This window comes from Quercus robur, chromosome 5, assembly GCF_932294415.1.
Source record: "Quercus robur chromosome 5, dhQueRobu3.1, whole genome shotgun sequence".
In the NCBI taxonomy this organism is placed as follows: Eukaryota; Viridiplantae; Streptophyta; class Magnoliopsida; order Fagales; family Fagaceae; genus Quercus; species Quercus robur.
The window spans coordinates 73,339,010-73,411,098 of record NC_065538.1 but is presented as its reverse complement, the minus strand read 5'-3'; the positions used below and the strand labels follow the sequence as shown (position 1 = coordinate 73,411,098).

The 72,089-nt window shown below is 34.7% G+C and overlaps 2 protein-coding genes across 4 annotated transcripts; both read right to left on the bottom strand.

The window, feature by feature from the left end:
- Positions 1-31,124: 31,124 nt before the first annotated feature.
- LOC126727015 (uncharacterized) lies at positions 31,125-50,904 on the bottom strand. Of its 3 annotated transcripts, none has more exons than XM_050432464.1 (6): positions 50,227-50,888; positions 49,955-50,113; positions 49,501-49,542; positions 49,348-49,395; positions 32,304-32,872; positions 31,125-31,930 (listed from the first exon to the last, which is right to left on the bottom strand). In XM_050432464.1, exons 1-6 carry the CDS (start codon positions 50,786-50,788, stop codon positions 31,289-31,291), a joined length of 2,022 nt encoding a protein of 673 aa, XP_050288421.1. In that variant the 5' UTR covers positions 50,789-50,888; the 3' UTR covers positions 31,125-31,288. The 3 variants fall into 3 exon arrangements, with proteins under 3 accessions (XP_050288421.1, XP_050288423.1, XP_050288422.1); XM_050432465.1 differs by lacking the exons at positions 31,125-31,930; positions 32,304-32,872 and adding exons at positions 42,265-42,905; positions 44,122-44,711 and having other exon boundaries at positions 50,227-50,904; XM_050432466.1 differs by lacking the exons at positions 49,348-49,395; positions 49,501-49,542; positions 49,955-50,113; positions 50,227-50,888 and adding exons at positions 34,385-34,429; positions 37,504-37,581; positions 37,745-37,849.
- Positions 50,905-63,152: 12,248 nt separating this feature from the next.
- Positions 63,153-64,892, bottom strand: LOC126728686 (uncharacterized). Its single transcript, XM_050434475.1, has one exon. It carries the CDS (start codon positions 64,890-64,892, stop codon positions 63,153-63,155), a length of 1,740 nt encoding a protein of 579 aa, XP_050290432.1.
- Between the last annotated feature and the right edge of the window lie 7,197 nt (positions 64,893-72,089).

The following is a 72,089-nucleotide window of genomic DNA, read 5'->3' as shown; positions in this document are numbered from 1 at the left end:
GGACAAGGCCTCGTGTACCCTATGGGACGGTAGGAGCTCAACCAAATGTTCAAGCACATATTTTTTTCCGCTGTATGCCGCAATATGAAGTGCAGTGTCCGAATCGATAGTCATACTGGCAAACAAGAGCTGGCGAGTTTTTTCGGTGAAGAAATTCTTGAAGTTGTCCCAGTCTCCATTCAAGGCTGCCATATAAGGATCCCTCAACGAAGAAAAGTTGTCCGAATCGAACCCTTCGACTTGCCCCAACTCCAAATCGGTCATCCTGTTTGTATGTGTGAGGAATAATTATGTTTCATACTTTCATACCGCCACTGTGCTTTGTTTTACTGATGGCTACCATATATGCATCTACAAGAGAGTGGATGCCTGAAGGGTATCTACTTTGCTTATTTAAGGGGGTAAAGTTTGCAAATTTTGCCAGCATGTTGCAAAGACTAAATTAGATGCTCTTTTGCATAGAATAAAAATGTAGAATTTAAACCTTTGTGCTAGGATTTTTATAATGGAAGATTGTTAGAATCATTCTTTACGTAAGATTTAAAACTTCTTTTTATTAGTAGAGCTGTGTGGTTGAAGTCATGTCATGTGACTCACGTTTACACGATTTTTTTCAGAGCCGAACTGGACCATACGGTCCAATCCGACTAACCGTTAACTTTTTTATTAATTTGGTTTTTTTAATCTTAAATATTGTTATATAAAAAACAAATATATGTAGATTCTAGTTAACTTATTTGGTAAAGTCTTTGATAGTTATATAAGAAATCTGAAGTTCAATTCTCCCCGACACTAAAAACTGATTGGTATTTTAGTCTGATAAAGTTATAACTAGCCTCATTACATACACTTTGCACATGTGATGAGGTTTTTTTTTTTTTTTTTTTTTTTAGTGTTATAGTTTTTCATTTATTCTAATTTGAGATTTACACATTTTTTCATTAGTATTACGCATTTAGAACTACTAATACAATCAAGAGTGTTATGAGGTTAACTCCAAAAAATAAACACTGAAAAATCATATTTGTTCTTTTTTTAAAGCTAGCCTCATGACACTTCTAGTTGTATTAATAGTTTAAAATGTGTAATATTAATGAAAAAACTTGTAAACCTTAGTATTGGAATGAATGAAAAATTATGATACAAAAAAAAAAAAAAAAATCATCATACATGCAAAGCGCATGTGATGAGGTTAGTTTAAACATAATAACTTAATATTCCAATTACTTAGAATACGTAGAAAAATGTACAAAATAAAATAGAAAACAATTCATCTATATATATATATATATATATTAAATTGTCTTCATATAACACTTTCTCAAGATTATTAATCCAAAAAAGAAACAAAGTGACACTAAAATTAAAGCTCTTAATGTAATGGATTTATTCACTTTTTTTTTTAGGAATAAAAAAAAAAAAATCTAACATTTCAAATTCCAATAAGGAAGTCATGAGAACAGAATCGCAAAACGATCATCATCACTGCCCAAAACAATGGCATTCTCATTTTCTTGAGCACTCAAATGATCTATAATGACGTTTTTGAAGCAGCAGTAAAAACTGATTTTTTTTTTTTTGGTAGTGTGAATATGAGTACGAAGAAATAAAAAACTATTGGGTGTTATGTGTATGCCCAACAAAAACTCATGTATTAAACTATAAAATTAATATTTGAAACAAAAATAAGATGACTTGTAGTGGCCATTGAACGAGGTAAAGAGGCATTTTTCAACCAAGAAAATGAGGATCCCAAATAAAAGAAATCCCTTAAATAGTAGTATAAATATTAAAAATTAGCCTTATCATATGCGCATTGCATGTGCGACGAGGCTCTTGGCTCTTTTTTTATTTTTTAGTTTAATATAATTTTACATAGGAAGAAAGTTTTAAGAAACTAAAATTTAGGATTTAAAATTAAGTAAACTGCTGAGTTTAGTGTATGCTAGATTTTAGGAAAAAAATGTATCAAACGTATGTGAAATATATTAAAATAAAGAATATGCTAATTTTTAAGGAAAAAAAATTCTCTCATAGTATTTTTTGTTTTTAAATTTTGTTAAATTACAATTTTAACCAAATTTTTTTATTTCTTAAAAATAAAAATTATTTAATTATATTTAAGATATTTTTTATATTTCCTAAGGTCATAATATAATAAAAAAGCTATTTTCTCAATACCTTATTGTTCAGAAAGCATATTTTCTTCTCAATCTTCCCTCTCTCTCTCTCTCTCTCTCGTTCTTTTTCTGTGTTTCTTCTTAGTGACTTCTTGATCTTCTTATCTTTCTCTCTCCTGTTCTTTGACTGCTTTATGCGTTTCTACCCTTTGATTTGCCCTATGAATTACTGTCAAGCACATCATAAGTGTAACATCCCTGTCAACCATTCTCAATTTCTAGGCGCTTCTTGCTTTTTGTTTTGCCTTTGTTTAATTTTTTTTAAAGTTCATCGCGAATGGCCGACCGGGTATGAGCCTTTAATAAACTTTTCGTTGGGTTTCAGAACAAACATTTAATGGCGGACAAACAAATGTCGGCCTCTGTACAAGCTTTTTTTTTTTTTTTTTTTTTTTTCATGATAAATATGTCTACAAACTTTTTTTTTTTTTTTTGGGTTTCATAAAAATAAAGTGTATTGAACAGTCAAATGGGCTTGTAAGAGCATCAGAATTAACTGTAGCAAAAATATACTATTTTAATATATTAAAAGACCTATTTTATTATTTTTAGTATATTCTTTTACAATATAGGAATACCATATATTATATATTCTATTTTTTTCATTCAATACATTCAGATAATATATTCAATACACTAAAATAACATTTAAGAATTTAGCAAAAAAAAAAAAAAAAACATTTAAGAAACCTTCTCCAATTTATTAAAAATAAACAAAACAAGACATACCCATTCAGTACTACCACCCCACAAACCACCACCACCCACACCTCACCACACCAGATTAGAACCCACCGCCACCACTACCACAACCACTTGCCAAAATCAACCAATCACCACTACCACATTTTGTGCTAGAGATTTGATTGTAAAGTGCAAATTGTGATTTTTGTTTGTGGATGGGCTATAATGGGTTTCAAGGAATCTTGGTTTTGATGGAGATAAGAGCATTTCCAACAGTTTCAGCAAATTTTTGTACTGTTTGGAGAATGAACAGTGACATTTAGCTTTTACCTGCCCACTTTTTCAAATACACTTTCAACAGATTCTCTATTCCATTCTTTATCTCATTTAAATATTATTTCTTCATTCATTGTTTATTCTTTTTTTAATCATCATTTATTCTTTTTTTAACAACTATATTTTTCAATGAGAAGTGTTATGTTCACAACATTTTATGTAATACTTGCACAACAAAATTTATTTGGAAAGTTGTTACTAGTTCTAATTTGAACCCACCACTGAAATTATTTTTTTACTCGCCAATATTAATTAATAACAATCTGTTACTTAAAATTTATTGTGAAAATATTGTGGTAATATTTTTCAATTAGGATTTTTTTTTATATTATTTTTCTTCCAATCATTTCATTTTCATCCACGTTTCCTTTCATTTTTTTTTCTTTTTCCTGTTTTTCTCCTCCACACAGGTCTCCAGCCCCCTTCTTTTTATTTTCTTTTTCACCTCATCAAGAACATTCCAGCATCTCTTTGCTTCACATTAGAGAGAGAGAGAGAGAGAGAGAGATTGGCTTGTCGTCCAGTTGCCGCTCCAGCATCTCCAGCCCCGCTGCTCCAGCGTCGCTCCAGCATCTCCGCCGCTGGGTCAGATCGGCTTGTTCTTTCTTTTCTTTTTTTCTTTTTTCTTTTTTTCTTTTTTCATATTTGCTTGTTCTGATTCAACTTTATTTTAAGAATTGGATTTTGTTTTGTGTTTGGATTAATTCTTTTACTCATGAACAGGTCTCTCTCTTTTCTCTTTTTTTTTCTTTTTTTTTTTCCTTTAATTTTTCTGATTTCATTTGGTTTATGAAAAAAAAAAAACAACAGAGAGAATGAAAGAGAAAGAAATCTGGAGGAGAGAGAAAGAATTAATATAATAAGTAGTTGTTCTAATATTTTATTCAAGAAATTCAATAGCTAATAAACAGTAGCCCATCAGGTCATTAGCAAAAAAAAAATTTGACGAATAGAGAAGTTGTTGGAGTGTGAACATTAGAGATTTGGAGCAAATATTTGCTATATTTTGGCTATGCATGGACTGTTGGAAATGCTCTAAGGGCGTGATCTGGGAAAGTCTCATTTGTGATGGATCTTCAAAATTTTCAATGTTGCTTTCATTCGCATGGAGGAAAAGATTTGATTTTTGGTGGTCATTCTGTCAATGGTAGTTCATGGTTTTTAGGAAGTTTGGTTTTTAGAGAGGCAATCAAGGACATGAGAGTATTCATGTTGGTGAAGCCATATTTTTTATCTTTTAACTTCTCAAAAAGCTATTTTATCTATTTTAACATCTTATTTTATAAGACTTAACAATGTAAACATCAATGGTTCTATATTTTTTAGCATTTTATTTAAATATTCATTTTTTGTTTTTTTTTTTTAATTTATTCTTCATCTCTTTCTCTCTCAACGATCACAGGCCACACAAATTGGTAAAACCCACAAACACATCAACGATCATAGGCCACACAAGCCACACAAACCACAGGCTGATCAACGATCACAACCCACCACGACCACCAACCCCACAACCCTAAAAGTCTATCACTAGGCTGGTAGAACCTGCAAAGCTAGAGCTAACATCTAAACTAATCAACTTAAAACAACAAAAATTTTAAAAATCAAAAGAAATCATTTGTAATTTAGTTTCATTTATGAATATCTCCAATATCCAGCAAACCACATGGCGACCTGCACCGACCCATAATTCCAGCAAACCGATTTTAGCAACCCATAATCTAGCAAACCGATTTCAGCAATTCCAATAACCCACAACCACCATTCCAGCAAACCACAACCACCAAACCGATTTCAACAACCCACAGCGACCCACACCATGAACCCAGCAACCCACAGTGACCCACACCATGAACCCAGCAACCCACACCATGAACCCAGCAACCCACATAGCAACCTACACGATGAATCCAACAACCCACCCAAGAACCCAGCGAATCTAACAACCCACTCATGAACTCAACGACCCACCCATGAAGCCACACTGACCCAGCACCGTGAACCCACCTACGAAAGGGAGATGAGGGAGGCACCAGAGAGAGAGAGAGAGAAAAAAAAAATAAAAAAATAAAATGAGAGAATGAAGATAGATTTAAAGAAGTGCCTAATGGCTTGTGTTTCAAATATAATATCATTTCTCATTAAAGAAATGGTGTCGGTTTGATCAGGTCAAGTAGCTGTGTTATTGGTTAAAGATGATGTGTTTCAACACCGTCTAACCTTATCTTTGACTTGTAAAATATCAGAGTTCAGTTGCAAAAAAGTCCCGTTGTTGGTGATGTTAATTAAGGTCGGTCTGGAGGTTAGAGTTTGTAGCTGATGACGTGTCACTCACTTGTGTAACCGTCCCAATTTTTACGGATCTACGGTTAGGCAGTTAGAGTAATCTATCTTTGAGGTTGTGTATATATATTCACGTAAAGATGTATCAATATGAAAATAGTTGCTATTCATTTCATTCATTCTTTCACAGCTCTCTCCACTTTCTCTCTCTCTCTCTCAATCTTTTTTTTTGGTTCTTCCGCCATTATTGGAAAAACTCTATTTTCTCAAGTAAACTTTCATGGTATCAGAGCCAAATACCATGGCTTCCACAACTGCCTCTGCAACTACTTCTTCTTCGACTAGCAACACCATCACTCCCACTCAATCGCCATTACTTCTTCTATCTAACATGTCCAACCTGATGTCCATTAAACTTGACTACAACAACTATATTCCATGGAAGCACCAATTGGTGACTATCCTTGAAGCCTACTCTTTGATTGAGCACATTGATGGCTCAATTTCACCACCATGTCCTTTTCTGCGTGATGCACAGGGCAATCCAACAACTACAGTGAATCCAGACTATCAATCATGGAGGATAAGAGACAAAGCTCTTCTTTCTTTGATTAACTCAACACTGACACCTCAGGAGTTCTCTCTGGTTGTTGGGATCACAAATGCTCAGGAGGTGTGGAACACTTTGGATCGAAGGTTCACATCAACATCTAGAGCCAATATACTAAATCTTAAGCTTGAATTGCAAAGCCTAAAGAAAGGTAATGAATCTGTTAATGGATTCCTGCAAAAGATCAAGATAGCTAGAGATAAGCTTCTTGTAGTTGGAGTTGTCGTTGATAATGAGGAGCTGATTTGTATAGTTCTTAGAGATTTACCTAAGGAGTTTGCACACTTTTGTTTTGCTATTCGCACCAGAAGTGATCCTATCTCCTATGAACAACTCTCCATCATGCTTTAGAGTGAGGAACAAGCTATGATGGAAGTTTCAGAATTTGTTCCGCATTCCCTTGCCATGTATGCTTCTAACTTTAAGCCAAATTGCAATGGAGGAAATTCACAGGAAACAATTTTAACAGAGGTAGAGGTGGTGGTAGATCAAACAATTACACACCTCATTCTCAAGGCAGCACCAATGGTAATTCAAGTTTCTACAACACTGGTAGTAACTCTGGTGGTAACTCAGGCTTCTATAATCCCAATTTCTCATCACAACATCATTCACAAAATCAATCTAGTAAGCCTGATCATCCACAATGCCAAATTTGTTGTAAGATGGGTCATACAAGCCTAGATTGTTACCACAGAATGGATTTTGCCTATCAAGGCAAGAATTCACCAACCAAGTTGGCTGCCATGGCAACAGCATCAAACACTGCAATTCTTGGCAACTCAGATACATGGCTTATTGATTTAGGGGCTTCAGACCATATCACTGCAAATCTCAACAATCTAACAAGTCAATCTCAGTATAAAGGGCCTGATCAGATAGCAGTTGGTAATGGTCAATCTCTTCCTATTAACCATATAGGTAATTCTTCTCTTCACACCAAATTTCATCAATTTCAACTAAGAAATGTCCTACATGTGCCTAGAATTGCATCTAATCTTTTGTCTGTACACAAACTTTGTCTTCATAATAATTGCTCATGTTATTTTGATGCACTCAAATTCCTTATCCAGGATATTCCTACGGGGAGAATCCTTTACTAGGGCTTGAGTAAGAATGGCCTCTACCCAATCTACTCAAAATCAAAATCTGTCCAAGCTCCATCATAGTCTCACTCCAATCATGTTTTCCATGCTTAAAAATCAACCAATAGCTTGTTGTGGCATAATAGGCTAGGCCATCCCAGTGATAGTGTTCTAAATTCCACTTTTTGTCCTCTTGTTTTCAATAAATCTGCTAGTCCAAATATTGTATTCAATAAAGATTCTATTGTTCCACACTATAAACATTGTCTCAATGGCAAAATGTGTCAATTACCTTTCAAAGAGTCTGTCTTTAAGTCATCTAGACCTCTTGAACTTGTTCACAGTGATGTATGGGGTTCTGCTCTAGTTGTTTCAATCAATGATTACAAATACTATTTGGTGTTTGTTGATGATTTTATTAAATTCACTTGGCTTTACCTGCTCAAATTTAAATCTGATGTCTTTACTATTTTCAAGTATTTCAAAGCCACAGTAGAAAATTTGCTTGACCATAAAATCAAGATTTTAAGGACAGATTGTGGTGGAGAGTTTACCTCTAATGCCTTTAAAGAATTCTGCTCAACCTAAGGTATCACTCACCAACTTTCTTGTCCACACACACCACAACAGAATGGTGTGGCAGAAAGGAAACACAGACACCTTGTGGAGTGTTCACTTACTCTACTTTCCCATTCCCATCTTCCTATTTCCTATTGGTCCTATGCTGTTTCTACAGCTACACACATTATAAATAGTTTCTACTCCTATCCTAAACAATCTGTCACCTTGGGAAAAGCTATACAACTCTAAACCTGATATTAGTCACCTTAGGGTCTTTGGCTACACATGTTTTCCCTTGCTTCGCCCTTACAACTCTCACAAACTTCAACCACATACTAAACCATGTCTATTTCTTGGCTATCCCACACACTCCAAGGGCTATATTTGCCTTGACCTTACAACTCACAGAATATAAATCACTAGACATGTTCTATTCAATGAGTCTGAGTTTTTATATCTTGAGACTTCTCCTTTATCTTCTGGTTCTTGGCATTCTTCTCATATATGTCAGTCTACACCTACATTTTCTAATACTTCTACTCAGCCTCCTCAAGTCCCATCTACTCAGCCTACTCCAGATGCCACATTACTTCATTCTCACATTATTTAGTCTCAGCCCACCTCTACATCCACTTCTATATCTTCTAGTGATCCTCCATCTCCACATCCCACATCTGAGCCTGTCCCTACCCCTACATCTGACCCCACACCTGCTTCCTTACCTTTAATTCCTTCCAACACTCATCCAATGGTCACTAGGTCTAAAAATGGTATTTCCAAACCCAAAGCCTTCACTGCTATTCAGGCTCTCACTGCTAAGATTGATTACTCAGAATTGGAGCCACCAAGCTTCAAAATTACAGTCCAATATCCTCAGTGGTGTAAAGCCATGGATGAAGAGTTTGAGGCTCTTCAAAGACAGGATACTTGGATCCTTGTTCCTTCGCAACAGTGATGGCTCCATCAGTCGTTACAAAGCAAGACTTATGGCAAAGGGCTTTCATCAACAATTTGGTGTGGATTTTGATGAGACGTTTAGCCCTGTCATTAAGCCTCCTACTGTGAGGATCATTTTATCCCTTACTGTTTAGTTTAATTGGCCCTTAAAGCAGCTTGATGTGCGAAATGCTTTCCTCCATGGTCATCTCAAAGAGACTATTCACATGGTCCAGCCCTCTGGTTATGTTGATCACAAGTTTCCCAACTATGTCTGTAAGCTTCAAAAATCTCTCTATGGGCTGAAACAGGCTCCCCGTGTCTGGTTTGAGAGGTTTTCTACTCACCTCCTTCACATGGGATTTGCATCTTCTCAGGCAAATTCATCTTTGTTTATTCTTCGTTATAATGGCGTTCTTGTGTATCTCCTGGTTTACGTTGATGACATCATTCTCACTGGTAACTCTCCAGTGTTCATTCAATCTCTTATTGCCCAGTTGAGCCAAACTTTTGAGTTGAAGGATTTGGGGGATTTACACTACTTTCTAGGACTTCACATTCATCGCTCCCCACAAGGGCTTTTTATCAATCAAGCTAAATACATCACTGACCTTCTCACTAAGCATAATATCCTTCATTCTAAGCCTGCCAAAATGCCTTGTGTTCCCAATGTTCGTCTTGTTCCAGATGATGGCTCAGCTCTTCCTGATCCTTATGTTTATCGCAGTCTTGTTAGCTCTCTGCACTATCTCACCTTCACCAGGCCAGATTTAAGCTTTGCTATGCATCAAGTCTGTCAATTCATGTCCTTCCCCACAAATGTTCATCTTGTTGCTGCTAAATGCATCCTCCATTATTTAGTTGGCACACAACATTTTGGTGTTCTTCTTAAGCCTGGTCCTTTGTCACTATCTGCCTTCTCCAATTCAGACTGGGCTGGTGACCCATATGATCGAAGATCTACTACTAGCTTTATTGTGTATCTGGGGTCAAACCCCATCACTTGGAGTGCTAAGAAACAACTAATAGTTTCTAGATCCTCCACTGAATCTGAGTACCGTGCTTTAGCTTCCACTGCTGCTGAACTTTGTTGGATTCGTCAAGTTCTTCGTGATTTGGGCATTTTTCTTGCTCTTCCTCCCAAGATCTGGTGCGATAACGTCTCTGCCTTAGCTATTGCTTCCAATCCTGTTTTTCACGCTCGCACGAAGCACATCGAGGTTGACTACCATTTCGTTCGTGAACGAGTTCTTTACAAGGATCTTCAGATTAAATACATCTCTACATATGATCAGCTTGCAGACATTTTTACAAAGAGTCTGCCAACGCACCGTTTCCAGATTCTCTATTCCAAAATCTTGTTCACTGTGGTGCCCAAGCTTTTGAGGGGGGATGAAGATAGATTTAAAGAAGTTCCTAACGGCTAGTGTTTCAAATATAATATCATTTCTCATTAAAGAAATGGTGTCGGTTTGATCAGGTCAAGTAGCTGTGTTATTGGTCAAAGATGGTGTGTTTCAACACTGTCTAACCTTATCTTTGACTTGTAAAATATCAGAGTTCAGTTGCAGAAAAGTCCAACTGTTGGTGATGTTAATTAAGGTCGGTCTGGAGGTTAGAGTTTGTAGCTGATGACGTGTCACTCACTTGTGAAATCATCCCAATTTTTACGGATCTACGGTTAGGCAGTTAGAGTAATCTATCTTTGAGATTGTGTATATATATTCACGTAAAGTTGTATCAGTATGAAAATAGTTGCTATTCATTTCATTCATTCTCTCACAGCTCTCTCCACTTTCTCTCTCTCTCTCTCTCTCTCTCTCAATCTTTTTTTTGGTTCTTCCGCCATTGTTGGAAAAACTCTGTTTTCTCAAGTAAACTTTCAGAGAAGACTGGAGAGAGAGAGAGAGAGAGAGAAGAGATAAAACCTTTTTTTATTGAGAGAAGAGAATAAAAATTAATTTTTTTTATGCCTTCTTGCTACAATAAACTGCTATTCTTCGTAGTTTACTACAGCTAGAAGGAAAGAAGAAAAAAAAAATTGCATTTGGCTCCACTAAAGTTGGGTACTAATTGGAGTTTGTGGTGTTAAAAATATCAATTTAATTTTTTTGCACCACTAATACTAATGTTCTAAGGAAAGAGGAAAAAGAAGAAAGAAAAGTGAAGAAAAGAAAGTGGGCCCACTAATGAATAAAAAAATAATAAAACTTTTACAATGGTGTACAGTGCGCTCTCAGATTTGAGATTGCACTGTTCATCCATACCAAATATTTTAGCATTTAGAATCTCTCATGTGAGATTTTTTTTGGTATTTGGTGTGCTAAATGCCAAATATTTGACATTTGACACACTTGATACTAGTACTTTAAGAGCACTTGTATCCGTCCTTCTATAATAGAAAAAGTACATTATTTTACACATTTTTTTCAAAATCTACCCACATTAGTCCCTTTATAACGTTGTGCATTTCCAAAATTGCTACAGGAACCGTGCATATTTATATAGTTATCGTAGCTTTCTATTTGATTTTTAAAATTTTTTTCTCTCTCATCTAATTCTCTCTCTCCCCCTTTACTCTCTTTCTCCTCTATCTTCTTGAATCCAACAAAAACTTATACAAATAATCAAATTCTCCAAATTTATTTTAAATACAGACCCCAAATTCATCAAACCCTCTCCTAAAATAAAATCATCAAACCCATATAACTAATCAAACCCAAAATGTAGAAGTAGTAGAAGAAGACGAAAATGCCAAAGAGGAAGAAGAAGTAGCAGCGGAGAAATCCTCCTGAAATTCGCCCAAAATGACTGCTCATACTAGTGGATAAATTTGCCCAAAACCATCACCCAAAATCAAACCCAACCCAAATTGCAAACCCAAAATCACCGCCCATAGTCAAACCAAAATTGAAAAAAAAGAAGAAGAAGAAGGAGAAGAAGAAAAAGACGAAATAAGAAAGAAAAGAAAGGAGAATGAGAAAAAGAACAGGAGAGTGTTAAGAGAAAAAGAAAGAGAGAGTGGTGTGCGTTAAAGGTTGGTGGGGTTGTCAATAGGTGTGAAATAATAAAAAATTTGAGCAAAATATTATTGAAATAAAAGAGAGTGTAGAATAGATAAACTAATTTGAGTGTTTTGTAAAAGTGATGATGTAAAATAGAAAAAAGTAGGTTCTTTTTGTAAAACAGATAAGTTTTTAGAATTATTGATGCAATTGCTCTAAGTAGATCATTTAGATAGGCTTGCATAAAAATAAATAGAATATTGAGATCGAATAAAAATGTTAAGTATTCTTGTCAATATATATAAAAAATGGATGAGAGATAAGTTTAAGTTACACCTAATATAACTTTATAAGAATTACATTTTTTTTGGACAATTGATATATATTACATCAGGTGAAAGAACACTCAAGAGAATGTCATAATATTTCCCTAAAATTTAGTAATTAAGTCATTAACTCTTTTTATTAAAAAAATTAATAATAAATAATAGCATTAACTCTCTACTCTTTTTCTTTTTTTGATAAATAATTAATTTTCTACTCTCCATCATCATCTTCATCCTCTCTCACATGGTCTTGTGTTCTATGTACTTTCACGCTCAACAATGGAAATTATGGGTGAGTTTAGGAAACAAGTGAAAGTTTTTATTATTATTTTAAGTCTGGGTGTGTTTAATTGCTTCGCTCATTTGTTGCCACGAGTGAAGCTGTCACGCCTCAAACTCAAAAAGGTCCAAAGTATGAGAAAAAGAACCATAAAAAATTGTAGGGGATTTATTTTTCCTCGTGATAAATATAGATAAACATACCAATTTCTCCACAATATAAGTCAGTCTATAACATATTTACAATGATACAAATACAAATCATGTGCCTCCAAAATACATGAATTTATTTCAAAACTCCAAATAAATCAACGCAAGATCTATCGTTTTGAAGAGAATTTCATGATAATATTAAGTTATATTAAAACCAAAATTTTATTTAAAAATATAATAATATTTATTAAAATAGTAATGGAACTCTTTTTAAAAGTTTTGAAAAGTTTTGTTTTTAGTTTTAATCAAAGTAATATTCTAAAATTCTTGAAATTTTCCAATTGAGTTTTCCTAGAGCAAATTATGTTTCTAATTTTATGCATTTATTTGTAAAGAGTTATTTGGTGCAAGACGAGTGTAGATTTTTGCTATAGAAATAAGCAATTGATACAAGTTACAACTACACCAGTGTTACCCTAATTGAGTTACTTGTGTGATTAGTGAATATTAGGAACAAGATGTCCTTTAGTACATACTTCACGTTTGTTTGGGATCCGCTTATTTTGCTGAAACTGAAAACTTTTTGTTGAAAGTACTATGGATAAAGATAAAAGTTAGTTGAAATAGTACAGTGAGACCTATAAATAGAACCAAAAAGTGCAGTGGGACCCATAAATAATAGCAAAAATAAGTTGAATAGGAATATAAGCTGAAAAAAAAAATATCCAAACGGACACTTCGTGAAAATTTGTTATGATCATGACCATTATCCCTATCATCATCGTCATCGTTATCCTCTATCTGACATGGAAGACCTGCATTAATAACGTGCTTAAATTAATTAAGAATGCTTTCGTAAATGAATTCACACATGAAGATATTTCTGCAGTCAAAGAATATGTACATGACACCGATTGTTGAGTAGGGAGTAGTGATGATGATGACATACAATAACAGAGGATTTCTTCAGAATGCCAATGTGGGATGAACTCCCTTATTAAAGCAAATGGCATTTTCACTAGCAGGTGAAGACACGTCAGACCATTTGTTTCCAATCTTGCAAGTTCCTTGTCTTTTCCTAGTAACCATATAACGGTATTTGCATATTGGAAGATGAACAAAATTTAGCTACAAAATTGGTTGTAGTATAAGGCTACAACCTTATTTAATATCTTTTTATTGGATATGAATTTTGACAAATTCATCGTTGAATTACTTTTTCTTTTTATATCCTCTATGTTTGCAAAATTTCTAGAAAATTAAAGATTAATAGTTATGTCATCAATAAATTATTTAAATTACAAGTTTTAGTAGTTTAAAGTTGTGCATAAAATATAGGGTTATAGATCATATAGTACATAATATCTGATTGGCACAAAATTTTACATGTGTATTAAGAGTGTAAAAAATATGCAACTCAATGGTTAGATTTTCAAAATATGCAGTAATGTTGTTGAGGTTCAAAATCGCAATAAGGAACCAGACCCTTAATAATGGGAGAGGCCTAACCCATGAAGAAGAAAGGCTTGGCCCTTAGAAAAAATAAAGAAGGGAGGAGCTCGGCCCATGGAGAGAAAAGAACAAAGTGTTAGGCCTTAGGAAGAAAAAAGAGGTACAAAGGGAAGCATGGGTCATGGACTTAAGCAAGAGGTGGCATCCAAGGAAGCCCAAAAGAGTGGCAAGTAGGAGATGATGGGCCAGGTTGTATAGGATCCACCAGAGTTAGGGGGGGTCCTCTAGAAATGCTGGGGAAAACCAACTGGGACATGGATAGCTCAGGGTGGCATACCCATAGGCACAAGAAACGAAAGAGGTTATGTCCCATCAACCGCCTACAATTCAGGAGAAAACTTTGGGAATAGATGGTGGCTTAGAAGTCAGCACTTGATGAAGGAGCCTAGTACCTCGGGTAAAGCAAGAAAGGGGAACCAAGAAGGAAGGTGGTTAGGAGCCTTTCTACCTTTCATCATCAGCAATGACGAATTTTGCCTATTTAAAGGAAATGGACAAAGTGTGAAGTAGCTAGAGCTCTAAGATGTCTCTTTTAAAGGCCTTGGAAAAAGGATAAGAAGCCTTGACTTAGGAAGAGTATTTGGGATTACTTAAACAGGATCTCCCATAATAGGAAGGTTAGTTGGGGACTTTTGGGCAGCCAAACCTCAAAATGGGAAATAATGAGAGAAAGAGGAAAGGATTAGTCACCAATATTACAGACATAACATTGGTTTTGGTACCCAAAACACCAAAAGAATGGATCAATGGCATGGAAAAACCCTAGAAGTGGCACTATAAAAGGGGGCTAAAGCTTTAGCCAAAAGGGGCATTCAGCAAGAAGCAATTAATGTACTAGAAAAGGCACTAGAAAGAGAGCTATGAGCTTGAAATAGAGTGAGGAGTGAGGTACTGTGAAGGATCCTACAGAAAAATACTTTAGGATACACTTGGATTCAAACTTCACAAGTCTTGGAAGCCCAAAGAGAGCTATCTAAACCTATGATTTTTGAACTTTATTGAACCTTATGATATATTCCAAAAAAGTAGGACTCAATATATTCAAATTATTGATATAATGAAAAATATAATCTCACTCTATTTTGAGGATCCCTTCTTTATTTTATTTACATTCTTTGAGTACTTTTGCTTTTCCTTAGTTATTCAATTAACCAATATATATATATATATATATATATATATGTCCATGTATATTTGTGTTGTGGAGCTCATGTCTTGTGCACAGATTGGCTCGTAAATAGTCCAACAAAGCTGCGGTGAGTCAAGCTCAGTCCACCAATTATCTATACCATCCTTTGGAGGCCTAAGTACCCCTTAGACCACTGGGCTTGGGCTCTGTCTAAAGAAAGAACCCACAAATATTTATTTTATTGAGTAAAGTTGTAGTCTTATACTACAACAAATTTTGTAGCTAAACTTTGTCCATGAAAGATAGAGCATATTTATTAAATTTTTGTTTTTCCTTGAGAAAAAAAACATGTTAAGCATGGTATTAGCAAAACGTATTAAAATTTATACATTTTGAAAATAGAAAGTAATTGAAAACACTACTAATTATAATATGTATATATGTATATGAGAGAGTGAGAAAGATAGACCACAGTGTTGGCCTATGATAGCAGTATGGAGAATAGACATTTGGTCATTTCTGTGAAAGTGATAACTTAAATCTAAATCCACAATATTTTTAGCCAAAAATTCGGCCATTTTTTTTTTCTGACCAAGGGTAGCAACCCTATGTTTGTTTTGTTTAGACCCCTGTAAATCAGATTTGTTTAATCTAATTAATTAGCCAAGTAGTAATTCTGATTAATTATTCAGATCTAGGTTTAACACATGCAAACATATTACTTTAGTACGGAAATATAAAGAAGACAGTAATATGATGACCTAGGAAAACCAATGAAACCAATTGTAGACATCGTATTTTGTACCCCTTACGACTTGAGCCCCCGTTCCTCAATGATACTGAAATCTAAGACCCAAGGTTGGTTTAGGGCTCAATCAGATGTTAAATTGACTTGAGAAATGTTAAAATAAAAAATATAACTTTTAATGAGCAAATAAATCTATTTTGAAAAAGTAAAGTTAAGGACGCTTTTGGCATGCGCACGCAGGAATCAGCCTGCATGCGTAGCCATAACATATTCGCATGCAGGCCTGATCTTACGCGCGCATGTGGGGTTCTAGAAACATAAAAAAATGCAAGTTTTCGATATTAAAGATTGAGATTTGAAACGAATCCTAGATAGTATGGGAGCTTCCAAGCCTTATCTACCCAGTGTACCTAGGCCTTCTAAGCTCCTACTCCAATAAGGTTACGTCGAACCTATTTCTTTTTTAGCTTACTGGATTCCGCTACTGACCATAGCATCAACCAATATGAAATTGGTCCCTTCTTAATTGCTTCCCAAAGCACTAAACAGGCTTCTCACAGATATGAGTATGGTGAGAAAAGGTTTTGGTAATATACCTCTCAAGGATGTAACAATGGAGAGGAAGAGAGTGGAGGAATTTGAAGAGTCTCTATGTGAAGATTGGGGATGAGTCAATCTTGTTTTTCTCTAGGGTTTCTCTCTCAAAATTCTCTCTGGAAGCTCTCTACATTTCTTGGGTATAAGGGGTATATATACTAAGGTGAGAAAGGAATGTGAAGAGTTAGGTCTTTCAAAACAGAGCTGACTGGCAACTTGGCCTCGTGACATGACTGAGCCGCGAGTTCCAGCCGCAAGGTAACTGAATGGCCAGTCTGTCCTTTTTATCCTATAGTGCTCCAACTTCTTCACACTCTCTCACACACTACCCTTACATGATTTCCACATAAATACAAGGTTACTAATTGCTAAAATATAAGAAAATTTGACACAAAATAAAGCCAATAAGATGGTTAATAAAATTCAACCTTATATTTCTGTTTAGCATAGTATATATATAGTAGAAACTTGTTAAAGTATCTCGATAAAATGTTTACATTTAATTGGTGTCTTTTATCTATCTCTCTCTCTCTCTCACTCTCAAAAAAAAAAAAAAAAAAATTGAGAGAGGAGGAAGAAGTGAAATCTTACATTAGAGTTGGAAGGTGGATATCTTACCAAAAATCAAATGCTTTCTATGGATGTCTCTACATAGTATTATTCCTATGAAAGCCATTTTTAAAATGAGGGGTATGGGTTGTAACGCCATGTGCAGCATTCACTCGAGCCATGATCTGGAATCAATTATCCATTGTTCCTCACCTGAATGCTTGTATTAAGCTGGCCTTTAAGTCCTTCCTTATTCCTTGGTGTTTACTGCAAGTGTTACAGCTAAGCCTTGGGCTGTTAGAGATGGTTTAAACTTATGCATCCAAAATTGACTAACTCTAATCTGTCTTCTTTGGTCAATATTTGCGGAGAGCTTTTAAGTAGGATCCCCAACCTGAGGTTAAACATCTCTTAACATAAGCTAACATGTAGGCTAGTGCACCACTAGCTTGAAGAAGGATTGACTTGTGACAGAGTTTTGTTATCTTTGATTCTCCTCCTTCTAACGTTTTATTGCTTTTGAATTTGATATTATGGGCATGTACCACGATAAAAACTCATGGAGTAATTCTAGTTAATTAAAGTTCCTCTTATTACCCAAAAATTGAAAAACAAAGGCCCACATAAGATAATAACGGTAAAAGTGGGTATTTAAATAACTAAATATAACATGTATGACACTAAACCCAATGACCTAAGCTTTTGAGTTAAATGGTATCTGTAGAGAGGGAAAATTCTCGACCTATCACAAGCTGACACGTCACATTACCAAGTCCACAAAATACAGCCAATTACAAAGCAACACGTATTGCTACTAGGTTTTGCTATCACTATTCAGAAGCCAACAGAAATTTGCCAAGTGTCATGCAAAAACCAACATGCATCAGCGCACGTGTAAGCAATGACACAAACAGTCTCACACATGTAAGCGATGACACAAGCAGACCAATCAGGCTGTGACATGTGTCATCAATTAGACTCCGCCACGTGTTGCTCACCCACCTCCAAACCCCTATAAATAGAAGCTTTCCTAAGACATTTAGGAGGACGAAGATTCAAAAGTGAAAAAGCTCTGCGAAGATCAAGCCTCAAAGCCTTCAAGAACTTCAAGAACTTCAACCCCAAAATCGGAGAACATTCGAAGCAGAATCATCCAGATCATCTGCCTAGATCCTAAAGTTTGCAGGAATCAAGCCAAAAGTGTCTGAAAACATCAACAAATCATAAATCAGTGAAGCTCTACGGATCCAAACCTCTAAAGCCCCAAAGAACTTCCACCACAAACCTTCGAAGACGAAGAACACATAAAGAACACGAAGAACGCGAAGAACAAAGGATTTCTAACAAGCTCATAGCCAAAGATTCATTGTAATTCCGTTTCAGCAATCTTTGATCCATCCCTCAACCAAATTGAAGGATATTTTGTGTTCAACTTAAAACCACATTACCACAAATCCAATCAATAATTCTTGCAAGGAGATCGAATCAGAGGATAATTCTTTTGTAATTTCAAAGAATTGTACTACACAATCATAAATACAAATTCGCATTTGTGAAACTATTTTACTCATTTGATTTATTTCAAACTAGAAATTTAGTCGCTTACAAATTCTGGCACGCCCAGTGGGACATCTCTGCCTTTCATCTCATTCTCCTTCAAAGAAAGAAATCAACATCACCTTGCTACCAACTTCAATGGCCTCTAGCAAGAACATTCAAGCTTTAACAATAACTACTTCAATTAGACTCGGTACGGCTACTACCAACAACTGCATTGGTGCAATCAATTGTAGCCAACCTAAAGCAAACAATCAACTTCAATCTCAATCAACCAAGGAAGCCAAGGTCCAGACAATCATCTCCTTAGATCCTCTTACAAGAAACAAGGTCATCAACAAGGACATCTCCACCTTGGAACACCTCAAGTATGGGGGCAAATCTTCTTCTTCCTACACAAGAAGTTGGTCGCACGATTTCTCTCACATCAAAGGGAACCCAAAAGATGAGATTCCACGTGCTCACATCAAATCACTTTCTTCTCCATCATCTTGGGAAGTTGTGTCAGTCATGATGACTAACACCTCTACCATGGAAGAAAAGATGGCCAAAATGGAACAAAGGGTTGTCCTTCTCACAAAAGCACTTGAAGATAAGGACCTTTAAATTGCAACTTTGATGAACAAACTCGAAGTACAAGATCTTGGTGAATCAAGCAATGGTCATAAATTCACATCTACGAAGGATGACGAAGGGAGAGAAATTGAAAACACTCCTCGACGAGAACAATCTACTTCGGTTGCTTCGTTGTCAGTCCAACAATTACAAGACATGATAACAAATACCATCCGAGCACAATATGGAGGTTCTTCTACAAGTTCTCTCACATATTCAAAACCTTACACAAAGCGCATTGACAACATGAGAATGACAAATAGGTATCAACCCCCCAAGTTCTTGCAGTTTGATGGCAAAGGAAATTCTAAGCAATACATTGCTCACTTTGTAGAAACTTGTGAGAACGCAGGGACTCAAGGAAGCCTCCTTGTAAAGCAATTTGTCCGTTCACTCAAAGGAAATGCCTTCGATTGGTATACAGACTTAGAACCTAAGTCAATTGATAGTTGGGAGCAACTCGAAAAAGAGTTTCTTGACCGATTCTATAGCACACGTCGAATAGTGAGCATGATGGAGCTTACTAATACCAAGCAATGGGAAAATGAGCCAGTGGTCGATTATATCAATCGATGGTGTTCTTTGAGTTTAGATTGCAAGGATAGACTTTCTGAAATATCTGCTGTAGAGATGTGCATCCAAAGCATGCATTGTGGACTTCTTTACATCCTTCAAGGGATAAAGCCTCGAACATTTGAAGAGTTAGCAACTCGTGCGCATGACATGGAATTGGGTATCTCTAGCCATGGATGTACAAACCCTCCCATACTTGAGGAAAGCAAAAAGGAAGTAAGGAAGAATGACAGGAATGCAAAAGCCAACCTCAAAGACCCAATGGTTGTTAACACTGCCATAGTTAAGGTTCCAAGAAGAGGAGCAAAGGCAAATGAAGAACAACTTGAAGGGTGGCAAAAGAATGAAGTGCATCGCCTGACCTTTAAGGAACGTGAGCAAAAAGTATATCCGTTCCCCGATGAAGATGTGCCAAACATCTTAGAACAACTATTGCAATTGAAGCTGATTGAATTGCCAGAATGCAAGCGGCTAGAAGACATGGGGAAAGTTGATGACCCTAACTACTGCAAATATCATCGCATCATTGGCCACCCAATCCAAAAATGCTTCGTCTTCAAAGAACAAATCATGAAGCTTGCCAAAGAAAACAAGATTGATCTAAACTTTGATGAAATTGTTGGGTCAAACCACATGACTGTTGCTTGTGATGTACTTCCAACTCTCAAGCAGGGGGCAAACACCAACCAAGCTCACAAGTTGATCAACAATGATGATGGCATAAGGATCGGCCCCATCAATGGGAAGTTCCTTAAACACTTCTACACTTGAAAATCAAGGATTGCTCCTTGGTAAGAGTTTAAACTGCCCACTGTAGCGCTGCAAGAGTACATGATGTCTTCCCATTACCCTTCAAAGCGTACCAATAAGGAGAAATTAATCCTACTCCATGTCACCAATTGTGAGTGTGGCGTAGCGGTTGGACGCCCGTGTCTCCCTTGAGGCCAAGGTCTCGGGTTCGATTAGTGGTGATACCCACTATTACACACTGCGCCCCCCTTTTTGCAAAAAACACATAAGAAAAAAAAATTATAATAAAAAAAAATTTGTTGAACTACGTGATGACTTGATCCCCCTTCAGGGTACGTAGGCAGCTTAGTACTTGTCACTAAGCTCAGTCACATGAAAAGAAGAAGGATAGCCAATCTAACTTGAGGAGTTTTCCAACAGTCATCAATGTGCTTTTAAGGTCCTTTTGGTTGGCAAGTCATTGCTTAAAAAGACAGACGACTGTTCAATAGGATGATCAAAGATCGATGTAGTAGAAAATGAAGACTCTAAGAAGTTAACGTTGCTTAACTTTCTTTGAAATGATGATGAACATAAGTTGATGCTTGGTTGTGGAGTAAAACAAAATATCCAACTTCTTTTGCAACAAATGAAGTCTTCATGGCATTGCCCATCTTCAATGGATATTCTCCCACATTTCTGCAGTATGCTTTGCATCACTTATCTCCTGGGGGCATCTTCTTGTACCTTGCAAATTTAAGCTACACCATTTCTCTTCTAGGTTGTGCCACTTCATAACTCTGAAATTAGAACTACATCATTTCCCTTCTGAGTGGTGTTGTTTCACATCATGTCTCTGAAATCTGGATGACGTCAACTTCCTCCGGAATGATGATAGATTATATATCTGAAGTCGGTGTGGCATCATCTCTCCTTTATGGGCATGTTCGTGCAATGTCAAAATTCTTGGTAGCATGTTTCAAGATCTTCAACGTCTTGGTAGCATGCTCTAGCGTCTTCAAATGAGCTATGTTGCCTCTAAAAATTTGGTGCGACTTCAATGCGAGTGCAAATGCTAATGTGGAGTGTTGTCGTGGATTTATGGCAAAGATGAATGTTGGCACAGCTTCGGCGAATGAAGTGTTGACGTGGTTGCTTCGATGCTAATGAAGTGTTGAATGTTGGCATGGCTTTGACACAGATGAAGTGTTGACATTGCTCCACGGCTTCAATGTAAATGATGGTGCAACTTCAATGCGAGTGCAAGTGCTGATGTGGAGTGTTGTTGTGGCTTCATGACAAAGATGAACGTTGGCATGGCTTCGATGCAAATATTGCTTCATGGTAAAGATGAACGTTGGCATGGCTTTGGTGCAAATATTGCTTCATGGCAAAGATGAATGTTGGCATGGTTTCAGTACAAGGACAAATGCTGGCACGACTTCGTTGCAAAAAAACTCTTGATGCGGCTTTGTTGCAAAGACTCTTGACGTAGCATGTTTCAACATCTTCAAAGTCTTGGTAGCATGCTCTGGCGTCTTCAAATGAGCTATGTTGCCTCTAAAAATTTGGTGCGACTTCAATGCGAGTGCAAATGCTAATGTGAAGTGTTGTCGTGGCTTTATGGCAAAGATGAACGTTGGCACAGCTTCAGCGAATGAAGTGTTGACGTGGTTGTTTCGATGCGAATGAAGTGTTGAATGTTGGCATGGCTTCGACACAGATGAAGTGTTGACATTGCTCCACGGCTTCAATGTAAATGATGGTGCAACTTCAATGTGAGTGCAAGTGTTGATGTGGAGTGTTGTTGTGGCTTCATGACAAAGATGAACGTTGGCATGGCTTCGGTGCAAATATTGCTTCATAGCAAAGATGAACGTTGGCATGGCTTTGGTGCAAATATTGCTTCATGGCAAAGATGAATGTTGTCATGGTTTCAGTACAAGGACAAATGCTGGCACGACTTCGTTGCAAAAAAACTCTTGATACGGCTTTGTTGCAAAGACTCTTGACGTGGCTGCGTTGCAAAGATTCTTGAGATGGCTGTGTTGAAAAGACAAGTGTTGGTGCAGCTTAAGTGCCAAGGGAAGGATACTGCATAACAAAAACGAGCAACAACAAATTGTCAGAGGAAAATATCATGGCATTCAAAAAAAAAAAAAAAAAAAAAAAAAATTCTCTGCATAATTTCTCTACACTTAAACTATCATACTACCTACTGAAGGCTGTTTGTACAACTCAATGCATGCCCCAGATGGCCTTATATAGAGATTTGTGGAGCTCAAAGTCAAATTTTGCAAACACTCAAGGTCAAGGAAGTCTGCACCAAACCTTGAAAAGAAAAGGGCGCTCATAAATATATCATACTATCAGAAAGAAAATATTACATTAGATCTCAGAAAAAAGTACTTATAGGCCTGCAAAAGTACACATGTCATCTAAAAAACTACTGCACTAGACCTGGGATGAAAATCTTGCCCACCTATTTTTCAAAGCTGCCGACCTTGAAAGCAAAAACACTTGCTGGTTTACTAATGTCAAACACTGTCAGAGCTGCCAAAGACATTAATCCACTGTCAGAGCCGCCGAAGACTAGATCCAAGAAACTGACATCACAGAAGTCTTCTACAGCTTTCGATCCACCAAACCTGAAAATTCCAGGCCCAGATGCGCCGCCACAAGCAGCCACAAACTCCTAAACGTCCCACGGGTTTCTCATTCAAATCTGCACAAGTTTGAGAAAATTTTCACAAAACAGGTGCCACCACTAGATCTATTGGCCCATGATCTACAAAACCTTAAAACTTCAAGCCCAAAAACGGCTGCATGTGCCTCCACGCGCTGCCATAGACTTGCGACGACCCGCGGCCTAGTCATTCAAATCTGTGCAAATCTGCCCATGATTTTAGAAAATTGACTATACCATGGTCTTCTACGGCCTTAGATCGACAAAACCCAAAATTTCAGGCCCAAAAACACAAGCATGCACCGCCACGCACTGCCAAAAGATTCGATGGTGGCCGCCTTCAGCAACAAGCGCTGCCCCATATTCTCACGTGCTCACACGCGCCGGCCTTCTCTAGCATGCGTGCACGCGCCACACGCGCCCTCAGAGCATGACGTCATCAATGACGTCATCCTCCACTAACCGATTTGACCCTCCTGTCCAGATCCGACCCGCAAATCTGACCCGGTCCGAATCGCCTGCAAAAAAAAAAAAAAAAAAAGAAAAGAGAGAGAGAAAATGCTTTGACCAAGTGGACTTTTGACCTTGACCAAAAAGTCAAAATTTTCAAAACGGACCTGTCCCACTCAATTTTTTGAGTACATTATGATTTTGGGACCCGTTTCTTCATTCGAAGCTCAGAAATTGCGCAAATGTCCAATTTCCAAAAAGTTGACTTTTGTGCAAATGTTGACCAAATTTCAAAATTTTTAAGATGGATCTATCTTGCCTAATTTTTCACGTAGATTCCAATTTTGGGGTCTATTTCTTCATTTGAGAATCCAAAATTGCTCAAATAGTGTGATTCTACAACTGTTGGCTTTAAAGTGAACTTTGACCAAGAATCAAGATGTTCGAGCAAAGCTTGTCCTATTCAGACTTTCACATAGATTGTGATTTTGAAATCCACTTATTTGTTTTGGACTTGGAAATCACCAATCAAACCCACATCTTTGAAGTACTGACGGTGTCCAAAACTTAAGCTCCTGAGATCAAAATTTGAGATTCATCCATTTAATTGGGATCCCCTCAGGGTTATTCTCCAGACTTCATCAAGACTTCCCTTTCAAAGTAAAAATGAACTCTCACAAGTGTGTTGGAACTTGAAAATACACTGGGTCATTAGTTCAATCTGCTATTCCCGTTCGGTGCCTACCAGTCTCCAACTTACCATTTCCGTTCGGTGCCTACCATTCCCATCTACTGTTCCCATCTACTGTTCTCACCAAAAATTCTCAACTACCTATCTACCATTCTTTGTCTCTCTACTATAAATAGAAGGGACGGGTTCATCAAAAACTCATCCAAAAAAAAAAAAAAAAAAACACTAAATCATGAAATGAAGATTTGCTTCTTTTAGATTTTCAAGTCCTCCTTTTAACAGCCATGGCCTCATCATTCTCAACATCTAGCAACCGATATTGCTTCATAATCGGTTTAAGATCAACCCTCTTATGGTTCGGTCGAAACCCTTTTTACAACATCATTGTAGTTTCGAGATCCAAACAAACTTTGTTTCTCCACTTAATGACTACATTTGTCCATAAAATTTCTCATAACATAGCCTATATAATTGTTCCTTGTAGTCTCAGATCTACCTAATCAGGAGATCTAAGGCCAACTGAATCTCTTGTACCCTAGCTCAAGGAGCTTCCTAACTGCTTTGGGAACTCCATAGTCCTTCTCAAGTTGTTTGGTCTTACAGTAAAGGTAGAGGTTTGGAACAAACAACAACTGGTCTGGTTTCCAAACCAGGTTCACAAGTTAGCTCCATCTTTCATTTTTCTGTGCTTTCCAACAAGTGGCAGTAGGTGAAGATGGTAAAAAGTGTTGGGGTATCTTACAAATTGTCTTTCATCCAACACTTGAAACAACCTCCAAGGCACCAGCTCATCAGAATTCAACCTTTGGTGCCGGTAAATGGTCATCAAAGCCTTATTCCATGTCCCCACCACTGTGGGACCCAAAGGTCATCGTTGCTGGTACCTCAAAACTCACTTTCTGGAATTACTCCAACTTAAAATTAGCTTGAAGAATTTCAGAAGGTACTCTTCTGAAATTACTTCAACTTAACGTCTGTCAGCATGGTCCCATCACACAGGCACATTCAATAACTTGCCGTCGGACCTCATTTAGCATGCAGTCAGTCCCATATCCAATGGTATACTTCCCATAAACATCTACACCAGAAGGTCCCCAACATACAGGGCCAGCACCATGGTGGCGTATGTTTCACCCATTCGCTTTGCTTCATCCCCGTCTTCTTCACCACTAACATTAGCATCCCCAGAATCCATAAGCTTCTGAAATTACCTCAACTTAGCCTGAGTGAAACAATGACACATGCACATTCAACCACTTTCCCACATGTCCTCGTTGAATTCCAAAGTATGTTCTTCAGAAATTACTTCGCCTAGACTTCTTAAAAACACGAGGTTAACCCCATGACTCTGCATGTTGTACCCAGCCACCATTCTCTCATCTTCCCTATCTTCAACATGTTGTGATCGCCGCCAACGATCCAAAATACTCTTTTGAAATTACTTCAACTTAACCTCTGCTGAGAAGGCTCCATCACGCAAGTACGTTCAAATACTTGCAGACCCCTTTTCAGTCTCATCAAAGCCTTTCATATGGGTGGGTCTACTCTTCGGAAATTATCTCATCCTTCTGAAAGCTCCACCACCTTCAACTACTTCACTTAAAGAGTTAAGTACCAAAAATCCATTTTTCGAAACATAATCCCACACCCACACTTCGAGATTGTGTGCGTGAACGACTCTCGAGGGGGCATTTGTAGAGAGGAAAAATTCCCGATCTATCACAAGCTGACACGTCACATTACCAAGTCCACAAAATACAGCCAATTACAAAGCACCACGTACTGCTACTATGTTTTGCTATCACTATTTAGAAGCCAACAGAAATTTGCCAAGTGTCATGCAAAAACCAATCATGCATCAGCGCATGTGTAAGCAATGACACAAACAGCCTCGCACGTGTAAACGATGACACAAGTAGCCTCGCACGTGTAAGCAATGACACAAGCAGTCCAGCACGTGTAAGCGATGACATAAGCAGACCAATCAGGCTGTGACATGTGTCACCAATCAGACTCCGCCACGTGTTACTCACCCACCTCCAAACTCCTATAAATAGAAACCTTCCTAAGATATTTAGGAAGACGGAGATTTAGAAGTGAAAAAGCTCTGCGAAGATCAAGCCTCAAAGCCTTCAAGAACTTCAAGAACTTCAACCCCAAAATCGGAGAACATTCGAAGTAGAATCATCCAGATCATCTACCTAGATCCTAAAGTTTGCGGGAATCAAGCCAAAAGTGTCCGAAAACATCAACAAATCACAAATTAGTGAAGCTCTTTAGATCCAAGCCTCTAAAGCCCCGAAGAACTTCCACCACAAACCTTCGAAGACGAAGAACACACAAAGAACACGAAGAACGCGAAGAACAAAGGATTTCTAACAAGCTCATAGACAAAGATTCATTGTAATTCTGTTTCAGCAATCTTCGATCCATCCCTCAACGAAATTGAAGGATATTTTGTGTTCAAGTCAAAACCACATTACCACAAATCCAATCAATAAGTCTTGCAAGGAGATCGAATTAGAGGATCACTCTTTTGTAATTTCAAAGAATTGTACTACACAATCATAAATACAAATTCGCATTTGTGAAACTATTTTACTCGTCTGATTTATTTCAAACTAGAAATTTAGTTGCTTACAGTATCTTTATATGTTATATTAACTCATCATCTAATCTTGTGGTAAGTGTTGACCCTCCAATTTCAAACTATTTTTAGCTCATCTAAATCTACTTCAAGTCTTTAAAAAAAAAACATTATAAAAAAAGTATTTAAAACTTCTTCTAATCACCTATTTCAAATTAACCCAAAATTGTATGATGATTTTTTTAAAATTATTGTTTTCTTTTTGATATATTTTTGTAAAAACTTCATTTTTTTAAACTTATTTGATAAATTTAAAAATACAAAATAAGTTATATTAGAATGAATATTTTGCATGTTTATCAAATAGTATTATATTAGATTGTGTTGAAGCACCTAGTTAGTGTTAAAGATTAATTAAATTATTAATTTATTTCTTTGGAGAAACGGCATCATTTTTGGAAATATTTATCCACTGATATGGGCTGTGTGTGTTGTAGGACTAGCTAGAAAAACCTAGGAACATAATCACGCAATATCTAATCAGCGATTCTGTCACCTCTCACATCGGCTGCCAACGGGCCTTGTATTAGGCTTCCTTTCTTTAAACCCAAAGATAGAAAAACAAAACAACAACAAAGAAAAAAAAAAGCCCTTCTAACTTCTAGCTTTTATGCTTCATGTTGCCTTGGCAGATGGAGTAAATTAAAAAAAAAAAAAAAAATTACAAATTGATGTAATAAAAATATGATTGATATTAATTAAATAATAAATGAAAATTGAAAAAAGTTTGGCAACAAACTTGGTTATCGCTTAAAACTATAACTTTAATTAATATTATTTTATTGAATGTGAATTTTGATAAATTCATCGTTAGATCTCATTTTCTTCTTATATCATTTATATTTGCAAAATTTCTAGAAGATCAAAAATAAAAAGTTATATCATCAATCAAAATTTTAAATTTCAATTAATTACAATTTTTTTTAATTTTTTAATTTTAGGGTGGGCAGGAGGAAAAGAAGGAAATACTATAGAAATGAAGAGGATAAAACCTCTTTACTATCACGGTCAACTATACTTGATTCTTTATCCTATTAAAAGCATGAACCCACATGTGTGCAAAAAGTTGTAAGACCATGTATAGGGTTGATGCCTGTCTAGTGCGTTAATGCTTGCCTAGTGTTGGAAGGTTAAGGTAGTTGGTGACTTGATAATAGGGGAGACGATGTTTGAAGCCTTGATGAACAGTGGCCTTAACTATTCAGGTCCTTTTCCTTTTCAAATTTTTCAATCTACCCAACCATTGAAAGTTCAAATATACCCTTATGTTTAATTAACTATTGGAAGGGTCATCAAAATATTTGAAGTGACTTAAGGATATAAAACTTTAGGAAACCATTAATCTTAAAATAGAGGAGGCCATCTTCAAAAAATATATAAGTCTTAAATCCCCATTGTTTTCTTCAAATTTCTATCTTAACCCAACCAAGAAATTACACACATATATATTCCAAAAGCCCTCATAAATTATTTAAAGAACCCTATCAAAATAAAATGTCATATAACTTTCATTTAATAATAGATTATAGATTAAAAAATAATGGTTTAGCAAATAATCCCTGTAAATTAATCAAGTAATTAGGGTTGGGATATTATACTATAAGCGTGAGTGAAAGTCTTATATTAAATAATAACGATAGGAGTAAGTGTAGGGGCGTAGCCAGGAATGAATACTTGGGGGGGCCGGGTTGTAACATAAATATATTAAATATAATTCTTAAGTCTATTGGATACAAAATTATCAACTTTCATATATCATCATATACTTGAACATGTTGGGAATTCAACCAAAATTCCAAACCTGTGAGAAACAAAAAAATAGAGAAAAGAAAACGCCAAAAGAAAAACAATCACACGCACAAGACAGTATTTACGTGGTTCGGCAATTTGCCTACGTCCACAGAGTTGTAGGGGTTTCACTATTATAAAAGAAAATTACAATGTGCGGTTACAGTGTTTTTCTTTCTCAAAAACAACAAGAAGACAAAACTCTAATCACAAAAAAAAAAAAAAAAAAAACGGCTTTTATATTCAAGAAAAAAACAAAATTTCCACTATAATTTAAACAGTCAACCCATTTTTAATACAACTTTAATTAATAATAACCCCTCAAACAAAAAAAAAAATAATTTAATTAATTTGTCTTTTATAATGTATTGGTTAATTTAATTATATAGCTTTAATTATTGTTGTTTAGCGTAACAATAAACTATATTGCTTTAATTTATTTGTCATTAATTATACAATTAACTAATTATAGTATAGTAGTGATACTGTAACTAATTAACTATCTATTGTATCCATTAGCTAATGGACCGCAACTAAAATAATATTAATCAATAAAAGTTGGATGGTGAAGTCCTTAAAAAAAAAAAAAAAAAACCGATATTATTTATATTATATGATTTTCAAAATTTTTTTAACTTGTTTTTTTCCAAGTTTCAATTCCAAAATTGAAACTTGGGTAATATGTGAAGCTCAAGCCCAAGTATTGCAGTGAATAACTTCAAAATCCATTCAAAGTTTCTGAGCCTTAAAGAAGTCCAAACCAAATAGGATACAACAAGCCCAACCCAACACACAAACACACCAACCAAAAACAAAAAAACTTATAACACACAAACACACAACACACAACACACAACCCACAAACACACAACACACAAACATTGTTGTGGTTGTACGACAGGACCCAAAAAAAAGAAAAATGTTATGAGTGCAGGCGTGTAAGACGCAAGGGAGCACAGTGTGTGGACAGCCAAATTTAAAAAGACAAAAACAAGAAAAAAAAAAAAAAAAAAAAAAAGAAGGTGAAAGTCAGCCAAATTGGCTAATCAGATTCTCACAGTTCCACATCAAAAAAAAAAAAAAAAAAAAGATGCTGAGTTTCATTTATAAGTTTCATTTCATTCTTTATTCATTCATTCAGTGTGATAAAGAGAGAGAGACTGAGAGTCAGAGAGAGAGTCAGAGAGAAAAACCTTGAGGGAGGGCCGGACTGCCGGAGGAAGCAACAAGCACCGCTCACCGGAGCAGAGGCAGAGGCGCAGAGCGATGAGCCGATGACCGATCTACCATCTACGATGTCGATCTGCGATTCATTTCCTTTTTAATTTCAGTGAGATAAAGAGCGAGAGACTGAGAGAGAGTCAGAGAGAAAAAGAGCGAAATACCTTGAGGGAGGGCCGGAGGGAGCACCGAGCGGCAAGCACCGAGCACCGGAGCAAAGACAGAGCGATCTGTGATGAAGGGCGATCGGGCGAGCGACGACGACGACGACGAGCTCGCTGCGGCGACGTGACCGTCCGTGGGTTACTGGGTTTGGTTTTGGTTTGTGTATTGGGGATTTTTTTTTGATAAACACCTCTATGTTCTGTGTTTGGTTTGCTGAGTTCTGCATTTGGTTTGCTTTTGTATTGGGGTTTGATCTCTCTGCCAGCGATGACGCGACATGATGGGATTCTGCCAGGCACCAGCGACGTGATGGGTTCAATTTCTGATTCTCTGTATTTTATTTTATTTTATTTATTTATTTATTTTGGTTGAGAATCCGTGGGCTTGCCGTGAGCGAGCTACCTGTAATGGGCTCGCCGTGGGCTTGGTTTTGTTATATATATATATATTTATTTATTTATTTTATTTTTTTTTTCAGATTTTAGTTCAAATTTTTTTTGGTTTTTTTTTTTTTTTTTTTTTTTTGCTTGAAAGTAGAACAGATAATTTTTTTTTTTTAATTTGATGGTGTTCCTAATTTTTGATTGAGGGCTGGGAGAATGGGTGAGAAATGGGTGGGGGGGCCGGCTGTGTAATGTTGGGGGGGCCTATTTATTTTTTCTTCATAGACTAATGGGAAAAAAAAAAAAAAATTGCAAGGGCCACGGCCCCCCCAAGCCACTATGTGGCTCCGCCCCTGAGTAAGTGATTAATACAAAATAGTTGGAGCTAAACTTATAAACTCATACCTTTTGGATTAAATGTTGTTCATATATGTTGTTTTAATTTCTCAATTCGAGTCTCTTCCAATGCATTATTTTCCTCTCAGTGAGGACCTCAATAATGCATGAAACAAAAACATAACATGCAGCACAAAATGGTTTTGACAAAATTCAAAAACAAAACAAAATGAAGTTATGAGGAAGTTTCATTATCATTAATGAAGCTCACACAATGACGAGAAATATCTAATTTCTCGTTGTTTTATTATATATATATTGATCAAGCTAATACAATGATATGGAAATAATGGAATATGATAATAGACCATCTTTGACATTTTTAGTTCATGATGGGAACTAAATAAACCCCATTACATAATGAAAATCCAAAAGTAAAAACGTTTATTCTCAAGAGACCTCTCACATTAAATCTCAATAAGTCTTGCTTTTAGAGGTCCTCAAGTAACGAGGAATGAGTTTCCGGGGATTCACCACCTTCACTATTATCTTGAATAGAGTTTTCAAGGTTTTGGTGAATGCAGAATACAACGGGAATTGTGTAAGCGCAAACACAGACACAGGAAAGAATGCAGCGGTATAAATCAGGGTATTAGTCCAAGCTTTCTTTTCAAAATGAAGGATGAGAAAAATAGTTGCTCCGAAAGAAATCATGGTCGTTATCACGGATATGAAGAGCAACGAGAAATCTACTAACAGCTTCCGCGGGAGAGCTGTGCCGAAATCTTCAAACTCAAAAGGAGATGAGAGGATCGAGAGGAACGTGGCAACAGATGTCAAGGAGCACGCAAGGGCGGTAACATCCATGACTGTGAAGAGCTTGAAGGCCACAGTGTTACGTTCACTTTCAAGATCTCCTGGGGGTTGGTAGGCAGCTGCATAAACGAGAGAGGCGACAAGTACAGAGACGGCAGAGCACGATTGAGCAGTCTCCTTAATCCACTTTTGCGCCCTCTTGAGAAGTTCAGCATGTTGATCATTGAAAATCTCTTTTGCAGTATTACCAGCATTGTCACGGTGCAGGACATAATGAGTGGGAATTCTCTTCTTCACCCGCTGTGTGGAGAAGATGTATAAGAATAGACATTATTAGTACTAAACATAGGAAAAAGCTATAAGAATAGCAAACCTCACGTGAAGATTTTAATTATTAAGTGTTGGTTAAACTTGTTATACAGTCTATTTTACACAGTTTTACATACATTCCAAAAATAAATTAAATTGTAATTTCAAGTCAAGATTTTATTTAGATTTTGAGATGTCTGTAAAACTATGCAAAAGTTTTTATGTATGATAAACATGATTCGTGTTGATTGTATGTACAGATAGCCATAAATCGGAAAGTATTTACTAACCAATTTGGGTGTACGAAAACCGATAAAGCTAAATACGAGGGGTGTCAATAGAGTTAGCAAGGTTGCTAGCTTACCTCGAGCCATTCCAACTCCTCTTGCAATTGGAAACAAGGACCAGCTTTGTCTCCTTGATAATACTTCATGTCTGCAACTTGATGCAATAAGGTGTAGCCATTTATGTTAATCCTTGAAACTAATCTACATTTCCTTATCACCATCATCTGCTCTAAGCGGTCAAAGATTTCTTTCTGTCGGTGAGCAACGGCCACATGCAGTATGTTTTCCTCATCTTTATCGAGGTGCTCAATTGCCTGAGGGTGCGCTTCAATTTTCTTGTCAAATATTTCTACTATGCCTTCGCTAGCTGCAGTAAGTAATGGGGTACGTATCTCATTTGGAGTGCAACGATATTTTCTCTCATTGGGTTTTGTCTGGATTTTGCCTTCTCCTGCTACTTCAATTGTGAGTGTTACTTCTTCTATCCCTTTCTTATCAATGTCACCTAAGGAAATTGTCTTGTCTTCTACTTTGCCTTTATGGGTTTCGGCCCACGTAGAATCCGCCTCTACCAGCAACTCGGTGAGTCTTGAAGCTAATGCATGCGTTATCTTCATTGTCCAAAGTCCCTTGATTACCTTCGATACTATATAAGATATATATTGTTCATGAGAGAGAGAAAGAGTAAGAGCTGCGTAACTAGACTAAAACAATGGAATAGGACCCTAGTTTCTAGGAAAAGCACGTTATGGAGTTCAAGTTTTGTATATTTATGTATTAATTTAAATAGATATGAAAATATGATAATAATTTTATTTAAATAAATGGTGTTTACAATTAATCTATTCCACTAATTTAAAATGAATGAATAAGATTTTAGGAATTCTAACTTTATTGTTTCATTTTTATCTTCTACAAATAGAGTCATGACAACCGAAAATTGTGTGTAAAGTAGAGTCATATATATATATATATATATATATATACACACACACACATATTTGTGTGTGAGAAAGCCTTTATTGATTTCTTCTAAAATTATCATATAAGTTTTTGAAAGCTCACAATTTTCTATAGAGTAAAAAATTGTAACTATATTTTTTGAAATGGATTAGGATCCAAGTCCTTTTGAAAATCACATTATGGACTTCAAGTTTTGTATATTCATTTTTGGAATAAGTGGCCGCAATTTTGCCATGTATTAATTTAAAAAGATATTAAAATATGTTAATAAAAAAATTCAAAATTTTTTTTGGTGTTTAAAATCTAATCCATCCATTTAAAATAAATGAAAAAGATATTAGGAATTCTCCATAAAAAAGAAAAAAAAAAGATTTTAGGAATTTTATAATGGAGTTATCTTAAAAATTCTAAAAAATGCAAATTGTACTGTAAAATGTTTATAAATGATGTGGCAATTAATGCAATTGGTGAAATTAAAAAAAAAGAAAGAATGTTTTAATTACTTTTTTTAAAAAAGATAGGGAACAAATTAATTTGAAAATTTTATATTGTAAAATTTTTCATATTCTTAGTATCACCCATAAATCTAAAGAATCTTAATCCAAAAAAAAAAAAAATTCAACTTCATTGCTTCATTTTATCTTCTACAAACAGAGTCATGATACAAGTGAAAATTTCATGTAAAACATGTGTCCCATTTTTCTATATTATAATTATTTTTACTTTAAAAAAAATGATTATTCAAGTTACAAATTTTGCAGAAACCAAGTTAGTTTAAACAAATTAGAACTCACCCTTTTTGTTGATAATTAAAACAACCTAACATTAAATATTTTTTTATCAAATTAGGTTTGATATTTTCTAAAGACAATAAATTAATTAGACAAGTTCTTTTCTATTCTTTAACTTGATGCTATTTATTTATTAATACTTACTGATTAAACATGTATCATATATAAATATTTCTATCAAAACTTTCTATGCATTGCATATATATATGGAAAAACTTAGATACAATTACCTAGGAGCTATATATTAACTTCCCCAATTGAATTCAAAGACATAATTACATTGACCAATAAAAGAACAATATTATCTTCTCCAAAATTCAATGTGCACAGTTTATTGAGGAATATAATATACTGTACCTGAAGAATTGTACCTAATTATTTATATAAGTAAAATAAGGTCGCACCTTTAGCTATGTCCCTCCACAAGGCACGATATGTGTTGGATGTCTCTGCAATTTTACATAAAATATTTAGTCAAAAGCATATTTCAAATGAATAATGTTAGGGAAATTTTTTTTTTTATATGGTATTTTTCAAAACTTGTTAAAATGGAAACTCAAGTAACTTTACATTCAAGTGACTCCATGATTAACATAATTTTTATTATGCAATATTTCCAATCATGTCAATAATTATTTAAAAAATGGTGAATATTTTGTTTCACTAGATATTGATTTTTTTTTTCTTATTCATATTTTGATAGTTATAATGGAGAGGATGGATTTGAATCTTAATTTTCTTTTTCATTGAAAATAATAAGAGTTGTTGATTAAGCAGCAAGATCTGGGCATTAACATTGATTTTTAAAAGTATACAAATCAGGAATATGAGCAAGTTTTTGAAGGAAAACTATAACTAGGAAATCACTATATACTAAGAAAGGATAAAGCCTAGAGAATGGAAACCCATCTTTTAAGGCATTCTAGTTGTGAATCGATCTAGCTACATTGCACCCGTTAATGTTTCCGTTTTTTTTTTTTTTAATAGAAACATGACAAAACTTTCATTGATGTTGCACCCGTGGCTGTGATATAGAGAATATTTTGGAATTCAACAAGTGATAATGTTTCTTTTTTGAATGTTTTAGACAATGTTTCGTTACTTTAAAAATAGGGTGTATTCTATTTTCATTTTTTTATTTTCTGTGAGACTCATCAGTGAAAAAATTGGTTTGGCTTTGTTTTTGTTTTGATTTTCAATTTCAATACCCAAAAAATGTGAGAATAAAAAAATAATATGAAAAAAATCTTTTTGAATTGGTGGAGTATGGAGTAAGACAGAGGATTTGTATTATATATATATACTAGTCGTTAACCCGTGCGATGTACGGAATAGTTATATAAAATATGCAGTATCAATAACTGTTCTAAATTCATAAAAATGAAAATTAAACTAAAATGTAAGTTAAGATATATACTTCCCCATATATATTTAACTATTAATAAGACCACATATTACAGATGCAAACTTATCATTATTAGAAATTATGCTGCAAAGAAAGCATGCAAGATAGGAATAACAATTAGATCAATATAAATTCAAAATATGAAGATGCACCAACAGGGGGTGGTTGAATGAAAATTTTAAAAAATGTCTTTCTTCACTTGAGACAATCATAAACCTAGTGCATTTGGAATTCAAGAAAGTATTCAACATTGACGAAAATAACTACAAGTAAAAAAAATCAAATCAAATGCAAACCTATTTCAGCTATATAGTAAAATTAAATTTAACGCGATTACCTATGTTGGGTAACTTTTTCTTTCCTTTCTCAACTAAGAATAATATCAACACAAATTATAAATAAGAAGACCATTAAGTGAGGCGGCTATGATCACATGTGTGGGTTTTGAAGGTGTTGAAAGCTTCTGCCAATCGATGTAATCCACAAATCCATCGAAGTACTTGTAAATTCCAATTGCAAAAACAAAAACAGTTTTATAAATAAGCAAGAGAGCCATAGTTACTCCATTAAAGTAGAATTCCAATTAACAATTATTAACAGAAATTAAAAATTATTAAGAAAGTTGCTATGGAGGCGTAGTTGTACCAAAATTCATACAGTATGTTATAATTGTTGACATCACCTCATATGATTAATTCCCTCCCCCACGCTACCAATAACTAAGCCTTCACTCAGCAAACGAAAATCCATAGTAAAAAAGTCATCGGTGAAATCCATAGAGATTTGCAAAATTGAATCTATAACAAAGGGCACAAATCAATGATTAAAAAAAAAGAATTATTGATTTATAATCACAAAAATTTTCATCATGTAACGATATTAATACAATCAGGTCATGGTAAATAAATATCTAAATTTGATTGCAAGATTTAGAACTGTACGCTATCATTGAAGGTTGAAAAATCAGAAATCAAGTATTATTCAACACTTGCACCATTCATAAACATGTATTGTCAGTTGCACAGATTTGTAAAAATCAACAATCAAGTATTATTCAACACTTGCACGACTTATAAATATGTATTTTCGATTGCATAGATTTGTAAATTGCTAATGTTTATTGAACTAAACCCTAGAAATCAATATAAAAAATTTAGCAAATAGAAAAAGCCTAACCTTGATTTGATTTTCCAGATGTGGCAACTGGAGAGGGAGTGCTAAAGAAGGAGAAAAGTATGAATTGCTAAAACCCTAGCTCAAGAAGAAGAAGCGTGGCTAGTCAAGTTTTTGTTTTGAAAAAGGAATGTGTGTTATTTATTTTTAAAAAGTCAAATAATTTTATTTAAATTTTTATTTAAATATTGTACTGACGTGGAAAATTGTGAGAGTTTCAGAGGCTTCGGTTTTATATATATATATATAGATTAGTATGTACTATACATATGCTCATACTATGATTATAAAAAATTATATGTAAATTAAAAAAATACTATAATATAGGAGTAATTAAAATTGAATAATAAAATAAAATAAAAAACAAAAAACAAAAAATACTTAAAGTTATATTAAAACCAAGATTTTTATTTAAAAATATTATAATATTGATTAAAATAATAATGAAACTCTTTTTTTTTTTTTGTGTGTGGAAATTTTTGTATTTAGTTGTAGTTAAAGTACTATTCTAAATTTCTTGAAATTTTTTAATTGAGTTTTCCTAGAGAAAATTATGTTTGTAATTTTATGCATTTCTTTATAAAGACTTATTTGGAGCAAGACGAGTATAGATTTGTGTTAAAGAAATTACAAGTAGTTGGTACAAGTTACAACTATGACTTAACTTTTATTACATAATACATTATGAGTATGACTCATGGTTTTGAAAACCGAACCGAACTAGCCGTTTCATCTAGGAACCGGATACCAATTCGGTCCAATAAAACCAGTAAAAATCGGTAAAAACCGGGAACTAGAGGTAAATCTGATTTTGCCTCCTATCTGGTTTTTAAAACCATGGTATGACTATACTAACATGACATGTATGGCTACACTAGTGATACCCTAATTGAGTTACGCCTGTGATTAGTGAATATTTGGAGCGAAAATTCTTTCTGTACATACTTCGTGAAATTTTTTTATGATCACAACCATTATCTGCATCATCATCGCTGTCTTTATCCTCTGTCTGGTTCGGAAGCCCTGCAATAATAACATGCTTACATTAATTATTATTATTTTATTATGTTTGTTCTAATGTTCTAAAGCATACCAAGAATATATGCTTAAATAATGGAGTCGCACATAAAAATATTTCTGCAGTACATCAAAGAACAAGTAATGAAAATATTGGACGACGACATACAATAACAGAGGATTTTCTTCAGAATGCCAATGTGGGATGAACTCCCGAAAGCAGATGGCATTTTTGCTAGCAGGTGAAGACACGTCAGGTTATTTGTTCCCAAACGTTTTGGTCATTTCTTCCAAAGTGATAACTTAAATCCCCAACTTTAGTAGCCAAATATTTGGCCATTTCTGTCTGACCGAGGGCAACGGCCCTATATATCGGGGTTTCACCCAGATTGTTTTTGTCCTTGAGAAGCTCTTCTAGTTTACCATCGTCTAGTCTAAACACCCGCTGGAGTTTCTTAACCAAGAATTCTGCTGTTTCAACTCTTTCAGTTACTGCCACCTCGTGAAATGTATTATTACCGTGTATGTTCTTAATCTGTAATGCCTCGAATAAACTAGAGGGTGGTTCTACGAGATCAACCAAACAATGAAGCAGTTCCTTTCCTTCGCTGTATGCTGCAATATGAAACGCAGTGTCGTTGTCGATTGACAAACGAGAAAAGAGGTCCTTGGGATTATTTTTGAAGTAGTCTTTCATTGAGTCCCAATCTCCCTGCAAGACTGCCAGATAGGGCTTCCTTAGCCTTTGGAAAGGGTCGCTCTCTCTCTCTTCCTCTAATTTTCCACTCTCCAAATCTCTCGCCATCTCTCTTAATTTAGAGCGTGGATTAGTTGTGTCACATATCATCTTTATGACTGCGCTTTGGTTTTATAGATGGCTATCATATCATCACGTGCTTCTAAGAGAGTGGAAGGGTATCTACTTTTTCGTTATTATTGTTCGGTTAAACAGTAAAGTTCGCAAACATATGGTATAAATACTAAATTTGATGCTCTTTTGCACTTGCGTTTCTTTTACGATTTTTGTAATAGAAGACTGTTATGAATCTTTGTACGAAAGGTACATAACTTTTCTTCAGTTACAGCACTAGTGTGGATGAAGTCATGTCTCATTGTTTTGTATTAAGTATTAATTAATAATTATGTACTCTTCCGCTTGAAGGCTAATTGCATAATGAAGAATGGAGCCTATTTTGCTTAACTAATCCAGAAAAATAAATTTCTTGGATTGGAGCACCGTGAGGAAGGCCCTTCATGGGGATCAGTCATCTTTGCCGTTTCAAAAATCTGTAAATAAGGCAAAACAGCACAACAAGTCTGTTAGGGTTTTAAGACCCCCTTGGTTGATTTTATAGTGGAAATAATCAATTTCAAATAAATTAACCAATTATGAATTCAGATTGATTTCCAGGTTAATTGTCATTGATTTAATATATCACCAGTAAAACAATAATGTAGTAAATTGAGCAAAAATAATAGAAGAAAACAATATGGCGACCTAGGAAAACTTGTGAAACTTTGGTTTCATAGTAAAAAAAACCTGAAGATGATTTAATATAAACAATCTTCGAGGAAACATATTCATTAATAGAATCAAAGTTTATAGAATAGATTTAACCTCATATAGTACTTACTGCGTGATCACACGTAATTTCGAATCCACAGACTCTTCTATATTGGATTATTAAATATCAGCTCCTCTATTTGTGACTCTAAGATCTCCACTCAAAAGTTTGATTAGCAACTATGGTTAACTGGCTACACACAAACTTCCCTGTTTATGACATTGGCTATACGTGTTTTAGAACTCTCATAGGTTAAATAGGTGGAGACTCAAATCTATTCTCCAAAAGGTTTAGGGTTTCCACCTGTCTAACCTCTTAATAAGTTGTGCTTAATAAGCCTTTATATAGACTCTTTATTAGGGTTACAAAACCCACGTATACAGCTAACTTAATAAATCATGTTAGATCTGAAGAAGAAAAAAAAAACTATGATTCTCGATTAGTCTAACTAGGAATTGAACAGTAATTGAACTTTTATCGATTGGTCGAGGAAGGTGTTGAGCTAGTAGTCAAATTGACAGATTCTTGGTTTTCATCAAATAATCTTGAGCTTTCGTCTTGGACTTATTAATTTACATTAAAACTTCAACAAGACTCAATCTTTTTGTCATCGGTTGCCAACACCTAGTTTGTTGAGCCTAACAAAGTTAAATACTTTCAAATGACACAAATTAGAATGAATAGGATCCATATAGCTCAACATAAAATAAATATATTTTTATTATTATTATAATTATGATAGTGTAAATTTTTAAACGAAATATATATTGTGGCTAATTAACGCAAATTCTAATCTTGAGTCTAACCAACGAGGGACGGGATCTACATGAAAGAAAAAAAAAATTAATAAAAAAAAAAAATCTTAAATGATAAAAACTTTAAAATGTTAATTATAATATTTTATGTTATAAGTACTATTTAATAATGACTCCTTTTTTTCCCCTCATTTCTATCACTGAAAAAAATAAGCCATACCCTATAAATTAGGGCAAAGAATATGCTTTTATAAACTAAAAAGCAACTCGATTCTTAGCTAACTGTTGTCAAGTGAATTATAGCTAAATTGGCATCGATGGGGAATCGGGGATGTCTAAGGTTCATCTCTCCACCCTCAACTTTCAGTTATCAAAAAAACTAATAATAAATAAATCTTAGCTAGGCTATTTGTATTAGACTATTCCACTCTTTGCATTTCAATCTATTTTGCTGAGTTAAACAGTAAAGTTTCTAAACAGTATTAGGGAATAGTATAAAGACTAAAATTCGATGCTCTTTTCCATCTAAATTCAATTCAAACTTTTATTCTACAGTTTGCAATTAATGGAATACTTGTTAAATCTTATTGTGGGGATGGATTGGTGAATTTGAGAACCGCACGAGAGATGAGGTGATTGATGTTATGGTGATGCTTGTAGGAGGAGAGAGAGAATTTTTCGAAGGTGTACAAGTTAAACCTAACAAAATTCTTAAGTAAAAGAATTCATGACCCAAATCAAATATTAAGCTTGGGTTGGATCATGTCGGTTTTGGTGGGTTGGTGGATTGGCTGCACACCCTTAATCTCATTCTTCTTCTTCTTCTCCTTCTCTTTTTTTTTTCTTCAAATTGTTAGAGGCAGATTTGGTGCAGTGTTTCGGAATTGCCTTTTTGGCGTGCTACTACGTTTCGGTCTTTGAAATTTCACTATATCTGCCTCTACTTATTCGCTGGCCATAGGGAAATCACAATGTCTTTTACTTTAAGACTGGATGCCCACGTAGAATCTGCCTTTACTAGCAACTTAGTGGGTTCTAAAGCAGATATTTGATTTGTCTTCATCTTCCAGAGTTCATCGATTGTCGGACATTCTATACAATGTACATGATATACATGCATGAGTTAGGGGTATAGGAATGAATTGATTTTTTTCGAACCTAAAAAATAAAGAAAGAAAAAAAAAAAAAAAAAAAAAAAGGAAATAACTAGTGCACACTCACTATTATATACAAAGTACAAATTTAAATCTTCTATACCACTTTTTGTATACAATTCTATGTTCTACCAATTACTACTTACTATATGTATGATTGCTTTTTATTTTAAATTTTAGTTATTTTATAAGAAAAGTAAAAACAAAATATAGCAAGTATTGATTGGTGGAATATAAAGTGATATACAAAAAGTAGTATAGATGACATGTATTCACAGAGCATACACATTCACTTTTTTTTTTTAAATCACAATTTTCACTTAAAAGTCATGATTTTAAGTTCATCAAGTCACCACTTTAATACAAAAAAAGTGAATGTATATACTTTGTGTGCAAACATGTGTGTGAAATACACACCACTCAAAAGAAAAGATACTAGCATTTTTATGGTTAAAAGTTTTGAATACATTCTACTTTGTTATCCATAAACAAAACAAGTTAACAGTAGGAACAAAATTGACTATAAATTAAAAATAATAAGGACCAAATTGATCACTACCAAAATATGGAAACCAAAATGATAATTTGGGTTTCTTTTTTTCTTGGTTTCGCTACCATAAATGAAGTTTCTTTATCACTAATCAAAGCACACACTGTGAAGAGAAATATCTAACTTCTCGTTTTCTTATTACATATAGATTAATGTCAATACAGTGGTAAATTAAGAATTATGATAACAGGTCTTTGACATTTGGTGCATGATGGGAACAAAATGAACACCGCCATATGGTCAAAATCCAAAAGCCTATTCTCATGAGAGTTTCTTGAGCTTATTGGTCCTCAAGTAAGGAGGAAGGAATTTTTGGGGAGGATGTACCTTCTTCTCTATTTTCTTGATAAGGGTGTGCAATAATTTGTTGAATGCAGCATACAACGGGAACTGCATAAGCGCAAACATAGAGACAGGAAGGAATGCAGCAGTATAAATCAGAGTTTTAGTCCAAGCTTTCTTTTGAAAATGAAGGAGGAGAAAAATAGTTGCTGCAAAAGAAAGCATGGTCGTTGTCACGGAGAAGAAGAGCAATGTGAAGCCTATTATTAGCTTCCGAGGGAGAGATGTATAAGAAAGTACAGAAACTTTGAAGGAGAAATGGAGAAACAATATGCGAGAGAGAGAATGAAAAATTCTGATTTCAATTCAATAATGAATCTATACAAGCTCTGCGTCTAAATACCAAAAACAGAGACCTGGAAAAATCCCAAAACAGTTACATCCCAAATCAGTTACAGCACGTGTGTCATTCTGTTATTCCACCTGTGAGACTCTTCCAACTTAAATACATGGAAAGCTACAAGTAGTTTTACATACAGAAAATACAAAACTACAACAACTAAACTACACTAATGTCGTTTAGACAGAAATATTATTTCTTCGCTGCTTTCTTCTTTTGCTTCATTTCTTTTCTATCTTTCTGATGTGAGCTGCAATCTTGATAAGATGTGCGGAAATTTTCATACTCAAATGGAGATGAGAGGATGGAGAGGAATATGACAACCGAAGTCAAGGAGCACGCAAGGGAAACAACATCCATGATGGTGAAGAGGACGAAGAATGGAGAGTCGATGAAATTAGGACGGCCTGAAGCATCGTTACCTCCAGGGACGGTGTAGGCAGCAGCGAAAACTACAGTGGCAACAAGGACAGAAACTGCAGAGCACGATTGAGAGGTCTCCTTTATCCACTTTTGCGCCAGCTCGAGAAGGCCAGCATGTGTATCTTGAAATAACTCGTCAGCAGTCTTACCTTTATTGTTGCAGTGCATGATATAATGGGAGGGAATTATATTCCGCACATGCTGCGTGGAGACAATTAGTCAACAAAAATGAGCTTCATTCTACACTACCAAACTAGCATCATATATATACAACTCTAATAAAATTTTAATAATGAAAATCAAAACGACTAGAATTTATTTGGTACTAAGACAATATCAACAAAAAACAAAATAATTGTATCCAAATTATTCACTTTTCTCTTTTTGAAAAAAAATCAAGTTACTGACATTTCCATTATTTACAAGCCAAATAAAAGTTATGTTTACTGTCAAATTTCATATTCCATAATTTTCAAATAGTTATCTAAGTAAAAAAATAAATTAAAAAAAATACACAAACAAGTCATTTTTGTCTAACCAAAGAGCATCATGGCACCCAAATCTCAAGTTTAACATGTCTGATGTTCACAAAAAGTCAAAATTCATAATTAAGACAAATGCACACAAGGTTTCACTGTATAATCAGTAATCACATGAATAGATTAAGTTACCAATTTGTTTCTATAGTTTTCCTTGGACCAATTTTTTTTATTTTTGATACCAATTTTTCATATATATAAAATTTGGAGACTCTTTTTAATTGTTAGCCCCACCATCACCCGAAAATTTCAAATTACTAGTAGTTTGTCCACAAGTTGACATCATTTTTTGAAGTGGTTATTTAACATCTTAAAAATGGATGAACCACTTGAGTTTAGCCTATTTAGATATTTTTTTACTTAAAAAAAAAAAAAAAATTATAGAAAGGTGCCATAAGTATGGGCTAACAACTCATTTTCACTTTTTAGATGTATTTGGGTCAATTTAATTTTTCTGGGGAAATTAGGTGATACTTTTGAAAATCTTAACCCTAAAATTGTAAATATATTTAATAAAAGAAAAGGTAATTAGGTAGGCCCCGAGTCATTGAATTAAGAGTTAAATCTGTAGGAACTCAATGCTAAAGATGTGTTCCTCGACTTAACATTGAGAGTGTGTCTATATATATATTTGGCTTAAAAAGATAATATGATTTTATATTTTAGGACATGTTCTATGAAGAAAAGAAAAAATTTTGATTTAGCATTGTGATTATTACATTTCTATTATTTTATATTTTATATAATAAAACATATATTACTAACAGCCTCGTAGAAAAATTGATTTTCACCTCTTGGTGTTTTCAAACAATTCATCAAAGGTTCAAATCATGTCTTTTCCAATTATCAAAAATTAATACTAGATAGAGCTAACTTACCTTAAGCCAACTCAATTCCTCTTGCAATTGGAAAGCAGGACCTGCAGCTTTATTTTTTGACTCTCTTCCATAATATGTCTTCCCTTCTGCAACATGATGCAATAGGGTGTTGCCATTCTTATCAATCCGTGATGCCAATCTACATTTCATTATCATTTCCATCTTCTTTACCCGACGAAATATATCCCTCTGACGGTGGCCAATGGCCACATGCAATATGTTTTTCTCATCCTTACAGATGTACTCAATTACCTGTGGATACTTTTCAATCATCGTGTCAAATATTTCTACTATGCCATTGCTGGCTGCTTCAAGCAATGGGTGGTAAGATTTTTGATGATTTCTTTCACTGGGTTGTCCCTTGGATTTGCCTTCTTCTCCCACTTCCTTTGTGCCAGATGTTTGACCTTGTTCGCTTCTATCTTTGTAAACAGAGGTGTCTGCTTTCACTAAGGAAATCGTCTTGTCATCATTTACTTCACAAGGAATATCCTTCCACGTATAATCTGCCTCTACTAGCGACTCGGTGAGTTCTGAAGCTGATGAATGCATTCTCTTCATCTTCCAGAGTTTATCGATAGCCGGCCATCCTATACAATATACATGATGTTTCATATATGCGTGAGAGAGAGGCCACTATGTATCTTGACTAAAATAACATCAACTTAATTTTTTTAAATTTTTAGATAGTATCTCTTGTAGACCAAATTATCCATATAATAATTCAACATGTAGATATCACCACGTGAAAGATTGATGACATTAATTTTGTTTTGATGTAGGAGTATAAAATTGAATTATATACCATAAACTTGTTGAGTTGTTACGTGATTGATTTGATATGCTTTCATACATATTTTCTTTTTCTTTTCCTTCAGAAAAGAGTGATGACTATTCTCGACCAAAACAAAAAAAAACGTGATGACAAACAATAATGAAATTTTGATAACTATTCATTTTCCTTCAATCTCCTCAGCTTTTTCTAAATAGATGCTACTGTACCCATGGAAACGTTCAATGGCAGGAGCTACGACCCTCATTTGAGAGTAGAGATTAACAGCACTAACAATGGGAATGTAAAAAAGTACTTATTTTACATTCTCAAATACTACTTTATCTATTTTACTAAATCATTTAACAATACACTCAATATCATAGCTTTTATTTTTAAATATAACCCAATAAAATAATATAAACTACCCTATCAACTAAATCTATCTCTTTCTGCTTTTTTGTACTTTCTTGTACTTTTATATTTATTTTTATGTTTAGCAACTATGAATAGTAGGTTGTATACTTGAATATATACAACCTTAGTATTTATAGTTGCTAAAAATTTTTAGCAACCCACCCCCCGATGAAGCCTAATTTGAGCGAGTGGGTTACTAAAATAGCAACTTGGGGTTTTACACCCCCAATTAATGCTAATGCTCACGAAGAGTACCAATCAGCACTATGGTTCCCTAGAACTGCAAGGGAATGAGCATATCGAAGGGATTGAATTGCAGAGGAGAAACTGAGAGATTAATTGGTAATTGATAAAGGAGCAGCAGCGATTATCTTGGAAACGGAGGGATAAGAAGCTTTGAGAAATGAGCAGGTCTTGGCCGGGGTGGCTAATTGGCATTACTGGGTAGGAGAGGCAAAGGGATAAAAAATTGGGGTGGGGGGGGGGGGGGGGGGTGAATACATATAATTAAATGTTTCAAAAAATTAAAAACTAATAACTAAAGCAGAAAATATGATTTCTCAAAAAAGAAAAAGCAGAAAATATTAACCTTATGAACCGTGATTTAGTCAAAGAACACAAAACCAGATGTAAATGAATTCATTAGTGCATTAGATAAATTAAACCAACTAAGCAATAAATGGACAAAAAAATAGGTGGAAGAACTAAATCAGCAAAAAAAAAAAAACTAAATTCTTTCTTTTCTTAAATTATAAGGTCTGAATTAACACAGGAAAAAAAAATTTGAGGACAAAAATGAAACTGATTATATTTAAGAAACGAATAATATATGGTTTATCCCAAATTAAAATTTAATTGTCAACAATTATCTCAATTTATATCTATTCACATCAACTGATATAATATTAACTCCGATAACTTGTAAATTTTAATCCTCTTTCTCTCTTTATAGTTTTAAATTGAAAATCACATAAATGACTACAGAATATCAAAACTTTGTATAATGAACACCCCATCCATATTTAGAATTTAGTACATTCCTTCAATAAATGATCGGGAGTCATGTAATACTGGGCCCATTATTTTATAGAAAGAATAATTTTATTTTCTCCTACATAATTAAAGGATAACTCCTAATCAATACTCTAAAGGAGGGAAGACAATTCGTGTTGGCCAATTGTGTTCATATCGTATCGGAATGTTGTGTCAAAGTAGGGATATTTTACTACATGAATCTACCTAATTCGACTCATTTAATAATTGTATCAAAACTCTTCACTACTCACATGACCCTTTTATAGTATGTGTGTTGACACGACATGACCTCCGTGTTTAATAAACACTATATGTTGGAAACTGATACGACGTCCCAACCTATTTAACAAATATATTATATTAGTGAATGACTCGTTTCAACCCATTTAAAGAATATGGGGCTAATCACGCTTTGTCACTCTAAACTATACCCCAAATTACACTTTGCACCATAAACTTCCGAAAAGCACGATTAGCACTCTAAACTCTAAATCATGTTACACTTTACACCCCGCCGTTAATTCTACCATTACCTTGAATGTAAAACCAAAGTTAGGGTGCAAACTGAGTATAGTTTAGGGTAATAAAATGTAATTTTGTATTTGTTTTTAAGGGATTAAGAACCGGAGCAATTTGATATTTTTACATGATGCCATCCAAGATAACAGCATAATTGATGGCGGGATGCAAAGTATAATATGTTATAATTTAGGGTATAAAATGTGCATTTTGAAAGTTTATAATACTAAGTGTAATTTAGGGTACAATTTTGTGTGATAAAGTGTAATTTACCCAAGAATATGACACAAAACAGTTAATATGTTTTAATATTTTGTAAGCATATAAATTATAATAATTATAAATAAATATATTTTACACAAATTCTTTTTCATAATAACATCAAGTACTTGTATAATATGACCTAAAATTTTTTATTTCAACTCAATGAAATTCCACTCAAAATTAGTTATAAAGAATTTAAGAAAGATAAAATTTAATAGGAGATTTCTTTGTTTTGAGTAAAAACATTAGAGACTTTAGAGTTTTAACAAATTATTCATTAATATTCTTAACCATTTGCTTCAATATTTACAATTCAAATTTATGTTGGATAAAAATAATATTTGTTGGGTTAAATGACTTCGTGTCAAAACGGTTTAACCCATATTGACATGAATAATGAATTAGATCATTTTGTGTTTATTGCTAATAAAGTTGATTTTTAGATTTAGACCCCTAAATAAACAGTGTTTAACCAGTTTTAAGGTCAAGTTTTAATTAGATCAATTATGAAGCCTTAGGTTAAACAAACAAATATACATATCATGCAATTGTTGAAAATTAAATAAGCCACAATACAATGACCTAGGAAACCTTACGAATCAACTTATTTCAAAGGAAAAAACCTAGGGAGACTTGGACTAATCAATCCCAAGGTAACAGTTTCACTATAAGCTAGAGATTTACAATCAAGAATAACAATTTATAGTAAATCTAACTTTAATTACCGAATTGTGCTCTATATCCCACAAACTTCCTTTATAGTGAATTGCTTCAACGTGAACCCCCAATTGGCGCACTTCAAAATCCTATTGAAGCTTTAGATCTCTAGTACACTTGATAGCTAAAAGTTAACAACTTGATTCCACCGGTTCAATAAGTGTGTGTGTGATCTTTTGTAATGGCTTGAAAGAGCGGAAGGTACAAAACCTCCTAGTTCTCAAAAGAGTGGCTCCCAAGTCTTAGAAAATGTACATTAGGCTTTCACTTAAATACTATGTATAGTTGGACTGAAACCCAAATCACTAAATGGGCTTAATGAGCTGAAATATAAATTCTAGAAATTGATTTTCAATAGATCGAAACTATTAAATTCTGATTCCTTGAATCTGTAGCTTCATGTTCTTGTACACTGTCTTGGCAGTATCTTGAGTATTGTATAATCATTCCTATAGACACTATGATCTATATTTAGACAGGTTTATGTTCACGTGTTTGCTGGTAAATCTATACACATATATAGTACCTAACATAGATCAACAAAAAATTGACTTATATATTAATGGTGTTAAAGTGGTTTGCTTGCTCTCTGCCCCAAACCCAATTCTACAAAATATTAACCCACAAAAAATACGAATTGTATTTGTGGATTGTGTTAAATATTATTATTCCTCTCAAGTTCTACTTTTATACTTAAAAAAAAAAAAGTTTTATCCCGTTGTAGCGAAAATTTTCCAAATAGAGGAAGGGGCCTAAATCCAATCAGTGGACTTCATAGCAAAATACTAGGGGTCCGTTTGGATACAGCTAAAAACTGAAAACTGAAAATATTGTAGCAAAATAATTTTTAAATGTGTGAATAGTACCATAAGACCCATTTTTAATGAAAAAGTTACTGAAAAAAGTGAGGTTTGTGGGTCCCGTGAATAGTGCATGGGACCCACGGGTGTGCACTGTTCACACAGAAAAGTCAACAATCATATCTCCAAAAAAAAATGCAAACGCGGGATGTGGGAAGCGCAAAACGCGTTTCCCAAACGCACACTAGATTTCTCTTCCTTTCATGTTTTAATGAGAATAGTCTCTATTAGTAATAGGTATAGCCGTGTAAGTACGGAATACAAATCATCTGTACCATTTTTTGTAAACCACTCTATATTTCATTAATCACACTTTGCTATATGTATAATTTTTTTTTTTTTCATTTTCAACTCCAATTATTATATAAGGAAAGTAAAATCAATACATAACAAATACGTTATTGGTAGAATATAGAGTGGTACACAAAAAATGGTATAGAGAATTTGTATTTGTAAGTATGTGTGAATAAATATTTTCTATCTTATTTTTTGTATTTCATTCGATGCAGGATTGACACAAAAGATTTTTATTCTAAAGCTTAAAAAATTAAAAAGGACTTATGAAGTAAATTAAAGTGTATGCAGAACATGTGCCCGGTGAACTGTATATATACCCACAAAGTAAAATAATTAAGGTCGCACCTTTAGCTATGGCCCTCCACGTAGCTCTGTCTCTTTTAATTAAAATTGCTGCACTTTGAATAAAGTACTTGGTTAGAAGCATAATAGCATACAAATGAAGGAATACAAAGAAAGTGTTTATTTGATCACTTGACGGTATTTGAGCTTCATTACCATCATCAGAAACGTCATCATCCTCGAACTGACTAGGAAGGCCTGTATTAAGAACATATATATGATTAAATTAATTATGTTATTATGTTAGTTCTAAACCATAATATTAAGAGTGCGTTTGGGAAGCGCGTTTTGCTTCCCAGACGCACGTTTACGTTTCAGAAATTTTTTTTTTTTTTTTTTTTATTTTTGGTCAAGCCGTAACTTTTTGACTTTTTTGTTGTGAACAGTGCTTTTATGCACTGTTCATGGGTCTTACAAAATACATTTTTCAGCAACTTTTTCATTAAAAGTGGGTTCCACGATACTATTTATATATTTAAAAATTATTTTACTACAGTGTTTTTCAGTTTTCAGTTTCAGTTTTCAGTTTTCAGCTGTATCCAAACGGACCCTAAGAATGCTTCGGGCGCTCAAAGTAAATGGAACAACACATAGAACCATAGAGACATACAATTATAGAGGAATTTCTTCAGTTTGCCCATGTGGGAAAATTCCGAATAACTTCTGAAAACATGTGGCATTTTCGCTAGCAGGTGAAGACATGTCAGGCCATTTTGTTCCTCCCTTTTTGCAAGTTCCTTGTCCTTTCTCAGTAGCCATATAGCGGTGTCTGCATTTGAAAGATAGAGCATGTTAAAGCATGCTATTTATATATGTAGAAAAATTATGTTATTTAAACGTTCAATAATTTGAAAGTAAGACAGTAAGAGAGATCAGAGAGACCAAAGTGTTGGCCTATGACAGCAATATGGAGAATGGACATTTTGTCTTTTCTTCTTCGAAAGTGAGAACTTAAATCCCCAACTTTAGTAGCCAAATATTTGGCCATTTTTGTCTGACCGTGGGCAACGGCCCTATATATTGGGGTTTCACCCAGATTGTTTTCAGCCTTGAGAAGATCTTCTAGTGTGCCTTCGTCTGGTCCACAAACCTCTTGGAGTCTCGTAACCAAGAAATCTGCTGTTTCAACTCCGTCAGTCGCGGCCACCTCGTGAAAAGTATTATAACCATGTTGGTTCTTCTTGTTTAAGGCTTCGAACAAACTAGAGGAGGCTGGTAGTAACTTAACCAAATGTTGAAGCAGTTCCTTTCCTTCACTGTATGCTGCAATATGAAACGGAGTGTCCTCTTCTACTGTCATATGAGAACAGAGTTGCGCGCGATTTTTTTCGAAGAAGCTTTTCATGACGTCCCACTGTCCGCCCAAGGCTGCCAGATAAGGCTTCCTTAGCATTGAAATGGTTTCCCAATTTATCTCTTTTCCTTCCTCCAAATCTCTCTCCATTTCTCGTGGATTAGTTGTGTCTCATACTATCATTGTGACTGCCCTTTTGTTTTATAGATCATGGCTATCATATCATGTGCTTCTAAGAAAGTGGAAGGGGAATCTACTTTTTGGCTATTATTGCTCGGTTTGACGGTAAAGTTCGTAAACACTATTAGTATGGTATAAATACTAAATTCCATGCCCTTTTATATATGCATTTCTTTTCCGATTTTTGTAACAGAAGACTGTTATGAAGGGGGAGGCACATTATCCTTTGGGGGGACCATCCCCCACCCCCCAATTTTTTTTAAAACCTCTATATATTAGTAGGAAGAAATAGGTCTCACACCTTCTCATTTAAGAGCTGGTCCCCCTATGGGAAAAGCTTGGCCACTCCTCCAATACGTTAGCCATAAAAATTCCCCATCACAAATTCTTACTTTTCATCTTTTGACTTTTCCTTGCCTCCTCTAAAACATGTCAGCCATATCCCACTTTTTTTTTTTCACCTTGAGTGAGACCATATCCTGTAACTATTCGTCCCCCTATGAGAAAAGCTTGGCCACTCCTCCAATACTCCTATGCATAGTATTCGATCTTTAGTACAATAGATTATAGTAATTTTTAGCAAAGGAAAAAAAAGAAAAAAAGAAAAAAAGAAAGGTGTCGTATAAAAATTAATTTGATTATAAACCTTTATCTTTCTTTTCTTTTTTCTTCAATAGGAGCCTCCTTGGTATATAAGCTTAGTACTAATTTCTTTCCTCTCATACCTTAGTAAAAAGAACTAAGGGTCTGTTTGGATATTACTTATTTTGCTAAAAACTAAAAACTGAAAACTGAAAACACTGTAATAAAATAATTTTTAAATGCGTAAATAGTTCCGTGAGACCCATTTTTAATGTTATTTTTTTTTTAATAAAATACTTGTGAGTCCCATAAACAATGTATGAGACCCTCTAAACAGTACATATTGTCTCCTGAAAGCTAAAACGCGTGCATTAAAAAAAAAGAAAAATGCAAACGTAGCCGGTGAATTACTAATCCAAACGCATATTTTTTCTAATTTCAGTCAAAATGTTCCTAGGTGCTAGGGGTGAATGTTTCGTGTTTGGCTATTTGAAAATGGCATGAATTTTAGAAAAACCAACTGATCAGGTTGAAAATTGAAATTCAAAACAACTTTGATTCAGAAAACTACACATGCGGGGGCCATTCACGAGAAAGGAACACCATTCAAAGATTCCCAAGTGTGGGGCAAATGCGAAAATTGTTTTATCACAAGGCAACATTTGCCTAGCTAGCTTGTACCATTAATTATAGATTGAGAAAAGCCAAACTGGGTCGAATACAAAATCACTAAAGCAACAAAATATTAAAAAAAAAAAAAAAATCTCTCTAACAAATGATGAACGGTTTTCGAAGGGGAAAAGGTTAAGCATAACAAAATTCTTAAGTAAAAGAATACATGATCCAAAACAAATATGTATTATTATTACTTTTTGTTTTTTAAGCTTCTTTGTATTAAAAGCATTGCACTGGTTCTCAACTTGTTATTCAAACTATCCCAACTTTTTCCTTTGTGGGGGAGAATAAAAGAGGTACAGACATTTATTCAATACAGTTTTGAGATACATTATGTCTGGGACACAAACATTTATTACATAGTTTTCTTGGTAGTATTCAACACATTTAAAAATAAAATAAAATTATAGTAGCTCATGTTGTGTCACTTTCATCAATAGGAAAATCCTATGAGCAACAAGTGATTCCAAAAGCCTAACATCATAGCTCTCTCAAACGGACATGGTGTATTGAGGGTTTGGGGAATTAGAGGTTAAAGTGACCCCTTTGGTTTCCCTAGATAAACAGTGACTCTGAGAAATTACTTGCCATGCCTTCTTGAGCAAGTACTTGTAGGTTTTTGATAGTGATCGATAGAGAGGGTAATATGAAAGTGCAAAGAGCCCAACTGGAATGAAAGAGAGCATATAGGACCACTTTTCTCCACCCTTCCCCATTGTGTATCATAAGGAGACTGTTGCTGCAAATGCTATCATCATCATGAGGACAGAGATGAACAACAAAGTTAAGCCGTATGTCAACTTTTTAGGAAGAGAATGTCTAAAGTCTGCAAATCGAAATGGTGATCATGATGTGGTGATTGCAAGAAAAACAACTACTGATGTCAAAGCAAATGAAATTGATAGTACGTCTGCCACTGTAAAAACCACAAAAAATGGTTGATTGAGGAGGACTGGGGCACCAGTCCGACCATTTGAGCCTCCAGGTATTGTATAGGCTGCGGCAAAGGCAACAGTAGCAATGAGAACAGCCACAAGTGAACATCCTTCAACAGTGCGCTTTATCCATTCTATGGCTTTTTGCCGGAGTTCTTTATTTGTTTTATCAAATAATCCCTCTGCAGTCAACTTTTGATTGTTGCGGTGATCAAAGAAATGGGATGGCGTAACTTCCTTTACACGCTGCATATGACAGCATAAAAGAAAAGAAAAGAATAAGATAACTATTTAAATTGAGAGGCAAGGACAAGCCTAAATATAAAAGAAAATTATAAAATGACATTTTGGAGACCATGATACTCTTTTGACTTTGGTAAAATTCTAGAAGCAAGATCAAAGCCATTAGAGATTCAGAATTGTGCATCAAGTGTACTTTAACCACTGTGAGAATATCTAGTCTACACTCTACAATGTCATAAAGAAAGTGTGGATGTGTTTGTGTTTGAGTACGTGGTAGCATAAACACCTAAAGCATATAAATACATTAGTCTTGAGCTTTCATCTTCAACGGAACAAACAAAAATGCAACACACACAAAGACTTCTTACTACTACACAATATGATGGGCCACTTGAGATGCTATGTTCATTCGTTGGAGGCAGAGCAAGCGTAAGGCCTAAGAAAATTTTATGATAAATTTTTTTTTATTGTTGTCTAATATTTTTATCATAAGTTATGCTAGTAACACTGTAAATTTAACTACATAAAATTTATAAATTGGTATGTCACTAATCACAAAAGAAAAAAAAAAAAAAAAATCATACATTTATATTAATTAAGTTGTTAAAGTTTACCAATCACAATCATTACCACAACAGTTTGTAAACGTTTTATAGTAAAATTTGTAGCTGCTTTCTTATTTTCTCACACCTCCAAAATACCATACCAATAGAAGGGCTTGAATATTTATATATAATTATTTATATGATATTAACCTAGTTTAACAAAAAAATAATGGGGCCATGGAAGAAATTTCCTGTCTATGTTTGGGGTACACGATTTCCCCTCTTATCTTTGAAACCAACCAATTTCTCCCTTTATGTTTGAGAAATGAGCGAATACATCTAATTTGTTACATTTTCAGTTAAATTTAATAAAATTACAATGATTACAAATACAATCTAAAATACTCCAAAATTCACCTCAAGATATATAAATTTAAATATTCAACCCAAGTAGAACTTGTCAACTTATCTCAAACTCTCTAATTAACATGTATATCTTCTAATCTAATTAATTATAGTGGAATCCACAATTTCAGACGAAACAATAGTATAGTGAGTAGTGACGAATACAAATTTTATAACAATATAAACCCAACTGGCACTTTTCCATCAAAAACTTTTGTAAGTATCAAGACAATATTCCTTAGTTTGTGTGACTGATAGTTGAGAGGAATGTGGCTTCATTAGACAACAAAAATGGACAGTCATAAACTATTAAACTTTTAAGAAACGTACGATCACTCACTAGTTTGAATATCACAATCCCCCCTCTTTTGGGGGATGAAAACTCACTTCTAAAAAAGAAAAAATATATATATATAACATTAAAAAGTGGAGAACAAAAGTATTTTGTGTTAGAATATATTACAAAATCACAGTAAAGCATGGTTCCAGCTTCCAACAATATGCTAAATATTCTATCATCTAAGATACTGATCAATTACAATGCTCGACTGATTACGGATTTAAAAAAGAGCATTATTTGCAACATTTAATGGATTTTGTAGGTATAATTTTTCTTGAGAAGAATTTTATAGGTATAATTGATCACTTATATAGGTATAATTGATCACTTCTTGTCATTTATTATTATTATTATTATTGAAAGCTTGAAAATGTGTTAAAAACATAAGAGTTGTTTAGACCCCCAAATTAAAGTTACGACTTGATAAATTTTACACTAACTTAATTCTAAGTGCGGAATAGTGTAAATGCGAGCGGATAAACAAACAAGCTACTCTAATCCATAATCAAGACAACACAGCAGTAAAATGGAATGTAAAAGAGTAGGGAAGAGAGATCACTACAACAAAATGTATTTTTAGCGATGAAAATTAGTGGGGAAATATTTTTCGTCGCTAAAAATACAGATTTAGTGACGAAATATGAATTTCGTCACTAATAGTGAAAAAAATTATAACATTTAGCGACGAAAAATAAATTTCGTCGCTATTGTGATCTAAAAAATGGGCGTCAATGGAGGGAAATTTCGGCGCGAGTATAATTAATCTATAGCGACGAAATATTTCGTCACTAAAAGTTCAAATTTTTAGTAATGAAATATTTCGTCACTGTAAGTATTGTTGTGGATAGTATTAGTGACGAAAATCCTTTCGTCGCTATAAGGAAGAATTAGCGACGAAATATATTCGTCACTAAAAATAATAATTGTAGGAACCAAGTACAAGACTTCTGGGCCTTAGGCTACTTGGGCTCACAATTTATTTGTAGTGGGCTTAAGGATTTCCTACAATGGGTCGTTCTCGGCAGAGAGACTCAAAGCAACACTCAGTTTATACTCTCTCCTTGACTGTTTTCTCTCAATTTTTCTGAACCCTTTCTTCTCCCAACTTTCTTCTATTTATAGCTAAGGTTAGTGGGAAGATTATGATTACAGCCACCGTTTGTGCTACTGGAGGTCCAATATTATCTGATTAAAGTGGATGTTTAGGTGAAAGGGCGGTGCAGCATTTATGATATTGGAACTTGGCTCCATCTTGACCGACTATGTTCGGCAACTCAGTTCCCAGGGAATATCACAATTTCCCGGGAACAGTTCGTATATTTGACCGGGAACGTTTGTCCGATCTCCTCTCGGAATTCATTACCCTACGCTTGTTCGTACATGAAGGAAGCTCCAAGAAGGGCGCAGGACGGCTGGACCTTTGCCCAAGGCTAGTATGGGACTGGGCCCAGGGCCTGTGTGGGATTGGGCCAAGGGCCTGTATGGGACTGGGCCCAGGGCCTGTATGGGCCTAGGATCTCGGTGCCGTACAATAATAGTTTTGCACTTATATATTTTTAGTGACGAAATCAAAATTCGTCACTAAAAGTATACTACAGCGACGAAAGTTAAATTTCGTCGCTAAAAATCTTATCATAAAATGGTTTCTTTAGTGACGAAAATAAAATTCGTCGCTAAAAGTTTAACAAATTTTGGGTCCTTTTGTGATGAAACAAAAATTCGTCACTAAAAGTATACTACAGCGACGAAAGTTAAATTTCGTCGCTAAAAATCTTAACAAAAAATGGTTTCTTTAGTGACGAAAATAAAATTCATTGCTAAAAGTTTAACAAATTCTGGGTCCTTTTGTGATGAAACAAAAATTCGTCACTAAAAGTATGCTACAGCGACGAAATTTAAATTTCGTCGCTAAAAATCTTAACAAAAAAATGGTTTCTTTAGTGACGAAACAGAAATTCGTCACTAGAAGTAGGAAACAGCGACGAAATTCTTTTGTCGCTATAAAGTTGTCTTTAGCAACGAAATGTTTTCGTCGCTATTGCCCACTTCTAGTGACGAATTTCTGTTTCGTCACACAAAGTGGTCTTTAGCGATGAAAACATTTTGTTGCTAAAATACCACTATAAATACTCCCAAACAAAGCTAAAAAACCATTCACCCATTCAGCAAAACAAAAAACTCCCAACCCGTATATGAAGAGAAACCCACTCTAAAAAAAAAGAAAAAGAAAAAAGAGAAACCCAAACAAAAAAAAAAATGCCGATGAACCCAAACCGTTGCTGTTGCCGTTGCCGTTGCTGTTGCCGTTGAAGCGTTGCCGTTGCCATTGAAGCGTCGCCGTCGCTGTTGAAGCGTTGCAAAAGAAATACTGACGAACCCAAACCGTTTCCGTTGCCGTTGCCGTTGCCGTTGAAGCGTTGTCGTTGCCGTTGCCGTTGAAGCGTCGCCGTTGCCGTTGAAGCGTTGCAAAAGAAATACTGACGAACCCAAACCATTGCCGTTGCCGTTGAAGTGTTGTCGTTGTCGTTGACGTTGAAGCGTTGCCGTTGCCGTTGCTGTTGCAGTTGCCATTTGCGACGATCGGTAAGGTTTTATTTATTTATTTTTCTTTCATTCCCTTAAATACATAGTTTGTTGAGAAATTTCTTTTAACACAAAAGATAAAAAAAATTTCTTTTGTTGAGAAATTTTGTGCTTGTATTTTGTTGAGAATGGACATTTTTGTTGTAATTAATCCCAACTCATGTTTGTTGAGAATAGGTTTTTTTTTTTTTTTTGAGAATGGGCCTATCCAGCTGGCTTTCTTTATGTATATTCTGCAATTCAGTATGTTATAGGAGGAGAGGTCTATCCAACTCAGGTAATTTACTTCACTCTTGTTTCTTTTTTTTTTTTTTTTTTTTGGGGTTTCTTAGAAGATTATTTTGATTTAACAAGTTCTTGTCTGTGATATTGAATTGGGAACAAGTTATTGGTATTTGCTTCATTGAATGAATGTTGACTGCCTAGTTGGTTCAATTGGCACAAATGATTAGTGCTGATGTAAAGACTGGTATTTGAAGCAGTGTATAGTTGTATAGTCCCACTTCATAGGCACAAATTATTGTTATTACATATTTATTCATATAGTGAAAATGTATTATGTGGTTATAAAACTTACGCTCAAGGACCCTAAAGCGGAGTGAATTGGAGAAAATAGAAGAACGTATAGTTCTTATACTATGCAAGCTTGAGAGGTTCTTGCCTCCAGCATTCTTTGATGTTGCCTCGAGAAGCAATTCTAGGAGGCCCGGTACAATATCGGTGGATGTATCCAATTGAAAGGTAATTAGATCATTTGATGCATTCATCAATTGAATATTTCCCACGTGGTATAAAATCACATTCTGTGCGTATTTTTTCCTCGTAGGTACCTTGGAAAATTGAGAAGATACGTTTCCAACCGAGCTCGACCAAAAGGTTCGATTGCAAAGGCTTACATTCTTAAAGAATGTATTAACAACTGGTCTTTGTATATTGATGGGATCGAAACTGTGCATAATCGAAGAGAAAGAAATGAAGATTTTGGTGAATCTAGCGAAGGATTGATAGTTTTTTCACAGATTGCCCGACCTACAGGTGGTAGGCGAAATGATGGCGACTTCTCTCGTGCATTGCTTGATACTGCTCATTGGTACTTGTTGTACAATAGTCCTGAGCTAGAGCCTTATTTAAAGTATGTGATTTCATATGCATATATTGTTTAATCAAGCTTTGAATATTATCCGCAATGCTTAGCTGAAAATAAATCATCTTATTTTTAACAGCGAACACAGAAGCACATTGCATAATCCTACTAGAGAAGCCATAACTCAAATCCAACGACAAGAGTTTCCCAAGTGGTTTAGAGAACGTGTAAGACATTTGAAATTTAATCACACACTAATAAATTTAAACATTTAATTGTATTTGTCATTGCTTATTACTAATTAATATCACTTGTTGTATGTCATTATATATGAATAGATTGAAAGTTAACGATTCATTAGAAGCTACTAAACAGTTATAGTCATTAGCAAATGGTCTTAAACCGTATGTGAAGGAGTACACAGTTTGTATGGTCAATGGTGTAAAGTTCCATACAAGGGACCTAGACAATCGTCGTGTAACCCAAAACAGTGGTGTATGTACCAAAGGAGATCATGAGGGAGAAATGCACGACTTCTATGGTCATGTGTGCAAAATTTGGGAATTAGAGTATATGTTTCGCCATAAAGTTGTTTTGTTTCAGTGTGAATGGTACAATACTGGTACCAATGGTCGAAGGAGAACGATACGAATCGATGCACACTACACGAGCATTGATGTTACAAGTCGATGGTATCAAAATGACTCTTTTATACTTCCTAGTCAAGCAAAACAAGTTTTCTACTTTCAGGATACGAAATTGCGTGACCCTTGGAAAATTGTGCAATACATCCAACATAGGGAAGTGTTTGATGTCCCGGAAGTCGAGGGCGGAGAATCTAATGATAATACAAAAGATAGTGACGCATTCCAACAAGAAGCAATTGTGGATGTTGTCCCTATCAATGTTGAAGACAATATTATTGAGTATTGTATGGGTGATGTTGAAACTGAGGTTGTTCCTGAAGGTGGAACTTCAAGAGACGCTAATCAAAATGAAGAGCATGACATACCTGATGTTGATCTTGATATGGATTATGATATGTAGAGTTATAACAATTGTCTTAAATGTTATATGCTTGTCTTAAAGTTTTATGCTTGTTTTAAAGTTTTATGCTTGTCTACGTTGCAATTGTTATTGAAATGTTTTGTGCTTATCTTAAACTTGATATGGATATTAATGTGGTCATTTGTTGTGTTGAGTTAGTAGCAATTGTGTTCAAAATTTGCACTTGTGAATTGCTTGATATGGATAATGATGTGGACTATAATGTTAAGTTAGTAGCAATTGTACTTATCTTTCTTGTCAATACATAGTTTCAAAAAATGCCCAAAAAGGCCAAATACACTCATAATATACCGAGGTATGAGATGGAAAGATTGGATAGAATGAGGCAAAACCAAGAGATAATTGATGCTTTAGGATTGAAGCACATCTCAACTTCTCTAAAGGATTCCGCTCAGTCCAATTGTGCAAAAAGGAAAAGAAGTAGAGCTAGTGTTGTGGTAGATGATGATTATGTACCACCTATTAGTGACGATGAGAATGATGTTGAGTCATATAACTCTTTAATCCATAAGGTACAATAGATGTTCCATAGGGTACAATAGATAATAACTTTGTCGTTCTATTATTTGTAATGTCTTTGTTGTTCCATTATATGTATGTTTGTTAGTTACAGATGGCACCAGGACGACTTACACGCTTGCGAGGTGAGGCATCTATCCCGGTGGTCCAATCTACGGTTCAATCTACGAAAACACCTCTTGAAGCAAATCCCCCCGTCCAAAGTTCTTCTAGTGCGGAGGCTACCGACGCATTAACTAGCACGACTGGTAATTACATAAAACATACTTAATTACAACTGCACCTTGTCTTTACTATTGAGATTATACTTAATGTACATAGAATGTATTATTTTATAACATTGATAATTTTTAAATAGGATCTACTAGCAGAAATACCCATGGAACAACATGTGGCATAGCAGTACGGGCACTTGTTGAAAAAAGTGGTAAACTGCCAGTACGTATAGCTGCAGAGTATGATGCTCTTGTTGGGAAGAATGCGTGCAAGCTTCTCAATCAAATTGGCGCACAAGTGTGAAGTAATTTGTCAAGTTACAATGTAAAAAATTGGAAAAGTGTTGATGCTGCTACTAGAGATGTGGTGCTTCAAAGTATCGAGGTAAATTTATATTGATAACGTCTAACTCATCTTTGTTGTCACTAAGCATATTAAATTCATATAATAATAATTTTATAATACATATATACTTCAATTTACATGATCAGTTTGAGCTAGAAGGAGATTCCAACTTAGTAACGAAAACAATAAATACAAAATGTGGAAGATTATTGAGTAGCAGCTCTAACAAGTTGTATTAGACTTATAAAAAGCTCGTAAAATCTCATGGTGTTGACCATGCAAAAAGCCACCCGCCAAAGAATGCCATACTTGCGCAGTGGACTGGACTCATTGAAGGGAGATGGACCAATAAGGACTAGCTGGTAAATTATTTATGCGTATATTATTATTATCCAATATTTACTATATTATGTTGTCAAATGATTAGATTAATACTTAGATGAAGTAAATGTATATTGTTTTAGTCATGATCTAATAAATATCTTGAATGTTCTTTATTAGGAAAAATCAAGAATTAACTCTGAAAATAGGAGCAAAATTTCAGGCAAACATAGATGCGGGACAAAGGCACTTGCTGTTAGGGTTGATGAGGAGGTGTGTTTTTTCATTTTCTTAAACCTTAAGTGTATTACATGTTGTGATTAATTAACTATAAATAACTAACACTCGAATGTTAATTAATTAGACAAATAATAATGGCGGTCAAGTTCCTGAATTGGCAAAAATTTACAAAGATGTTCATTTCAATCCAAATACAAATAGGTGGATACAGCTTGAGGATGAAGCGACATATGTATGTGTATCATTCCATCCCTATTATTCCATCTTTATCATGTTTGTAAAGCTATAGCATATGTATTATTAATGTTGTGATTGCTTGTTTTTTTCTCTTTCAAATGATAGGAAACTATTCTGAAAGTGCAAGAGGATCATTGTCAAGAACCTAATGCAATTCCCCTTACACAAGAGGAGATCTCAAACTTGGTTTTTAAGAAGAAATCCGGTATTGTAAAAGGACTTGGCATGAGACCTTCCTTTTCTCTAGTAACCACTGCCTCATCTAGTTCCTCGGTGGAGTATATTCATCGGTTAGAAAGTGAGATAATTGAGCTCAAAGAGGCAAGAGTTAGGGACGAAGAGGAGCGAGCTAAGGAGCAAGAGGTGCGAGCTAAGCAAGATGAGGTCCAAAAGAATATTCTTAATTTTTTGAGGAGCAAGGGTTATGATGATGCTTTTACCTATGGAGGTGGTTCATCTTCAAGCTAAATCACTTATTGGTTAGTACTTTATCTTTAAATTAAAACACTTCAGTTTTTATGTATCATTTGAAACTAATATTTGTCACGTGATAGGTTATTCAATCTTTAGTTTATGATATTGAAGATATAGAAGTGAAATTTCTGTTGGCACTATGTAGAATTATATTTGACTAAAGATTTATATTTAACTAAAGATTTATATTTGTGCAGATTTCTTATTGGTGGCTTTAGGGGATTTCCTTTAGGCATTATTTGAAGACACATGAGGACATCTTCCGTTAGTTCTAATTATATTATGCTACATTTTTTGTATTGTTATAAAACAGCTTAAGTTATTGTATGTGTTGCAAACAATTATTGTATGTGTTGCAAATACTTATTGTATGGAAGGAGTTTGAATTGGATACTTAATTTAATTTTAACTTGTGGAATGTATGGATCGATTTTTTATAAATGTGTTGTTGAAATAAATGTGTTAATCAAATGTGAGGTTTTAATAATGTAATGACAGGTTACAGGTTAATATCAACGCCATGAAAATAATAAAAATAGAAAATAAGTTTTAGTGACGAATTTTTTCGTCACAAATATGGCAACAAAAAATTGTTTTAGTGACGAAATATTTCGTCACTAAATGCAGCGGAATTTCATAAGAAATGGTTTTAGTGATTACAAAACGTAGAAGCTTTTCATTTGGCTTTTTGAGCACCATACATTTTAATACAAAAGTCGCTTTCCCTTTTTCCTAGTCAAATACTAGTATGTGCGACAGGCTTTTGCAGCTCATTATCTCTTTTCATTTGGAGATTTACATTTAGTGAGCTCTATAGCAAAAACATAAAAATAAAGATGGGAAGATATATAGGCACAAGTCTATGCAAGTATCAAAACCATCAACACTATTGACCAATCATTCATGACAAGCTTGAAGATCTATTTACAATAATCACACATAGTTTTCAAGATTTTTCCCACAAAGATATATGTGCATACATAACAAGCTAAGCTTGTAAATGCACTACGCCATTAGTACAAAGGTATTAGGCCAAACTCACATGTGATATACACAACACAAGTGATCAAACTTTTTGAAGATTTTTCACTTTTTATGGGTTTTTGAATTTTTTGAACATACTAAAAAACAGAATAGGAAAAGTAAGATCAACAAAAACAGGTATAAACCAAAACAAAAAAAAAAAAATGCTAAAAACCAGAAACAGTTGACACAAATAGAATTATGCATGTCAAGATGCATGAACAAATGTCCCTAAACATTGGAAGTATTAATGCATGGACATAGGAGGTGATCATGCATGAGTACCCTTCTTCACCCACACGTCACGTGTGTTTGGGGTGATATCCCTATAGGATTGGGTACGAGGGTTGTGGCCTTCAAACCTTCTGGAGAAGCTTACCAAACAGGTGGTGAATGCATTGATCATTTTCATCACATCCATCACTCTAGAATCACCATCTCGATCTCTTGATTGCTCAACAGCCCAATTCCTTTTGTCATTTCTTGGTCCTTTTGACCTCTAATCACTTGCATTCTTCAATGCCGTCAACTTATGACAATTTGGTCTGGTGTGTCCTTGAAGTCCATAGTGACGGCAAAAATGTTTAATTCTCAGACCTCTTTGCAACTTTGGAGGTGATTTCCCTTGAACCTTAGGCTTGACCACTAATTGGTTAGGGAGCTTATTCAACACCCGTCGGTCAGCCACGTTCTTATTCTTCTCCTCCTTCACTTTCTCAGCCCTTGTGGTAGTTACCATCGGTTCTTTGGCTTTTACAAACTTCACTTCTTTGGAAACATTAACAGCCAAACTACTTTCTCTAGTGTATCCCAAACCGATTTTGTCGGAGAAAGGTTTTTGATGAGAAAGGACTTCATCAAGCTTCTTGGAGGAGACTCGCTCTACTTTAGCATTAGCTTGAACCACCTCAAGCTTAAGAAATTTTATCTTTGAGTAGGCTTCAGTCAGTTTTCCATTCAATGACTCTATTTCACATTTGGCCTCCTTATAATGCACTAGAAGACTTCTATAGTCCTCCTTTGCCTTCTTCATCTTTTCAACAGCTGCCTTGGCCACTCTTGCATATTCTCTAGACTTCTCAAGAAGGGAATTGTAGTTCTCTTGAAGGCCCACTGAACTTTCATCTTCTTCAGCATCCGATTCTTCTACAACTCCCATTGATTCCTCTTCACTATGCTCCCCAAGCTCTTCTACAAGCAAACTTAAGTCCACTGAAGACTCAACATGAGCAATAGTCATCAAAGCGGAGTAATTCCCTTCTCCATCATAGCTCTCTTCTGAATCTAAATTGGAAGAGTCTGAATCATTGAGAGTTGTGGCATATGCCTTGCCCTTCATTTTCAAATAATAAGGACATTCTTTCTTGACATGTCCATGTCCATTGCACTCGAAGCAAGTGATTCCTTGAGTAGATTGAGACTCCTTCCCATCTTTCTTCCTAAATTCCTTCCTATCACCCTTGGGAGATGAAAACTTTCCTTTGTTGAAAGGCTTCCCACTGTTGTTCATCTTCAGAAATTTTCGGAAGTTCTTTGCAAGGAATGCTACTTCCTTCTCCATATCATCCTTTTTGAAGGAGTTGTCCATTCTCTTGGTGATGGTTTTAAGAGCAAGAGATTTGCTCAATTTATGAGAAGGCAGTCCCAGCTTATATGTTTGGAGAGATCTAATTAGCTCTTGGATTTTGATCTCATCCAAGTCTTTACTCTCTTCTATAGCTGTGACTTTTGCTCGGAAACTCTCCGGTAAAGACCTTAAAATCTTTCTCACTACCTTAGAATCTTCAATCTTCTCTTCGAGATTGAGCTTGGAAATTACAATTTCATTGAGCTTTCCATAGAAAGAATCGAAAGCCTCAACATCTCCCATCTTAAGTTCTTCAAATCTGGTGGTAAGCATTTGAAGCTTCGTGTCCTTGACTTTCCTGGTACCCTCATAGGTTGTTTCAAGGATTGTCCAAGCTTCCTTGGCTGTCTTCACGTGCGATATCCTATGAAACTCATCAGGGGACACACCATAGAATATAGCATTAATGGCCTTACTATTCACATTAGCTAATGCAAGAGCTACCTTATCCCATTTGGACTTGGCAGTTGTGGGTTTAACATACCCATTCTCAACGGAATCCCATACAGACTTATCTATAGCACACAAGAAAGCCCTCATTCGGACCTTCCAAAAAGCATAGTTGCCTCCATCAAAGAATGGTGGGGCATTAAGAGATTGTAACCGATCCATCACAAAGGGTTAAGGAACACACTCAGGTATTTAAACCACAGCGAGTGTACCTACTTTGATACCAATTGAGAAAATGTGTTAAAAACACAAGAGCTGTTTAGATCCCCAAATTAAAGTTACGGCTTGATAGATTTTACACTAACTTAATTCTAAGTGTGGAATAGTGTAAATGCGAGTGGATAAACAAACAAGCTACTCTAATCCATAATCAAGACAACACAGCAGTAAAATGGAATGTGAAAGAGTAGGGAAGAGAGATGCAAACACAAGATAACATGCCGATGTGTTATCGAAGAGGAAATTGAAGAACTCGGCGAAAAACCTCTCTGCCGCCCTCCAAGCGGTAATCGATCCACTAGACAATTAGTTGGGATACATGGGTTAGCAAGAGACCCTTCAAGCCTAATCTACCTAATATACCTAAGCTCTCCAAGCTCCTACTCCAACGAGGCTTCTCGGAACCGTGTCTTGTCTAGCTCTTCAGATCCCGCAACAAGCTCCATGTTGCATCTGCCATCCTTGACTTCTTCCAATGCTTCCCAACAGCACCAAAATATCACTTGACATTCTGAAAGGGTGTGGTAAGTATTTAGACTATTAACCTCTCAATGGTATGGAAATTGAGAAGTAGAAGTTGAGGAAAATCCATAAGCAATTGTGTAGAGGATTGTGGGTATAACAATCTCTAACTCTCAAGGTGTTTGGCTAAGGTTTTCTCTCTAAAGTTCTCCTCAACATTTGTGGGTAATGTGGGTATAAATAGTGTAGGCACAAAAAGTGTGTATCAGAATTGACAGTCTGGCAAAACAGAATGTCTCGCGGGTGTCTGGCGGGAAGGCCTTACCCGCGAAATACTCGTGAAACACAACTATCTCCATCCTGTCCTGACTCTTCGCATTCTAGCACATGCAAGTCACATGGGTCACTTCGCAGGATGCTTAGTCACGAGCTACCCGCGAAAACTCTTCAATCTTCAATTGCTTGAGTCTTCACACACTCTCTCTCTCTCTATCACACAATCCTTACAATCAAATCCCACAATAAATACATGGTACAAAAGATTGAATAAAATTACAATCAAATTTGACACGGAATTATAGCCAACAAAACACATAGTTGTAAATTACAACTTTAAAATTATTATTATTAATCTTAGTTAAGACTTAAGATTTAATTAAGAGGTATAAAGTTTGATATCCTAAATTAAGTAATAAATATCTACGAGCCAAAGAAATGAATTAGTTCTTTTACATGTTGGGAAAATGTGAGGCTATCACATGACATCAGTTTAATAACGAATGCTATATTTGAATCCTTAAATTTTTGTAATTTATTAATTAGTAGTAGAGTAGTAGAGAAATAATTATAATATTAGCAACATTATCAATAGTGTTGGGGGACCACAATTTGACTTCCTACAACTACTCTAAAAACAGGCGCTCATGGTGTGATAGCGAATGCCATAAAAGATTTGAGTTTGTCTTCCTCATCACCAATTGGTTTTAATGTGGAATGGCATAGCTCACGATCTGACAAATGGTATTAGGGCCAAAGTCATGGCTTCAAGTTACGGGAGTGTCATTGTGAGGGAGGGATTGTTGGGGAGACCACAATTTGACTCCCTACCGCTCTAAAAATAGGCCCACGTGGTGTGATGTCAAATGCCATAAAGATTTAAGTGTGCCTTCCTCATCACCAATTGGTTTTGAAGTGGAATAGCACAGCTCACGGTTCGACAAATAAAGTAATGCTACATAGAGATACAAACTGTTTTACGAAAAAATTTACAAACTGTTAATGCGATGATTAGTGATTATTGGTAAATGAAAAAGTGATGTTAATGGTGGGCCTAGATGAAAACTAATAAGAAGTTGGCCATATCAATAGCTTGTAAAAGTATTGTAAAATAGTTTGTAACTGTAGCATTACTCTTATCAACAACAATAAGACAATAAGACTAATGTTAATTGTAAAGTTGTGATTTACAACTATGTTTTATGTTAGCTTTATTTCATGACAAAAAGTGTTGTAATTGCTCTAATTTTGTTCCTTGTATTTTGTGGGATTTTATTGTATTGGGTTTAGTATTAAGTTGGTGAAGACTCAAGCTTAAATGAAGAATCAGTGGATTTCGCGAGAAGCTCGCGAGAAACTAAGCTGCGAAAGAGCATGTAAGGAGCACATGACTGGAAGCTGAAGAGTCGTGCCAGGTTGTCGTTTTCGCGAGTGTCTCGCGGGTAAGGCCTTCCCGCGAGACAATCGTGAAACATTCTGCCTGGAGGATTTTTATGTGTGAATTCCTTACCCTTCACCCATACTATATATACCCTCATTACCCACAAATGTAAGGGAGGCCATTCATAGAGAAAACCCATAGATAGGTTTTCTACAACATACACACCCATCTTTTTGAGAGAGAGCTACTCATCCTTAGTGAGAATTAATTGTAGCCTCTTCTCCTTCCCTCTCCCATTATCATACCTTGAGAGGAGATTTGTACCCAAACACAATCCACATCTTTTCAGAGTATAGTGAGTGTTTTTGGTGTTGCTGGGAAGCATTGGAAGATGCCAAGGTTGGCGGATGCAACATGGAGCTTGTTGCGGGATCTAAAGAGCTAGACAAGACACAGTTCCGAGAAGCCTTGTTGGAGTAGGAGCTTGAAGGGCTTAGGTACAGAGGGTAGATTAGGCTTGGAGGGTCTCTTGCTTACCCATATATCCCAACTGATTGTCTAGTGGATCGATTACTGCTTGGAGGGCGGCGGAGAGGTTTTTCATCGAGTTCTTCGGTTTCCTCTTCGATAACACGTCTCGATGTTATCTGTGTTTGCATCTCTCTTCCCTACTCTTATTCATTTCATTTTACTACTGTGTTGCTTTAAATATGAATTAGAGTAGCTCTATTGCTTGTTTGCTTGCGTTTACACTATTCTGCACTTAGTATTAAGTTAGTGTAAAATCAATCAAGTTGTAATTTGAATTGGGGGTCTAAACAAGCTCTTGTGTTTTCACACATTTCGAGCTTTCATTAATAACAGTAATAATGAACAATGAAACATAATATTCATAATGATAATGATGATGATAAAAGAGACAATAATAAAACAAGGTTGCCAAGGGTTTACCATTTTCTCTCCCTTTGTGAGCTATATGGATTAGTTGTGTTTGATAACATCATCCCTATTGTCTTTGTATTATAGACCTAGACATCTAAGAGAGAATGAAAGGTATCTACTTTGCTTAACTGATTGATAAAGCGTAAAACCACTAAAGCCTAATATATTAAGAATAAATAAGATGTTCTTATGTACGGAAAAATGTATGTTTTAACCTTGATTCTAGGATTCATTTTTTTTTCCTAGTGAAAAAATATTATGAATCTTAATTTGTAGCCTTAACACGTTATAATGGTACGTAATGTTGAAATATTAAGTTTAAGAACTTCTCCCATGAACAAACAATATGGTCAAAATGGTACGCATACTTGGAAGGGTTCCACATTGTTTAATTAATTAACTAAGTGTGGAGCCAATACAAGCATTATATATAGATTAATTCATATACTCTTTTTTATGCAAAATATATTATTTTATCTTAGATTTAGAATAAAGATTGTTATGAATTTTATTTTTTGGAGTCTTTTATGTACACTATGTTATAAAATTCAAATTCAAAACTTCACAAAAGATTTATTTTGTAGAACCGTGTGCAACACTTCTCTCTCATATAAATATACGTTTCATGCGTTCATCCACATGTGAGACCTATCTGTGTAAAAGGAATATGTACTAGTTCTGAGACCATCATAGTGATCGTGCTTTGTTTTATAGACAGCCACCGTCTAAAAAGGGAATGAGAGGAATCTTTTTTGGCTTTGCTTTATTGAATTGTAAAGTGCACAGTCACTACAAGCCAAATATACTTAAAGACTATATTAGTTTCTCTTTCGTAAGGTAAAAGCATGATTTTATGATTTTTATCTTGATTTCATTTCATATTATTATTATTAGAGCATTCACATTGGTTTTTTTTTTTTGCAAAAGTTATTATCTATTTTAGCATAAAAATCTATTTTCTATAATTTATTTAACCACTTTTTCACAAAAACCATATCAAATTATTTATTTTAAAACTCTATTTTATTAAAATATCAAATTTTATTGATTTCTTTAATTGTTTTCTTCTCTTTACATACCATAATCATCATCCATTCTATTCCGTCATTCTCAAAGGAAAAAAAAAAGAAAAGAAAAAAGAAAGCATAATTGCTATGGTGCTCATGTATATTTGCACAAGTATTGTTAAAATGCATTTTGCCCAATGAATTCGTAAGTTGATGTTAGTAATTTTTAGAGTTGGTTGAATAAATTTTGGCTCTTATACCATTTTACCATAGCAATTTTTTTTTTATTATTATTTTATTTTATTTTATTTTATTTTATTTTTTTTATGAACCCATTTTACCATGGCGAATGTGAGTGCTCTTATTATTATTTTATGGAAGACAATTATGGATCTTGTTTTTTAGCCTTCAGGTACATGATATTAAAAGGGAAAATTATTGTGTATTCCCGGAGTATCATAAATGCGTACTCCCTCCTCTCACATGAATGGTGAGTCCCACTAATTAAATTCATGGTGCGACCCACCATTCATGTGAGAGGAAGGAGTACACATTTATGGTACTCCAAGAGTACCTAATATTGTCCCAATTAAAAGTTACAATTTCAAAACTTCTCACTTGAGCACAGCTATGTTATTATGGTCATAATGGTGTATATATTTGGAAGGTATCTACTTTTTTTTTTTTTTTTTTTTTTTTGAGAAGATACTTTGCTTAATTTGTTTTTTGAAAAAGAATACTTTGCTTAATTGATTAGTAAAGTATGCTGCTAGCCCGCTAGTACAAGCATAATTTAAAGATTAAAGCGCACAGAAACACTTTGGTATGGAAAACATATTATTTAATCACTATTTTAAGATAAAGACAGTTATGAATCATATTTTATTAACTCTTTTAGGCACATCACGTTATAAAATTAAGATTCAATACTTCTTCCTCAAGCAAAATTGTGTTTGTAAGCTTCAGTACTTAATTCAATTGATAAAGTTTCTGATTATTGAATAAGAGATCCAAGGTTTAATCCTCGCCTACATCAAAAATTGATTGATATCTTGATCTGATGATAAAGACCTATTACCGGGAGTGGACGCCATAGGTTGTGAAACTCTCAAAAAAGAAAAGAAAAAAAGAGCAAAGCTGTGGTCATAGTTGTGTGTAACACCCAGAGAAAAAAAAGGGGAAGAACTTTTTAAGGGGGTAGATATGTACATTTATAGTGAGAGTATTAGTGTATTTTTCTTAGTTTGGAGTGTGATCTGGGAAAACTCGGCTGTTAAGCTCCCGTATACCATAAAAAATAAAAAGAAGCTCCCATATGATTGTATGATTATTAGTTAGTTTGATGTATGTTTAGATAGATCAATAGGGAGGAAGCCTATCAAAGTTTTGAATAGGAGGACACAAGACAAATAATTAGTTCTAAAGTTCAAACATTAATTGATCCATTGAGGTGAACCCGTTATCGCTAATATATTTTCCTCCGAAATACCTAACACCTTGTTTTGGAATTAGGGATCTTGCACATTTAGGGTACTTTGCTTCAACTGTTTAGTTGAGATTTTATGTTTTGATAAAGATTAGATTTAGAGAACCAACGAACTAGATTTCTTAGAGGCTTAGTTAGCATATTAGCTTCTTCTTCTTCTTCTTCTTTTTTTTTTTTTTTTTTTGAAAATAAGTGCTGCCTATTTATGATATGCAGTTCAATTTCTATCATCTATAATTAGCTAGCAAGTTGTGGACTTTTTCTTTGGAAAAGGAACAAGATTGATGCACATAATTGGCCCAAAACACACACACACACACACACACACACACACACACATATATATATATATATATATGTATATGTATATGTATGTATGTGTGTGTGCGTGCGCGCGCGCGCTTGCTGCAATACATTAGAGATTATAGGTTATTGTCTTTGCTTTCCAAGGATATTTAAAATTATGTGTCCTACGGTCCTGGCAAGTTTAAAGGTATATCAATATCATAAGCACGTGATACATGCATTGGCTTTTCTTTTCTTTCTTTATTTTTTTAATTATTTTAATTTACACTTTTTTGGATAAGCGTGAAACATGATAAAACTTCACAATTTGCATCAGTATTGGTGGAGGTATATTGCTAAAATGCTATTTTTAGCATCACAAATTACAACATATTGTGCTACACTGGTGGTGCCATAGTTAAAAAAATTTGGCAACTTGCTACAGTACTATTTTTTGGGTTTTTTCTGCTAGTTGTGTTTTTTTTGGTTAAGCTTGAGGTTGTTGTGATGGTGGTGGTGGTTGTGATGATGGTAGTATTTGATTTTGGCTGGTCGGTTTGGTGGCTTGAAGAGAGGAGGAAGAGACAAAGAAGAAGAGAAAGAATAAGAGAGAGAAAAAATAATAAATGAATGAATAGGATTTAACTTTGTTGTTAAAATAAGAGTATTGATGTGGACTGAGTATGAAATGGTAAGTTAAAATAGATAAAAAGTGACTTTTTTAGATGCTAAAAGCTAAAAAATTTAGCACCACCAATGTGGATGCTTAATCCTACTTTATCCTATACTTTGCAGTTATTGTTAAGCTCGCTCTGTTGAATTATAAAAAGTGTATGTTAATTAGCTTTATTCCATGACAAATTTATATATTTTATTTTTATTTTAATGTATCTTTTCAGGACTTAATTGTATTTGAGCCTTATTTGCATTTATGCAAATTGCATTTTGAGGCATCTCGTGAGCTCAAGTGACATGCTCTGCCCACAAGTGACACATGGCAAAATGTTAGATCAAACTGCTGAATAGGCAAGTCGCAACCATCTCATGACTTGCTAGGCTACGACAAGATCGCGAGTTGCATGATCAGTGTACTTTGTTTTTTGACAATTGTTTGCCCTTCGTAATGATGCTAGCACACAACCCCTTAGCTGTTGTGCATGGCTGGGCCTTCAAATAAGAGTGAAACATAATCTTAGTGTTGGGTTAATAAAGATTGACCTTAGTTAATTGATTCAATTACCTATGCTAATTAATCTGTACGTTTTTAGACCCCTTAAACACAAACAGATTAACCTAGTTAT

What these genes read in the sequence shown, in the direction of transcription:
- LOC126727015 (XM_050432464.1), bottom strand. Translation starts at nt 50,788, where the DNA reads ATGGAGAGAGATTTGGAGGAAGGAAAAGAGATAAATTGGGAAACCATT. An exon ending in TGATGACGTTTCTGATGATG is followed by an intron (nt 49,396 to 49,500) that starts GTAATGAAGCTC and finishes TTCAAAGTGCAG; the next exon opens with CAATTTTAATTAAAAGAGAC. An exon ending in GTGGAGGGCCATAGCTAAAG is followed by an intron (nt 32,873 to 49,347) that starts GTGCGACCTTAA and finishes TATCTTATATAG; the next exon opens with TATCGAAGGTAATCAAGGGA.
- LOC126728686 (XM_050434475.1), bottom strand. Translation starts at nt 64,892, where the DNA reads ATGGATCGGTTACAATCTCTTAATGCCCCACCATTCTTTGATGGAGGC.